This window comes from Thalassophryne amazonica, chromosome 1 (assembly GCF_902500255.1).
Source record: "Thalassophryne amazonica chromosome 1, fThaAma1.1, whole genome shotgun sequence".
NCBI classification, from domain to species: Eukaryota; Metazoa; Chordata; class Actinopteri; order Batrachoidiformes; family Batrachoididae; genus Thalassophryne; species Thalassophryne amazonica.
This window is the reverse complement of record NC_047103.1, coordinates 112,962,360-113,034,448: the sequence shown is the minus strand read 5'-3', so window position 1 is coordinate 113,034,448 and position 72,089 is coordinate 112,962,360. Positions and strand designations below refer to the sequence as shown.

At 42.4% G+C, this 72,089-nt stretch overlaps 1 long non-coding RNA gene across 4 annotated transcripts; it reads right to left on the bottom strand.

Moving 5' to 3' along the window:
- Nucleotides 1-32,528: 32,528 nt before the first annotated feature.
- On the bottom strand, nt 32,529-45,214 carry LOC117513300. Of its 4 annotated transcripts, none has more exons than XR_004561555.1 (8): nt 45,047-45,214; nt 44,314-44,849; nt 43,905-44,251; nt 43,675-43,828; nt 43,346-43,564; nt 35,626-35,783; nt 33,427-33,642; nt 32,529-33,104 (listed from the first exon to the last, which is right to left on the bottom strand). It is a non-coding gene; the product is annotated as an uncharacterized LOC117513300 (long non-coding RNA). The 4 variants fall into 4 exon arrangements; XR_004561553.1 differs by having other exon boundaries at nt 43,905-44,435; nt 44,717-44,849; XR_004561560.1 differs by having other exon boundaries at nt 43,346-43,569; nt 43,905-44,849.
- Nucleotides 45,215-72,089: the final 26,875 nt, after the last annotated feature.

Sequence of the window (72,089 nt, the reverse complement as noted above, 5' to 3'; positions counted from 1 at the left end):
TCACAGATAACCGAAAAATTCCAGTATTGTCTCTGGTACACTTGCAACTACTAACAAGCTGATTTTGAGTTTTAACACCACGATCACTTTTGGAAGCATTAAAAGGGACAACAGACCCAAACAATGAGTCAGCACTTCTGTTACAGTTTTGTTCTAATAACAAACCCAGACTTGCAGACAGAAACCACGAGAAGCGTGTGCGATCAAAACCCAGAGTGATTTATTGGCAGAGCAAACAATTCATAACATCCAAAAAAAAAAAAAAATACAAATACAAATGTTGCAACAAATAAGGAAAAAACAGCGGAGCATGCAACTACAAAGCAATAAAAGAGCAGGAGACAGAGGATGAAGCACGGAGGAAAAACATGTACTCACGGACTTCGTGGAAAGCCAACAACAAAGAATGAACCCGCAACCAAAAACTGACAGGTGACAACTTTAATACCAAATGACCTAAATGATTACAGGTGAGGAGAATCAGCAAGAACACATGGAAATGAACAAACATGAGGTGACTGAATCTAACAGACTAGACGGTGCCAACTGATGAAGGAAAATGAAGGATGAAGGAAAACTCATAAACACAACATAGAACTCAGGTGTTAATAAAGTGCAAAAATGGAGAAAGTGACATGATAAATAATATTAAGTGAAATCATAAACTCCCAAACAAAGAAAGAACTCAGGAGCAAATAAAGTGTGAGGGTAAAGGACTAAACATAAATAATGTGAAAAGAACAAAAACTTTAAGAACTAAAAATGACCAATACGCAGAGTTAAAGCAAAGTGGAACCAGACTAACAGGTGAGGATCAAGGGGTGGGACAAGGGGGCCCAGACCACCCACAAGAAACAACATGAACAGGAAACTTATACAGAAAAACACCACTACATAAACTCCAAAATAAACTTAAATGTGCACAAATGGGGAGCAAATCCCAACAGCCCAGGGTACGGCTCTGACGGCCCACAAAGACCCCCCCCCCCCCCCCACAACAAAAACCGGGACCAAAAAAAACGTGGAATAAAAAACAGACACCAAAAGCAAAACTGGAAACAAACAAAACCCCAAGACCCCCAAAACGACACAAACCATGGAGGGAGGAGGGGGCAGGAAGGTAGGGACAACCACCAAACAAACCAGCAGGACATGCAAAGGATGGTACAGAACTCAAAAAATGGCACAAGGGCCTGCAGTTCCCTGACCAACCGGAGACGAAGGCAGGACCTGGAGCCAGACTGTGCAGATGGGCAAGAGACAGAGCAAGAAGTGAAGAGTGACCATAGGACTGGCAAGTATCACAAGCAGGGTCAGGTGGGCGGTCACACGGTTGGCAGGAGTCCACTGCCACATCAGGAGGGCGACCAGGCTGGAGTTCATCAGGACAACCGGAGCGTTGCAGGCAGGCGCCCCGAAGTCTGCCCCCACCTCGGCCGGCTTCTCAAACGACACTCTGGGCACCGCCGCGGGCGGACTGCCGGACGGTGCACTGGGAACCACCTCGGCTGCGGGCAGACTGCCGGATGGCGCGCTCGGAACCACCTCTGCCGTGGATGGACTGCCGGGCGGCGTGCTCGGAAACACCTCAGCCGCGGGCGGACTGCTGGACAGCATGCTGGGAACCACCTCAGCCGCGGGTGGACTGCCGGACGGCGCGCTCGGAACAACCTCGGCTGCAGGCGGACTCCCGGATGGCGCGCTCGGAACCACCTTGGCCACGGGTGGACTGCCGGATGGCGTACTCAGAACCACCTCGGCCGCGGGTGGGCTGCCAGATGGCACACCGGGAATCACCTCAGCCGCGGGCGGACTGCCAGATGGCGCAATGAGGGCCAAAGTTGACCCAGGCGAGAGACCAGCCGGACAACAGAGGCCCAAAACAACAACAGGAGTGTTGTCACCAGGCCCACAGGTGCACCCACAACCAACTGCGTTAACCCAAATGGCTCCTCAGAGACATCCATGTCATCTGGACCAGGGGCGGATGGCTCCATCGGAGCACAGACACCCCTGAGCATGAAGCTGCTTGATTCCTCGGGACTCCTGCCCCTCTCGGGTGCTGACTCCCAAGGACCACTGAAGTGGTAGGTCTGAGAGACAATCGCCCCTTCACCAACCATGCAGGGCTCCATCGTGGCAGTGGGCTGCTCCATCGGAACCTCTCTGTCAGACTGTAGAAGTCCAGAACCGTTCCCCAGGATGCAAAACACTGCAGAGGAGGTGCGTCGCCTTGCGACTACCCCCGAACTGGAACCAAAGGCAACAGGTAGCTCAGCTAACTGCTCTCAATTCAGACCAAGATGGCGATCTTGGGTCAGGAGCAGCAGCCCCGAAAGAAAATGGCTGATGGTCCTTCTTGCTGGATTTGGACTGGCATTTCTTTCTTTTCTTTGAAATGCAACCCCCACCAGATGAGACCTGAAGTGCGGGTGGCAGGGGCAGAGCAGCTGGTGACTGGGGTACCAACCTGGTTACCAACGGGGAAATGTGACTCACCGGCTGTGGCAAACAAAACACGGAGTCAAGGTGCTGTGGAGGTGAGATAACTGGGTCTGTGTCTGTGGTATGAGAGTGGCTGAGAAGTGTGGATGAGATTTCTGGTGTATGTTGTTGCATCTGTATGGGAGTTGTGTGGATCGTGTTAGTGTGTGGAGACTGATGGTGCATATGTTTGTCAAATTGAGTGTCTGTCGGTAAGGGGGGGCACTAAATAGGAAGGGAAAACAAGGGAGGACGGATTTGGGGCCAATTAGGAAGTCAGACATGGTGTGGACCTCCCAGCTACTATGGAGATGTTAACACAAAAGGCAGTGGAATCCTGTGGATCCGGTGAATACAAAAACTCCATGGGGTTGTCAATGTATGGGGGAACTCGTCTTTGTATGAAAAGAGATCTAATATGATTGAGGTCTGGATAAGCAGCCAGAAGTCCAGGTTCGGCATGCGTGAGATTATCTACTGAATCCAAGATTGAATCTTGTTCAGTCCGATCAGTGCTGTCTACATAATAGACATAGCTAGGACATCTTTCTACTCATCACTAATTGAAGAAAATAAGAACAACCCCAGGTTTCTTTTCAGCACTGTAGCCAGGCTGACAAAGAGTCAGAGCTCTATTGAGCTGAGTATTCCATTAACTTTAACTAGTAATGAGTTCATGACTTTCTTTGCTAACAAAATTTTAACTATTAGAGAAAAAATTACTCATAACCATCCCAAAGACGTATCGTTATCTTTGGCTGCTTTCAGTGATGCCGGTATTTGGTTAGACTCTTTCTCTCCGATTGTTCTGTCTGAGTTATTTTCATTAGTTACTTCATCCAAACCATCAACATGTTTATTAGACCCCATTCCTACCAGGCTGCTCAAGGAAGCCCTACCATTATTTAATGCTTCGATCTTAAATATGATCAATCTATCTTTGTTAGTTGGCTATGTACCACAGGCTTTTAAGGTGGCAGTAATTAAACCATTACTTAAAAAGCCATCACTTGACCCAGCTATCTTAGCTAATTATAGGCCAATCTCCAACCTTCCTTTTCTCTCAAAAATTCTTGAAAGGGTAGTTGTAAAACAGCTAACTGATCATCTGCAGAGGAATGGTCTATTTGAAGAGTTTCAGTCAGGTTTTAGAATTCATCATAGTACAGAAACAGCATTAGTGAAGGTTACAAATGATCTTATGGCCTCGGACAGTGGACTCATCTCTGTGCTTGTTCTGTTAGACCTCAGTGCTGCTTTTGATACTGTTGACCATAAAATTTTATTACAGAGATTAGAGCATGCCATAGGTATTAAAGGCACTGCGCTGCGGTGGTTTGAATCATATTTGTCTAATAGATTACAATTTGTTCATGTAAATGGGGAATCTTCTTCACAGACTAAAGTTAATTATGGAGTTCCACAAGGTTCTGTGCTAGGACCAATTTTATTCACTTTATATATGCTTCCCTTAGGCAGTATTATTAGACGGTATTGCTTAAATTTTCATTGTTACGCAGATGATACCCAGCTTTATCTATCCATGAAGCCAGACGACACACACCAATTAGCTAAACTGCAGGATTGTCTTACAGACATAAAGACATGGATGACCTCTAATTTCCTGCTTTTAAACTCAGATAAAACTGAAGTTATTGTACTTGGCCCCACAAATCTTAGAAACATGGTGTCTAACCAGATCCTTACTCTGGATGGCATTACCCTGACCTCTAGTAATACTGTGAGAAATCTTGGAGTCATTTTTGATCAGGATATGTCATTCAAAGCGCATATTAAACAAATATGTAGGACTGCTTTTTTGCATTTACGCAATATCTCTAAAATCAGAAAGGTCTTGTCTCAGAGTGATGCTGAAAAACTAATTCATGCATTTATTTCCTCTAGGCTGGACTATTGTAATTCATTATTATCAGGTTGTCCTAAAAGTTCCCTAAAAAGCCTTCAGTTAATTCAAAATGCTGCAGCTAGAGTGCTGACGGGGACTAGAAGGAGAGAGCATATCTCACCCATATTGGCCTCTCTTCATTGGCTTCCTGTTAATTCTAGAATAGAATTTAAAATTCTTCTTCTTACTTATAAGGTTTTGAATAATCAGGTCCCATCTTATCTTAGGGACCTCGTAGTACCATATCACCCCAATAGAGCGCTTCGCTCTCAGACTGCAGGCTTACTTGTAGTTCCTAGGGTTTGTAAGAGTAGAATGGGAGGCAGAGCCTTCAGCTTTCAGGCTCCTCTCCTGTGGAACCAGCTCCCAATTCAGATCAGGGAGACAGACACCCTCTCTACTTTTAAGATTAGGCTTAAAACTTTCCTTTTTGCTAAAGCTTATAGTTAGGGCTGGATCAGGTGACCCTGAACCATCCCTTAGTTATGCTGCTATAGACGTAGACTGCTGGGGGTTCCCCATGATGCACTGTTTCTTTCTCTTTTTGCTCTGTATGCACCACTCTGCATTTAATCATTAGTGATCGATCTCTGCTCCCCTCCACAGCATGTCTTTTTCCTGGTTCTCTCCCTCAGCCCCAACCAGTCCCAGCAGAAGACTGCCCCTCCCTGAGCCTGGTTCTGCTGGAGGTTTCTTCCTGTTAAAAGGGAGTTTTTCCTTCCCACTGTAGCCAAGTGCTTGCTCACAGGGGGTCGTTTTGACCGTTGGGGTTTTACATCATTATTGTATGGCCTTGCCTTACAATATAAAGCGCCTTGGGGCAACTGTTTGTTGTGATTTGGCGCTATATAAAAAAAAAATTGATTGATTGATTGATTGATAATCTAAATAAAGATCCCGAATCTGAAAAAAAACCTTTGCCATGTTACGGAGGTCCAGGACTTCAGAGTCCTCCTCAGACTCCAAGAAATGATCCCCTTCCTGGTCAGAAAGAAACCCATCCTCTGATTCAGAGCAGTCATAATCAATTTGAGGAGGAGCAGCTCCTACTGGCTGGTGGGATTCCAGGCTCCAGACCCAATCTGGAAGCCTATCTGCCTCAAACAAATCAGCCAACTCATATAATTCTGGAAACTGTTCAAAATCCAAAAATCCATACCGCCGACCCGGTGTATGTCAAAAACCGACCCAGAAGCTGTCAAACACCTGAATTGTTCCGGTCGAGAACCATGGCCTCGGATTTGGAGGTGCTGATTTTCATCCCGGATGCTTCACACTCAGCTGCAAACCACCCCAGTGCACGCTGAAGGTCCTGATTTGACGAAGCAAACAGAACCACATCGTCCGCAAACAGCAGAGATGAGATTCTGTGGTTCCCAAACCAGACCCCCTCTACACCCTGGCTGCACCTAGAAATTCTGTCCATAAAAATAATGAACAGAACCGGTGACAAAGGGCAGCCCTGGCGGAGGCCAATGTTCACTGGAAACAGATTTGACTCACTACTGGCAATGCAAACCAAGCTCCTGCTGCAGTCGTACAGGGACCGAATAGCCCTTAGCAAAGGAACCCGGACCCCATAGTCCCAGAGCACCCCCCCACAGGGTGCCCCGAGGGACACGGTCTAACGCCTTCTCCAGATCTACAAAACACATGTGGACTGGTTGGGCGAACTCCCATGAACCCTCGAGCACCCGATGGAGCGTGTAGAGCTGGTCCAGTGTGCTGCGACCAGGACGAAAACCACACTGCTCCTCCTGAATCCGAGGTTCGACCATCGGTCAAATTCTCCTCTCCAGTACTCTGGAATAGACCTTACTGGGGAGGCTGAGGAGTGTGATGCCCCTATAGTTGGAACACACCCTCCTGTCCCCCTTCTTAAAAAGAGGGACCACCACCCTGGTCTGCCAATCCAGAGGCACTGTCCCCAATCGCCACGTGATGTTGCAGAGGCGTGTCAGCCAAGACAGTCCCACAACATGTAGAGACTTAAGGTGCTCAGGATGGATTTCATCCACCCCAGGAGCCTTGCCACCGAGGAGCTTTCTAACCACCTTGGTGACTTCGGCTTGGGTAATGGATGAGTCCACCTCTGAGTCTCCAGTCTCTGCTTCCTCTTCGGACGACATGACGATGGGATTAAGGAGATCCTCGAAGTATTCCTTCCACCGCCCGACAACATCCCCAGTCAGGGTCAACAGCTCCCCACCCGCAACATAAACAGTGCTGGTGGAGAGCTGCTTCCGCCTCCTGAGGCATCGGACGGTTTGCCAGAATCTCTTCGAGGCCGACCGATAGTCCTCCTCCATGGGCTCCCCGAACTCCTCCCAGACCCAAGTTTTTGCCTCTGCGACCGCACGGGCTGCGGCATGCTTGGCCTGCCGGTACCTGTCAACTGCCTCCAGGGTCCCACCTACCACCAAAGATAAGTAGGACTCCTTCTTCAGCTTGACGGCATTTCTTACTTCTGGCGTCCACCACCGGGTTCGGGGATTGCCGCCGCGACAGGCACCAGAGACCTTGTGACCACAGCTACGAGCGGCCGCATCGACAATGGAGGTGGAGAACATGGTCCACTTCCATGTCTCCAACCTCCCCCGGGATCTGGGAGAAGCTCTCCCGGAGGTAGGAGTTGAAAACCTCGCTGACTTAGGCTTCTGCCAGTCGTTCCCAGCAGACCCTCACGATACGTTTGGGCCTGCCAGGTCTGACCGGCTTCCTCCCCTCCCAGCAGATCCAACTCACCACCAGGTGGTGATCGGTCGACAGCTCTGCCCCTCTCTTCACTTTGGTGTCCGAGACACGTGGCCGAAGGTCAGATGATACGACTACAAAGTCGATCATCGACCTCCGGCTCAGGGTGTCCTGGTGCCACGTGCACTTATGGACACCCTTGTGCTCAAACATGGTGTTCGTGATGGACAAACTGTGACTAGCACAGAAGTCCAACAACTGAACACTACTCGGGTTTAGATTGGGGAGGCCATGCTTCCCGATCACCCCCTTCCAGGTCTCACTGTCACCACCCACGTGGGCATTGAAATCCCCCAGGAAAACAATGGAGTCCGCAGTCGGAGCGCTATCTAGTACCCCTCCCAGGGACTCCAAGAAGGTCGGGTACTCTGCACTGCCGCTCGGCCCATAGGCCAAGACAACGGTGAGAGACCTGTCCCCGACCCTAAGGCGTTGGGACGCAACCCTCTCGTTCACTGGAGTGAACTCCAACACATGGCAACTGAGCTGGGGAGCAATAAGCAATGCGACCCCAGCTCTCCGCCTCTCCCCATGGGCAACGCCAGAAAAATGAAGCGTCCAGCCCCTCTCCAGGAGTTGGATACCAGAGCTCAAGCTGTGCGTGGAGGTGAGCCCAACTATTTCTAGTCGGTATCTCTGAACCTCCTGCACAAGCTCAGGCTCCTTCCCCCCAGTGAGGTGACATTCCACGTCCCAACAGCCAGGGACTGTGAGCATGGACCGGGCTGCCGGGCCACCCGCCCTCGACCGCCACCCAATCCTCTCTGCTCCCAACCCCCATGGCCCCTTCTGCAGGTGGTGAACCCACAGGAGGGCGGGCGCTCTTTCAGGCTGAGCCTGGCCGGGCCCCATGGGCTAAAGCCCGACCACCAGGCGCTCGTGCGCGAGTCCCAACCCCAGGCCTGGCTCCAGGGTTGGGCCCACCATACCGGGCGACATCTCGGTCCTTGAATTTTTTACTGGTCATGGAGGTTCTGAACTGCCCTTAGTCTGACCCATCACCTAGGACCTGTTTGCCTTGGGAGAACCTACAAGGGGCACAAAGCCCCCGACAACATAGCTCCTAGGATCATCTGGGTACACAAACTCCCCCACCACGATAAGGTGGCAGCTAGAGGGGGAGAGCGCATTATTTTAAGATCTTTTATTTTAAGATTTAAGATCAGATATATGTTTTAGTTTTTTTTAGTGCATTATTTTAAAACTAAAACATATATCTGATATTTTTACTTTATAAAACTTCAGATGTGACAGTAATTTTAAATAACTTGTCTGAAATTAGTTTGGTTAAAATTTGAAGCACAAGTTAAAAATGTATGGCTCTGGATGACTTGGGTGATATTGCCAACGTATCAGTATGGTGTTAAAGGAAATTTTTTTTTTTTTTTTTTTGTGGCCAGTTCTCCTTTGCCTGCAGAGGATAGATGAGTTTCTCCTAGAAGCAGCTTTGTTCTGTTTGCAGAGGATAGAACTACACATCTGCTATAAAGCTTTTAACAGGTAGATGCGCAACTGATTTAAAATTTTAAATGCTTGTAGCTGTTTACTACGTTAACGGTCTAAAAATTATCTGAAGAAAATTTATCTGAAGATAATTAGTCCGATAATGGTTTTTAAAGTTTTTAAACCTTATCTTCAATAATTATCTGTTATCGGAATATCAGAACTGTGCCGCCACTGGTTAATACTAAAACAGTAGAGTAAAAGAGAGCAGTATTTCCAATTAGAACTGAAGAAGAACATCGAAAGAGTTTAAAAAACATTATTAAGCAAGATGAAACTTGATAATAAATGTTTTGGTTATAGTAGTTATTCTCTTAAGTGGTGGAGAACAGTTCTGAATACAGACTAACTTAGAAGTCGCTGGAAATTCTTTACACGCAGTACATGCAGTAGCAGTAGCAGTCAGCAGGCTATCCAGTTACTGTAGCATGCTATTAGGTTGTTAGCAGAAGCTAGGCTAACTGGTTATGTGCTTTAGCTGCGGTGGTTAGCACCTGGGTTAATTCAATTGTCGTTGAAAGCAGCTAACGGCCTCTTAGTACGCTATTGCCTCTGGCTTTCCGATAGCTGATTAGTGTTCAATCTGGGTTACAGTCCGTTAGCACGGCTGTAGAAGCTAGTGCGTGTTAGTGCTATATTAGCAAGCTAGTACTGTCAAGCATAGCAAAGACAGCTGAGAAAGATTGAACGAAATTACATGGAATGATTAAGGTTTCGTGCAGTTAATGACTGTTAAAAGCAGCTTGGTTCACCAAGTAATGCTTAAAGTAGACCTGCATTGAAATAAATGCAGTCAGATCTTTGGACCAAAAAATGACTTATATTTACACATAAGATCCTTCTGAATGTAGTAAAGTAAATCTGCAAGCCCAGATCTGTCATTCAAAGGAGAAATCTTCATTTGAAAATGACAAATTTACAGCTAACATTTAGCCCTCCGCAGATTGTCCCTCTCATCATGGACGCTGCCGAGACGTCAGGGACAAGACCCTCTCCCAACATGCATTGCGCGTGCCAACTGTAATTTGTGGATTTACGTCAGTTTGCATCTGCACCTTTTTCTTGTCTTATACGGAAGGATCTACTTCTTAAAACTTCATATTGTCTTGCGGTATGCTTGGTGAGTACACATTTCTTTTATTTGTGCTTGAAAATTATTTTTGTGGACTTTTTCATACGCCCGTTTGATTGAGTGGTGTCGCTTTGAAAATCTACTGTCTTTCACCTCCGGTGTACCGTCACGAGCTACAGAAAAATATATAAACCTCTCTCAGCGGCCACGGAGCTCTGCAGCTCCGATTACCGAGACATGCGGCGCAGCGGACTTTGCAGCAAGAAGTCTGTCCTTGCGAGCAACAGGTGTCACTGCGCGCGCTGCATTAAAACGACGAGCGTAGTCTCTGGACTTGTGCCAAGTTGGCTGCAACTCCATTCAGTAGACAGAGAGGTGGTGCTGGCTGCACAGCAGACATGGGGGTGTGAGTGCCGCGGCAGAATTTAACGAGCGCATGCACTCGGTAAGCGTATCGGGGGCAGTGAGAGAGAGGCGTCGGGGAATAATGTCGCCCGCTGTCGATGCCGCCGCTGATCTGATCCCCGGATCTGAGCAAGCAGAGCTGTATCTCACATTCATTGCAGCTTACTTTTGGAAACCAGGATGTGTATAACAGTAACATTATTAAGAGATAAAATCAATTTCAATGCGGGATTGGACTGAAGGCGGGAACGCGTCGTCTTGTCACCGACGTCATGGAAATGATCCGGATGTACAAACTGTTTTCACAGAGGGCTAAATGTTAGCTGCAAATTTGTCATTTTTAAATGAATATTTCTCCGCTGAATTACAAATTTGGGCTTACAGATTTACTTTACTGCATTCACAAGGGTCTTATAAATACATATCAGCTATTTCTTTTCTGAAATCTGACCACATTTATTTTAATGCAGGACTCCTTTAAGGAGACAAATCCTGAACTATTTTCAAACCAGCTTGTGAATTGCTAAACAGCTCTGAGCGGGCGCACCAAGATGGCAGCTGTTTACGTCGAGTGTATGACGTAGCGTATGTTGAAGTCAGCGCATCAAGCTGCTGATAGCGTCGTGATGTCAGCGTGTCATGACGTAAATTGCACACAGAGGGGTTTCAAAGCAGGCAACGCCTCTGCTCCAAACTTTCACTCCAACAACAATAAATTCTTAAACCTGGTTGCTTCTCAAAATGGAAGACACGACGGTCCTTTTGAACAATGCAGCACCTTAAAACAGAAGATGGGGGTCCCCCCTCCCTTTTCTCTCAAACAAGCTTTGATCAGGGTGTTTCCTGATCACAAAGTTCACTGGCAATCCTGTTTTTGGAATACAGGCTCAGTGTAACATCAACCTCAGCTCATGCAAATCGTGGCTGGAAAATCAAAGCACAGCATGATGACTGACTCACAAGGTTTGTGACTGGTCAGTTAACAACTTTGAACTAATCCTTTGGAGACACGAATACAGTGATTACACAATTCTGAATCTTGCAAATTCAGTAATATGTATTCTGGTGAACAGTTTTTAAACCTGGAAACTCGCACAATTTAACCGTCACCGAGGCCTCACATTAAACATGAATTTCTCATGTGTTAGGAATACAGCGCTTTCTTTTTTTCTCTCTTACACACACACAGAGTTCAGAAGAAGGGAAAGAATAAGTTGCTCTTATACTGTACACTTCCAACTTAACTGTTTATGTGACCACACAGAGGTTCAGACCTGATAAATGTGCCTCACACGAGCTGCACCAATAAAACTGTAGCGGGAAGATGTGTTTTAGGATACTTTGAAATTATCACTTGTGGATAATTTTACATTGAATAATGGGGGCACCACCTATGACTGAATGATATTATAACAAGGTTATAATATCAGTGATTTTAGGGTCAGTCACTAGGAAATATTAATTCAGTCTCTAATTTTACATTCGTAAGTTCTACAGGTTGGGCCTGATTCCTCTGTAAAACCATATAAACCACAGACAACGTCATACGTTTAAAACATTTATTTTATTTAACTCAGTCAGGAGTTAAATAACAGGACATATCACAGTAAGCACTTTGATGATGACGGAGTTCAATGAACAATTATTATATGACGTTTATGTAATTTGGTTTAGTTGCAGGGGTTTAAAAATGAATACCATCCTAATCAGCAGGGGATTTACTTTGGTATTTATTAATGTGAGATATGGTTAGTGACAGGGAATAGAATTAAATAAAGCCACTCTGCTTATCTCTGATACACCAAACCCCAGTCTTACTTGGATGTGCAGTGCAGATGGTCTCTATGAGGTCAGATGCTCGGAGCCTTCTCGTTTCCAGTCGATGAACCGTCTGTCTGTCACCGCTGCTTCAGGGACCTTAGCAAAGAGAGTCTGCCAGTCACTGCGCCCGGTTTTGTTGGTTACCAGGGGCAATTTCAGTTGTGAGCGCTGTGACTTGTGACAGCGCTTCGATCGCTTCGCAGCTCAAGCTGACCTGGATGTATATATCTCTGGAGCACTTGCTGTCTGGGATCATCAGAATAAAGGCTTGAGTGTCTTTATTTTCTATTCGCCAAAAGAAAAATTCTTCTTTCGTCGTCATCTTTGAAAGTCAGGTCAAATCAAAAATTAGATACAAAAATAGCTGACTTTTCCTCTGATTTCACAATTTTCATTTCACAGCCCTGAAGAAGAAAAAGGTTTTAATTTGAAAAATCATCAAAGGAAGTCAACTGCGTCTGCGCATTTAACTTTGCAAAAGTTTGGGTAAAAGTTATCTGTAGAAAAAGTGAAACAGTAATATCTTGTTGCGCGCATAAACAAGAAATTGGTTTATACAATACGTGGTTGCAGGAACAAAGGGTCATAAAATTTTGGATGGCTAAGGCAGCGTCTTGAGACCCAAGGGAAAGAGGAAGAGTCGGCGCGTAACAGAAGAGAAGATCACAAGAGAGCGTTCTCCGAGGGCGCATGCTTTTAAAGGGTTAAAAGCTTCACCCCCAAGAATTCTGGGTACTGTAGATTTTCTCTGGATTTCTTTGTCTAGTTTTATAATGAAGCAGTGCCTGCTTTCTTAAATTCCCACTTAAAACCAAGCAAGCCCTGTCCCACCTGGAAGCGAACATTTGCGAACGTCAAACAAATGTTCATAGAATGTTTGTTTACTGCTCAGCAAGTCTGCGATCGTTCATGTAATGTTCGTGATGTTTGTCTAATGTTTGCATGGAAGTGAAAATTTGCAAACATCAACTGAACATTCATAGAATGTTCATTTACTGTTTAGCAAGTTTGCAAACATTCATATAATGTTTGTCTAATGTTTGCATGGAAGCAAACAGACAAACATGTAAGCAAACATTTGCAAAAATCAATCAAATGTTTATAGAATGTATGCTTAACGTTCAGTGTGTTTGCGAACATTCACATAATGTTCATGTTGTATGTGTAAAGCTTGCCTCTAAATAAAAGTATATATACTCAACAAAAATATAAACGCAACACTTTTGGTTTTGCTCCCATTTTGTATGAGATGAACTCAAAGATCTAAAACATTTTCCACATACACAATATCACCATTTCCCTCAAATATTGTTCACAAACCAGTCTAAATCTGTGATAGTGAGCACTTCTCCTTTGCTGAGATAATCCATCCCACCTCACAGGTGTGCCATGTCAAGATGCTGATTAGACACCATGATTAGTGCACAGGTGTGCCTTAGACTGCTCACAATAAAAGGCCACTCTGAAAGGTGCAGTTTTGTTTTATTGGGGGGGATACCAGTCAGTATCTGGTGTGACCACCATTTGCCTCATGCAGTGCAACACATCTCCGTCGCATCATGCGTGAAGAGAACACCTCTCCAACGTGCCAAACGGCAGCGAATGTGAGCATTTGCCCACTCAAGTCGGTTACGACGACGAACTGGAGTCAGGTCGAGACCCCGATGAGGACGACGAGCATGCAGATGAGCTTCCCTGAGACGGTTTCTGACAGTTTGTGCAGAAATTCTTTGGTTATGCAAACCGATTGTTTCAGCATGCTGGATGTGGAGGTCCTGGGCTGGTGTGGTTACACGTGGTCTGCGGTTGTGAGGCTGGTTGGATGTACTGCCAAATTCTCTGAAATGCCTTTGGAGACGGCTTATGGTAGAGAAATGAACATTCAGTACACGAGCAACAGCTCTGGTTGACGTTCCTGCTGTCAGCATGCCAATTGCACGCTCCCTCAAATCTTGCGACATCTGTGGCATTGTGCTGTGTGATAAAACTGCACCTTTCAGAGTGGCCTTTTATTGTGGGCAGTCTAAGGCACACCTGTGCACTAATCATGGTGTCTAATCAGCATCTTGATATGGCACACCTGTGAGGTGGGATGGATTATCTCAGCAAAGGAGAAGTGCTCATTATCACATATTTAGACTGGTTTCTGAACAATATTTGAGGGAAAAGGTGATATTGCGTATGTGGAAAAAGTTTTAGATCTTTGAGTTCATCTCATACAAAATGGGAGCAAAACCAAAAGTGTTGCGTTTATATTTTTGTTGAGTAAAATTTTGTAAAATTTCATATTACAGGAAAACATTAAATATCATTTACTGCCTACAGAAAGTTAATGTTGAACTCCATTTAAATTATGTGTGCAATCATAGGTAGAATGAACAATAGGAAATGATTTAAACACTGGTTACCATGGTAACCAATTTGTCATTACTGTGATAAACTGACAGAGCTAACTCAGAAACATGTCTTGGGGCAACATGCATAAACATGCACTCTGTTAATTGGAATATAAATTTTTGCAAAATAATTTACATCACTACAGACTGTGATTGTCAGCTACCAAAAATATGTTTTTATGGAAACAAATTGCAATATCAGCTTATTATCCAGATGTCCCACAGACCTGAGTTAGATACATTTTGCCAAATTTTATAAAAGCATAATATCTTTAGCATTTTTGGAAATAAGGATAAATACATTAAAGGTATTAAAAATTGATTTACAAAATAATGTTTTCAACAAGCATGAGCAGGAAACATTGACATTTAAATAAAACAGCTCATTGACAAATAATATTTTTTACTGGTCACTTCACAACTTGCAGTTCAAACATGATCAGACACGTTTTTAAACAAAGATGCTGAACATGAGATGAATAGTCACGTTACAGTAGAACATCAACTAGATTTCACATTTCCAGAATGAACATTTGTCCAGGGTTTATTGTTTCGCTCAGACCTCATTTGAGGATGACTTCATGTCACAGTCCAACAGTGTTTGGTGGGAATTGTTACCATAACAACATATTTCTTGCTTTCTGATTCCTTTAATTTCAGGTCCTCAATTCATGTTTGCAGTGAGGCATGATATTGTAATTATCCACTGTCATGCATGTACATTGTACACAATATATTTGTAACACCTGGATACAGTCATTTCTGTATGTAAAATGCAACATTCTCATTCTGGTAAAAAAAAAAAAGTTTGCATTGCTCTCCACCAAACAGTTGGTGGCAGTAGTGCACCAAGTTGGGTTAAAACCCGCTGTTTAACAGAGAAGAGAGGAAGAAGACTTAGCTAACTAACAGCACCACATGCTTTCCATTCTCTTTTGGCAAATAAAAGTTTATGTTCAAGACGTTAATTTGCCTGTTCAGTCTCTATTCTACGATTAAGAGACCACTGAGAGCAGAAGAGGACACTAATGCGAGAGGATCATCGGCTGGAATTCATCACAGAAAACCAACACAAAGCTACCACGAGTTAGCAGCTAGCTTCAAATGGCGGGGCCATCACGATGCTGTGACTATCAAAAGACACTTTAAGGTAACGGAACCTGATGTGAGCACAAACCCATTTTAGCCAGAAAAGACAGAACTTGCTTGAAGCTTGAACCAATTGAAGCAGTGGTTCGCAGATTAAAGCAATGCTTCGATCTATTGCTTTGTTTATTCTTTCTTTCGCTTAATTTTCCCCTGCTAGAACCCTAAAGAGCATACATCTGTGAGTATTGCATACAGCACATTTCATAATATACTGTGTAAAAATTAAAATGGCAAAACTTTATTAAAGTGATGAGGATCTAACAAACAGAAAATACATTTCCTCACTTCTTCAAGTGACTGTACTGGAAGGCCCATTACTTCTAGGCACTGCTTGTAATTGGTTCTAGCCTACACTTCTGGTTTAGAGCTGGCCATTCTTCGGATGATCATCTCAGCAGCATCCACATTCTTCTCCCCCCTGGTATGCCTGGGAACCGACACTTTCAGGGACGGTCCAAGGATGCAGTGCATCAACTTTGTCATTCAGCTGTTTGATCAATCAATCAATCAATCAGTTTTTTTTATATAGCGCCAAATCACAACAAACAGTTGCCCCAAGGCGCTTTATATTGTAAGGCAAGGCCATACAATATAATACAATATAAATGTTTGATGCTGTGAATGATGTCATTCTGCTTCTCCTGGAACACAAAATGTATATATCCATATGTTACAACTTTAATCCAGAAGTTCCCACTTTACATTAAATCCTATGCTTCACAAAAAAGATTAAACCAATGCTGTTGACCTTTCATCATGATCATGGACAAATCTGTGAATGAACTGAGTGATGAAAGTGAGCCATGGAAAACAAAACTTGAAAGATCTGGGCAAGGCCCTGGCAGGGTCTGGTAGTTGTCCCCCAGAAAAAAAATGTGAAATCTCAAATGCATTCTGGTACTTTCTCAGGTCTATTTACCCACCAAAAGAATCTCCAAAAATTCATTTTTTGTTGGGACAGATCACTTTTTACACCCCAAATAAGGTGGTAAACCTCAGTAGTATAGCATAGAAGTCCTTATGTTTCAAGTGTATGGTACCATAGACAGTACACAGACACTATGCAAATGAAACATTATGCAAGGGACATAGAAATTGAGTTTTTATAAAAGGAATTCTGAAACTTTATATCAGCAATAAATAAACATGTTTATTAAGTAACAGGGCCTGTAAATTATTTCTTTAAGGAAGGAAAGTTAGTATATACAACTTCATTACTGACAGATTTTACTGTATTTTCAAAATATATCCCAAATAGAACAGAATATTTCTTGCCAGAAATGTTTGAATATTTTGCTTGCTGAATGTGAATTTTAGAATCCACTGGCACAAAACACTGTACAATCTTATTGTACAGTGGATACGGATCAGGCTGATGTGAATCAACTGCAGGCACGCACTCATCGACTGGTCGGATGGAGGATTCACTGATGCCATAACAACTCTTATGGCAGCAGGCATGGTTGCTGTTTGAGGGGGCAAGCAATAATCCAATAAGCCTTTATTTAACCAAGTCAGTCCCATTGAGATAGAGGCCTCTTTTATAAGTGAGACCTGGACAATTATAAAGCTTCCAATTCACCCAACCTGCATGTTCTTGGATGTGGGATGCCCACACACCTTACTGACACCATTAGGCCCCTGGCTTAATAACAGAATAGATAAAACATGGACAAAATATTAATTAGGCCTGTGGCTAATGTTAGCTCCGTGCTAGTAAAAAATGTGTTGGTTTCAAGCAAGTTCTGTCATTTCTCGCTAAAATGGGTTTGTGCTCACATTAGGTTCCGTTACCTTAAAGTGTCTTTTAATATTCACAGCATCATGATCACGGTAGAAAGGCCCCGCCATTTGAAGCTAGCTGGTCCCTCGTGGTAGCGGCGGCCTTCTCTGTGAGGAATTCCAGTTGACGAGCCCCCAGCGTTAGTCTCCTTTTCTGCTTAGTGGTCTCTTAATCGTAATATAGAGACTGAACAGGCAAATTAACTTGTTGAACACAACTTTTTATTTGCCAAAACAGAATGGAGAGCATGCAGCGCTTAGTCTTCTTCTTCTCTTTTGTTAAACAGTGGGTTTTAACCCAACTTGGTGCACCACTGCCACCAATTGTTTGGTGGGGAGCACGACAAGCAAATGTGAAGCAGCTGAAGCACATTGATAACAAATTTACCTTTAACCATGAAGGAACCATACACTTATGCTAGAAATTTAACTTAATTGGCAATAATTGAATGTATAATGTGATTACAGGAAATAATACACAATGATCACTGATGCTTTTTTTTTTTTTAACAGAATGAGAATGTTGCATTTTACATACAGAAATGATTGGGACTGGTTGAGTTCGCCCAACCAGTCCACATGTGTTTTGTGGATATGGAGATCAGAGCGAGCGAGTGAGTGAGTGAGATGCACGTCTCTCGAGGTGCCCTGTGGGGGGGGTGCTCCGGGAGTATGAGATGAGGTCCGGGGTCCTTTGTTAAGGGCTATCCAGTCCCTGTACGACTGCAGCAGGAGCTTGGTTCGCATTGCCTGTAGTAAGTCAAGCCTGTTTCCAGTGCACTTCGGCCTCTGCCAGGGCTGCCCTTTGTCACCGGTTCTGTTCTTTAGTTTTATGGACAGAATTTCTAGGTGCAGCCAGGGTGTAGAGGGGGTCCGGTTTGGGAACCACAGAATCTCGTCTCTGCTGTTTGCGGACAATGTGGTTCCATTGGCTTCATCAAATCAGGACCTTCAGCGTGCACTGGAGCGGTTTGCAGCCAAGTGTGAAGCGTCAAGTGGAGGAGTTTATCTCGGGGTCTTGTTCACAAGAGAGGGATGGATGGAGCATGAGATTGACAGATGGATCGGTGCAGCATCTGCAGTGATGCGGTTGCTGTATTGGACCATCGTGGTGAAGAGAGAGCTGAGCAGGGGGGGCAAAGCTCTCGATTTACCGATCGATCTACGTTCTGACCCTCACCTATGGTCATGAGATTTGGCTCATGACCGAAAGAACAAGATCTGAGTATAAGCGGCAGAGATGAGTTTCCTCCACAGGGTGGCTGGGCCCTCTCTTAGAGATAGGGTGAGGAGCTCGGTCACTCAGGAGGAGCTCAGAGTCGAGCTGCTGCTCCTCCACCTCGAAAGGAGCGAGCTGAGGTGGCTCGGGCATCTTTTTTGGATGCCCCCTGGACGCCTCGCTGGAGAGGTGTTCTGGGCATGTTCCATCGGGAGGAGGCCCCGCGGAAGACCCAGGACAAGCTGGAGTGACTATGTCTTGCAGCTGGCTTGGGAGCGCCTCGGGGTTCCCCCGGAGGAGCTGGGGGAGGTGTGTGTGGATTTGGAGGTCTGGGTGGCTTTGCTTGAGCTGCTGCCCCCACGACCCGACCTCGGATGAAGCGGAATAAAATGGATGGATGGATGGATGGACGGATGGAAGATGCCACCCTTGCATACCCCCTTCACATTTATATTACATAAAGTGTCTTCAGGTCCAATGGACCCGAGGCTAATGAAAGTGTGGAAATCATAGGTCTTGTCCACCCTCATTTTCCCTTTCTTCTCTCTGGACCTGTGTGTGAGTGAGGGAGTGAGTGAGTGAGAGTAAGGACCTGGTCAAATGGCGATAGCTGGATGAAGCATAAAAAGTCAAAAAGTCACAAACCGTGAAGAAAAGGCAGAAAAAAGATCCTACACCTTTCCCATCACTGAAAAGATTGTGAATCAAGAGTGAAAAAAGGAATGAAACAAAACCAAAATTAACGAAACAAAAAGGAAGCAAACATCCACCTCGATACTTTGAAACAACCTCAAAACAAAACATTCATGATGATGTGAACAACAGTGGGTATAAAACCGAGCGCAGCCAGCTTTGTCCTCATTCATGCAGTACCTGCAAGTGTGGGATTTTGTTTGTCTTGACAACAACAAGTTTTGTTTGTCTATGGTGTCAGCCATGCACAACTGTCCATGTCAGACGAAGGCTACTCCCAAAGACATGCACACGGAGGCATAAGCAGGCCAGCCACAAACGGTTGAAATGTGAGTAAATAGTTAAAATAGTTGAAACATTCTTAATGCTATTGTTTCTATAGTAATCTATGCAAACAATAATCAATAATGAAAGCAAAATGAAAAACAGACAAATTGAGGTTGCCAACAGTGTTCGTTCAGATTTTTCAGCAGTTTAAAAATTCTGACGAAGCACCAACGGCAGGAGCGAACCTGAATGAAGGTTAAATGATGCCTCTGTTATGGTTAGGGGTTCAGGTGGAACTGAACCGTTTCAGATTATGGACCCACACGCAGGGAGCTGGACACGGAGATGAGTTCAAAGGAAAAATATATTTATTTACAATAAATAAATGAAATGGTGTGGTGGTATGCCTGCAGTATAGAGAGTGGCCTATCTCCTGGCGGTGATATAAGGGAGCTGCAGTTTCCTGGGCCAGTCTTGAAGGAATAATTTCAACTAAGGATTCTATGAGCAGGGCCAGGTGGAATGCTCGCCTCAGCAACCAGGAACTAAGGAAGAAGATACACTCTTCTCAAGAAATAAAGTTCACTGTTCAGTTCATAGTTTATTAGTTGTACCCAAAGGTCAGAGGTCAAGTGATGCCTGTTGTAACGCAATTTCAATTAAGCATGACTTGATACAGTGGGTTATCAGGATGTGGCACAAACCGGGTGGACACAAATGTAAACTCACAGCAGGTGCAGTTAGAATTACAGTAGTGTTCAGAATAATAGTAGTGCTATGTGACTAAAAAGATTAACCCAGGTTTTGAGTATATTTTCTATTGTTACATGGGAAAAAAGGTACCAGTAGATTCAGTAGATTCTCACAAATCCAACAAGACCAAGCATTCATGATATGCACTCTCTTAAGGCTATGAAATTGGGATATTAGTAAAAAAAAAAGTAGAAAAGGGAGTGTTCACAATAATAGTGTGGCATTCAGTCAGAGTTTGTCAATGTTGTGAAACAAACAGGTGTGAATCAGGTGTCCTCTATTTATTTAAGGATGAAGCCAGCACCTGTTGAACATGCTTTTCTCTTTGAAAGCTTGAGGAAAATGGGACGTTCAAAACATTGTTCAGAAGAACAGCGTAGTTTGATTAAAAAGTTGATTGGAGAGGGGAAAACTTATACGCAGGTGCAAAAAATTATAGGCTGTTCATCTACAATGATCTCCAGTGCTTTAAAATGGACAAAAAAAACAGAGACGCGTGGAAGAAAATGAAAAACAACCATCAAAATGGATAGAAGAATAACCAGAATGGCAAAGGCTCACCCACTGATCAGCTCCAGGATGATCAAAGACAGTCTGGAGTTACTTGTAAGTGCTGTGGCAGTTAAAAGACACCTGTGTGAAGCTAATTTATTTGCAAGAATCCCCCACAAAGTCCCTCTGTTAAATAAAAGACGTGCAGAAGAGGTTCCAGTTTGCCAAAGAACACATCAACTGGCCTAAAGAGAAATGGAGGAATATTTTGTGGACTGATGAGAGTAAAATTGTTCTTTTTGGGTCCAAGGGCCGCAGACAGTTTGTGAGATGACCCCCAAACTCTGAATTCAAGCCACACTTCACAGTGAAGACAGTGAAGCATGGTGGTGCAAGCATCATGATATGGGCATGTTTCTCCTACCCACCCGGAAACCAAACGTTTTTTGAATGTTCATATAACGTTTGCATGCAAACGTTTGCAAACAAGCCATGAACACTGCATGAACGTCAGATGAACAAAGAATGAGGACAGGTAATGTTTGCACATGAACATTATACAAATGTTCACAAACATTGTATGAACAGCTGAAGCAGAACATTCAGTGAACATCTGTATAATGTTCATGTAACATTTTGTATGCAAACATTATATGAACATTATACAAATGTTCACTGAATGTCCTGCTTCAACTGTTCATATAATGTTTGTGGACATTTGTATAATGTTCATATAACGTTCATATATGAACGTTATATGAACATTCCAGAAATTTTCATTGATTGCAAGCGGGACATTGTCCCGCTTCAGCTGAACATTACAATTAATGAAAATTTCTGTAATGTTCAGCTGAAGCGGGACAATGTCCCGCTTGCAATCAATCAAGCAATCAATCAATGTCCCGCTTCAGCTGTTCATGTTTGTATGTTATATATGCCAACATTATACATTTACATGCAGGCATTGGCCTACAATTTGATTGTATGAAAGGTTTACTCTCCATATTGAAAACCAAAAAGTGAAGTAAAACAAACTATGAATGTTTCAAAATTCAGTGTTTTATTCCGATGACTTGGAAATCAAATGAAACAAACCACCCCAAATGTTTTCATGCAGACAAGAAACTTAAGTTATAACACACTGCAAGCAATATTTCCAGAGCGGGGAAAAAAAAAAAAGTACAAAAAGTGAAAAAAAAAAATAAATACTGCAAGTTTTATTACATACAGACGTTGAAAATAGTATGGCAGTCAGATACAACACAATGGAAATGAGCATTATGCTTTATTATATTATCTGTGACATTGAGACATTCACCACATTTTAACGGAGTCTGAAAGAAAAAAAAAAACGTATCTCCATGTGAGGAAACTGCTCCTCGACCGAGGGAAATGGTAACGTATGGCACTATGGTGTTTTTTTTTTATGTGGTTTTGGCACTGATCTGACACCCTGCAATTTGGAAGTGGATTCTGCCATGACCTGATGTCATGGTGCATCTCTACTCTGATTGGCTGTCATCACAGTCATCTAAATAATCCACCTCCAGTACCTCTTCAGATTCAGAAGACGACACCCCGGGTGCAGACAGAACTCCACGTGTCTTCTGAAGATTCATTAATGGAAAAAGAGGCTGTTGTCTGGTAGAGCACTCTGGAGATGAGGCCAGAATGTCCTCCTCGGAGTACTCATCAGAGGAGAGAGGCCTTGTTGGGTATTTTCTCCTCCAAACATTCTTAAAACCTTTGATAAGACAAACAGAGTCAAGAAACACCAGTGAGACAGAAAGTCAAATGAATCACGCGCGGAGTGCGGCCAGGCTGTACACCAAGGCTACACTAAAGTCTGGCCTGTTCTCCCGCTCTTTTTATTAGAGAAGCCCTCATTACATCATGAAACTTGTCCTAAGGGGGGGGGGGGGGGGACAACGCGAGACAAGTTTCTTCCCGTAACATAAACACATACGTCAATAAGCGCAGCTGTAAGGACAAACAGTTTCTTTCTTTTACTCTTATCGTCGGAGGTCAGCACATCTCGTTCGTCTGTTGCAGTTATCAGCTGTTGTGCATCTGCCTGGAGTGTCCTGGTCTTCACACTAAGCATCACATCACAACAGTCAAAAACAACCTTCAGGTCTATTACTCCCAGTTCATGACTGACCCCGTCATGCTTCACTCCCAGTCGTCAGCGGCTACAAAAACAAGTTGTATAATAATAATAAGTACATCCAGCTCTTCATTCCCAGTTCAGATTGACCCCAGCATGCTAAAACAAGGTTGACTAACATGTACATTCTCAGGGTTAGTGCAAACAGCACAACACCGTTCTCATGAGGAAGAAGACAAAAGGTACAAATGTTTAACAGTGATAACATATATATAAAATCTTTAACATTCCCCTCCTGTTTATCACCTGTTAAACATACAGTAGTAGTTATCACCTAGCTTAGCACTTCTTTTTGAGATTTTCACTAAGAGGTTCATCATGGTATGTTCTATAGGCTTACACCCCAGAGGTGATGTCATCATTGTCACCATCATCGGTGTCTGGGTCATCATACTTCCATTGGTCTGGGTACAGGTCATGGGAGTCATCGTCCTCCTCGGTGTCGTCTTGCCCCAGGAGTGGATATGATGCTGGTCCCCCTCCTGGTCCTGGACTTATTGCTGTGGTTATCATTCTATTTACAAGGCCTCGGAGACATGGAATACAACAACATCCACACAATGTTAGAATTGCAGCAAATACTGCTATAGACACTAATAGTGAAGAAATCAAAGACCTCCATCTTCCCATCCCTTCTAGCCACCAATCCCAGCCTTCGGTGTTTACTCCACTGTGCTCTTTCATCTTCCTGTTCAACGTCCTCAGCCCGTCAATGGCTTGAGTGAGACTGCCGTCTGCAGCCGTGTTGTTGGGAATGAATGTGCAACATTGTTCTCCGAACATGGCACAAACACCTCCTTTCTCCGCCAACAACATATCCAGAGCAATACGATTCTGGAAGGCCATAAGGGATGTGGCTTCTAACTGTGAATGGACAGCCTTAAATCCTTCCTCAGTCCAATTTCCTAATTTCTGTACATTGTAGTGGATGTAGTTTATTCTGTCCACGTTTTTATTAATTGAACACCACCAACAGATGGAGGATTCGAATCCAGCTGCTATTTGATCAACCAGTTTATACTCGTCAGGCACTCCTCTGGGGACTCCTATTGCGTCAATATATGTTGGATTTCCTACTCCTTTCCACTCTCTTTTTACTCTATGTCTGGCTATGCCTTTCTGCCAATCTTCAGGAATAAGAGAGGCTGCATATGTCGTAACGTCTTCAGGGGTCATGGGTATGGCTTTAACTGGTAACAATAATGATATTAATGCACAATAACCTGACACATTTCGTGGCAGTCTGTCAAAGATTCTGTTATCACCACACCACCACCATACATCACTCCTACCGACAGGTTTGAATGTGGGAGTACTATGGACCACATTCTTACACCAGGCAGTGTGGCTTAAGCTACCCAAAGTCTTACTTGTCCCTGTCAAGTGTACACATGTATGGTTAGCATGCCCAACTTTGCTTGAAAATAAAGGTTTGATCTTAGTCAATTTGGTCAGTGGATAGATCTTGTCCCACTTAGAACAATAGTTGTTTGCTGCAATGTATGTCTGTGTCATAACAGTCAGCAGACAGTCTTTGGGTAATGCTGCCGGTATCACCTGTAATATAGGTCTGGGTCCCATACATACAACACAGTCCTTCTTTGCTGCTAGTCCTGCTTGTTCTGCCATTAAAAGCCAATTGTTATTTTGTCCACTAATTCCTGTAGTTATTAGGAACCAGTCATCTGCCTTCATGTCTTTTGTGCCTTGTACGGACATCCCCTTTGCTTGTATGGGCACCCCCTTTGCTTGTATGGACACCCCCTTTGACGTACTTAATTCGGTCAATATTGGTTGCTGTACTCTATCTGTTTCACAGAGGAAAAAATGGAAATACGGATCTTTTCCTTGTTTGTATACCCAAAGGAGGAACAACCAACAGTCTCCCTCTATATCAGGTGGAAATATGGTTCCTTTTTCTGTGGTATTCACCACTATAGACAGCTTATCATCTGTTTGATACATTTTGAGAATTTGACTCTGGTACTTAGCCCACTCGGTTTGTGCCCATCTTGGTGTCCATCTACTCCATTCATCGGCTACCAACGTTTCCCATCTCTTATCTTGTTGATCATTGGTCATATACCATGAGAAACTATTTCCGTAATTAGTCCCTCTGTCACCATCCCCACCATCCCATATTCCATGGGTAAGAGCACTATATGGTACAGAGATGACCACAGAAGCTTTTCTAGGAATGCAGGCTTGTATACCAAATCTGTACGCATTGTTCCTATCACAGCTATGTACTGTGGCATTTATTTTCGGACTGGGGTCTTTGTTACTTCTTTTTGGTCTCTGCAATCTGCGGAGGTGATCCTTATCATCATGTCCCGTGCTTATGGCTTTTAATAATAAGCCCAATCCAAAAAAGAAAAGCAGCATAACAAGGACTGTCCATGGGGTCCAGAAACCCTCGTTCTTTTGTTTTTTTTCTTTCGCCATTTCTGCACACTACAGCACACCTATGTTCAGAACAGTGGCTTCTTAATGTCTTCTGCTAGCTTTCGTGTCTAACCTGGATCTTAACACCAAGCTCACACACTATTACTAGTCTTGTCCTACTGTTCTTACTGTTTGTCTGTGTCTGCAGAAATGACTTTCTTACAGTGAGTCAAATGAATCCATGTACTTCTTTCCCCAATTTTCAAGGCTGTGGGTGTTGTGAGTAGTACTTGATGGGGCCCTTCCCATTTAGGTGAATGCCAGTGTTTTCTCTTGATGCTTCTTATCAACACCCAGTCTCCAGGTACCACTTTAGGGTCCTCCTGTGGAGAAATGGGATCATCAGTGTTTGGAACTCTCCCTCGTTGTCCTTCTAACATTTTTCTCATGTAATCCGCCAAATTGGCTTCCTCAGGTACATCCCAAATTTGCCCATAATATGGCAATCGATATTTTCTGCCAAACAATGTTTCATACGGTGTCAACCCCATGGTACTAGTTATGTTTATATACATTTTTACCAAATCTACACAATGTGTCCATGGTCTGCCTGTTTCCTCCATTGTCTTTCTAAGTCTGTTTTTTACTGTTCCATTCATCCTTTCCACTAATCCGGCGCTTTGTGGATGATAAGCACAATGATTTTTGAGATTGACCTGTAGCGCTTCTCCTACGTATTGCACTATTGTATTAACAAAATGCGCTCCATTATCTGAATAGACTGTTTCTGGTATTCCAAATCGTGGAATGATGTCTTTGCATAATGCCTTAGCCACTGTAAGTGCATCTGCATGTTTTGTAGGGAACAATTCTACCCATTTTGAGAAGGCATCAATTATGACTAAACAAAATTCCTTCCCTTCATGTTTACTCAGCTGTATATAATCCATATGGATCACTTGAAAGGGATATTGTGGTGTTGGAAATTTGCCTCTTTGGGGTCTCAAATTGCCTTGTGAGTTGTGTTTTGCACATATCATGCATGCTCTACAATGCTGTTTTGCATATGCATCGAACCCATAAAGACAAAAAATAGATTGCAATTGCGATATCATACCCCCTGATGAGACATGCGTCACGCCATGGCTCATAATAGCTGCCCATTTAAACATATTTTTTGGCAATATGGGTTTCTTTTGTGGTCATACGTACAAATCATTTGCATACGTAGCCCCTTTAGTTATCCACATTTGTTTTTCTCTGTCAGTTGCCTGCTGTTGCATGTCAGCAAGCAGTGTATGACCTAAATGCAAATCTGGAGTGGTTTCCTGTACAACAAAAATAGAAGAAGCTGCTGCTGCCTCTTTTGCTGCTCTGTCAGCAAAATCATTTCCTTTTGAAATACTGTCAGAGCCCTTGGTGTGAGCCGCACATTTGCATATAGCAATTTGTTTAGGCAATTTCACAGCCTTCAGTAGTGCAGTTAGGAGTGTGGCATGAGTCACTGGCTTTCCAGATGATGTCACCATTCCACGCTCTTCCCACAGTTTTGCAAACACATGCACTGTGCTAAAAGCGTACTGGCTGTCTGTATAAATTGTTACAGCCGTACCTTTAAACAGATAGCAAGCTGCAGTTAAAGCAACTAATTCAGCTGCTTGTGCTGAAAATGAGGATGGCAATGAAGCAGAATCCAATACTTCTGAATTTGTGACAACAGCATATCCAGATTGTGTTTGTCCATAAGCGTTTTTAGTGGAAGAACCATCCACATACACAATTGTACTGTTTGGGATGGGTGTGTCCTGGAGGTCTGGGCGTGCTTTCGTACAGACTGTAGCTACATCAAGACAATTGTGCGGCTCACCATCCTCAGGTAAAGGTATCAATGTGGATGGATTCAATGTTGTACAGCGCTCTACCGTAAGGTGTGGTTGTGATAATAGCAAGGACATGCACGAAAGATGTCTTGCTGGGGACAAAAGGCTCATGTTTGTCTGCAACAGAAGTGCAGAGACTGCATGTGGAACCTTCAATGTCAGCTGATGGAATAGAACAACATTACTGCTACTTTGAACAGCCATAGAGGCTGCAACAACAGCCTGTACACATGGTGGTAGAGCACTTGCTACTGCATCCAATTTAGATGAGTAGTAGGCAACTGGCCTCAATTTTGAGCCATACACTTGAACCAAAACACTAGTCATGAACTTATTCTTAAAATCAACTGTTTGAATGAATGGTTTACTATAATCTGGTAGTGCCAAAACTGTGGATGACACTAATGTTTGTTTGACTTTTACAAAGGCTTCCTCAGCGTCTTTGTTCCATTCCAACACAGTTGACATTGAAATATCATCCTTGTACATCAAATCAGAAAGTGGACTAGTCAATTCTGCATAGCAGGGAATCCATGCCCTGCAGTAATTAGTCAGTCCAAGAAATGACATCATCTGCTTTTTGGTTTGTGGTTTTGGAGCGTGTAAAATTGCTTCCTTCCTGTCAGACAGGATCGTGCGCCCTGTGGCTGATAATTCATGTCCTAAATATTTTACTTTATCCCTACACAACTGAACTTTGTTTTTACTCACTTTGTGGCCATTATCAAATAAGAAACATAATAATGCTACTGTGTCAGTTATGCAGTTTTCTCGTGTGTCAGAGGCAATCAAGATGTCATCAACATACACTAATAGTTGGCTATCTGCCGGTGGAACGAAATTGGCTAAACATGCTGACATGACTTGAGAATAAATAGTTGGACTTTCTGCGTAACCCTGCGGTAATCTGGTGAATGTATATCGTTGTCCTTTAAAGGTAAAAGCAAACCAGAATTGACTATCTGGGTGTACTGGCACAGAGAAAAATGCATTACTTATGTCAATTACTGAGAAACTATTAGAATTTGGTCTCAGCGAATTTAACAAGGTGTGTGGATCTGGGACACATGGTGCTCTTTTAATCACAGCAGCATTTACTGCCTCCAGATCTTGAATCATTCTCCACCCCACTGAGGGCGGAGCCTTTTTCACAGGAAATATGGGTGTGTTACATGGTGAATCTGGACATGGCACTATTACTCCTGCTGTTAATAAATTCTCTATTACTGGCCTGATTCCTTCAATTGCATCAGGTTTCAATGGATACTGTCTTACACATGGTCTGTATTCTGTTTTTGGTCTTATAACTACAGGTTGTGTATTTTTTATCAGTGCTACGTCTGAAGGACCTGTTGTCCACAATCCTGATGGTACCGAAGAGAGAAGATCATCTTCTTCAGGACTCAACTGAAACACTCAGGATTGTGAAGTGGACACATCAATGTGTGTTCCAGCTGTCAGCACCAATGAGACATTAACTGGCACTTTATACAATTTAGTTGATGGACTGAACTCCGTTCGTGGTCCAACTTTGCTCCAATCAGTGGCTGACAAAGCTGTTATAACTGTCAGTCCCAATTCTTGCCATTCCGTCAAATATGGCTTACAAAGTGACACATGTAATGGCATACCTGTGAATCTCAATTTTGAAACATCTTCAGTGGCACCTGTTACTGTTATGACAGCTGTTGAGTTGCCATCATGAATCAAATCGGTCATTGTCAGCTTCACAGGTGAAACGTTTTTCAATTTGTTTTCATAGTCACCATCCGGACCTGGAGGATCTTTATGCCACATTGTGACATGCAGGTCAGGTGGTGACATCTTTTGTTCAGGATTTTTTAGTAGGGCTGTCGCTTGCAAGACGACATCTTTACCCCATCCTGCAGCATCTTCTTCTGAAATGTCAAATGTATAGTAATAGTGGAATGTGGGGTCATCGCTTTCTTCTCTTACCATGTTAACGCCTCCTGTGCATTCAACAACTAATTTCCCTTGTTCCACAATTATGGACAAGCCCAATGCAGTCAATCCATCTCGTCCTAAAAGGTTAACTGGACATTGTGGCATGTTCAACACTGACATAGTACATGTCAGGCCAAATGGATCTGCCAACGTTATGGGTTTAGTGATAGGGACGTCTGATGTTTGCCCATTTGCAGAGCGAACCCTAAAGATTTCGTTGCTTAATTGATGGACAGGTATGTTGTCATTACATGTGGTTCTACATGCTCCTGTATCACAAAGGAATGTCACTGGTCGTCCATTTACCAACAAAGTCACTTCTGGTTTTGGTACTGGATTTCCCAGTAAGGCACACAGATCCATATCACAATCAGACTGCCTATCTGATGTGGAATCATGGATTATGGATTCTAGTCATTGTGGATACTGTGGCTGCAGAGGATTATTCCGTTGTGGAATTCCTCCTGCTGCTCCATCAGTAGGTGGATTCGGACAATTTCTATACATATGTCCCTCTCTCCCACAGTTCCAACAAATCAGGGGACCACGTGGTGGCCCTCCCTGTCTGTGCTGCTGTTGTGGTTGCCATGGTCCTTGACGTTGTGGCTGTCCACCTTGTCTGTTTTGCCATGGCTTTTGGGGGCGTTTGCACTGCTTCTGCTGTCTTAAGTTACCCTGTTGGTAATATATTTCATCATCTCCGTGTGCTACATACACTCCTTTGTTGCTGTTTCCTGTCTTTTTCTGCTTTAAGACTCCTTCTGCATGACAGCAGTGTGTATGTGTTTCTTCCAATGTGCCTGTAGGCAATCCAATCCAATGTTTCTGTATCCAAGCTTTTATATCCTTATTGGAATGTTGGATCAGAGCGTTTTTCAATTGTTGTTCATACACTGGTGTTCCTGGCAATATGCCACTATGGACTCTAAATACACTCTCAAATCTGCATCTAAACTCTGTCCATGGTTCTCCTTCTTTCTGTGTTGTCCTGGTAATTTCAGTATAATTTATCTTTGGTCCTAACACACCTTTTGCTCGTGTAATCATAGCTTCCACTCTTGTTTTCAAGACTGGATCATCATGTGGCAGCGGTACGCCATCCTGGTCTGCAGGATTCCAGTCTCCGCGTATCTGACTCCATTTAGGGCCACATGCTTTCATCCACACCTGTTGGACTTCAGGTCCACTAAGGTGGTAAGAACTTCTAATGTTTTCTATATCCTGCATAAATCCCTCAATATCGACATGTGGCGATGGTATCATGTCGACTGCTGCTTTGATATCATCAGCATTCCATGTTCGATATACGAGCATGGTTGATCGATGTCCTGCTGTTCCTGCACGAGGATTTGGTACTTCTATCATAGGATAGGCACCTCCCTGGTCACTGTGTTCCACCATGGGAGGGGCTGTGGGCACTTTCGCTTGACTGCGTGTTTGTGGTTTTTCTGGTTTTTCTGGTTTTTCACTTTTTACCTTAGGTTTTACTGCCAAATCATACTGTGGTGGCGGTACATCGTCATCCTCTGGTAGAGGAGATAAGGGTGTTGTTGTCACCGACGATCCAGCCGGCGGTGGTTGCTGAGGCTGTTCTGGTTCTCTGTGCTGAATTATCACATCTTCTTCTGCCTTACCTACAGCTTTCTTTTTCCTTGCTTTCTCTAATCGTCGCTTCTCTGCTCCCTTCTGTCTGTTCTCTGCTTCCTCCTCCCAAAATGCCACTAAATCTGCCCCTACTTTCTGCATCTTTTTCTCATCACCTTTATGTTTCTGTTCTAACTCCTTCTTTAGCTTCTGTATGCTGGTCAGGTTCAGTCGTCCGTCAAAGTCATGTTTATTTATCCAGGTCTCCAATTTCTTTGTTGCTTTTGGATTTTTTGCTTCCATAAATTTCCAGTCGTCAGTTGATAAATTTTCCTTATTTTTAGACGTCTTACCCCCCATTTTTATTATCCCTTGTTATAATTTGGACTTCAGACGGGGGCACACCTAGGGTGTTCTAAATCTGAAGTTTTCACACTTTCTTTGGACGTGACAATTAATTTGCCGTCGTGTGGTTGATTCCTTTCACCTCCCCGTAGGAAGCGGAATCACTTGCCTCTGCTTCCACACGCACTGTTGTCACTAACGTTGTCCAAAGTATTACACTTTCACACAGTTATTTACACTTACACAAAACACTATTTACACATAGAAACACTTTTAATAATCGTACGCGTATTCTTATGCCAGGGGAGCTCGCCCTCCCGTGAAATTTAACTAATGTCCTGCATTAGGGGACTCCGCCGTCCCTGCCAAATTTAACTGCTTTTTACAGTGTACGTATTTCTACCCGGGATTTCCTTTACGTATTAAAACAGAGGAGTCCGTATCCTCCTTCCGGAATTTAACTACGTGCGTCCCTCGCAACCGTAGAGGAGTCCGCCCTCCTTACAGAGTTTAACTGTGTTTCATTAACAGACGATTCTGTATCATCGCTTACGGAGTTTAACTGTTTTATGTGATCACTTTTATCCCCTACCGGTACGCGTATATAAACAGAGGAGTCCGCACCCTCCTTACAGAGTTTAACTGTTTTGCATTAACAGACGATTCTGTATCATCGCTTGCGGAATTTAACTGTTTTATGTGATCTGATCACCACTCACTCAGTACTGTTTACAAAGAAATTTTACTCACTGACTCGACTTCCTGTCTGTCTTCTTCGGGAAAATCTCGTCAACTAGACGATGCCAACGGTGGTCGACAATTGCAGACACGATCAATCGATCGGACCTTGGCCAAGGATTTACGTCTGGACTTGACGACCTCCGCTGGACACCTCCGGTATTGTTGAGATCCCGGACGTAGCCCCCAGTCAATGTTGGGTATTTTCTCCTCCAAACATTCTTAAAACCTTTGATAAGACAAACAGAGTCAAGAAACACCAGTGAGACAGAAAGTCAAATGAATCACGCGCGGAGTGCGGCCAGGCTGTACACCAAGGCTACACTAAAGTCTGGCCTGTTCTCCCGCTCTTTTTATTAGAGAAGCCCTCATTACATCATGAAACTTGTCCTAAGGGGGGGGGGGGGGGGACAACGCGAGACAAGTTTCTTCCCGTAACATAAACACATACGTCAATAAGCGCAGCTGTAAGGACAAACAGTTTCTTTCTTTTACTCTTATCGTCGGAGGTCAGCACATCTCGTTCGTCTGTTGCAGTTATCAGCTGTTGTGCATCTGCCTGGAGTGTCCTGGTCTTCACACTAAGCATCACATCACAACAGTCAAAAACAACCTTCAGGTCTATTACTCCCAGTTCATGACTGACCCCGTCATGCTTCACTCCCAGTCGTCAGCGGCTACAAAAAGAAGTTGTATAATAATAATAAGTACATCCAGCTCTTCATTCCCAGTTCAGATTGACCCCAGCATGCTAAAACAAGGTTGACTAACACGTACATTCTCAGGGTTAGTGCAAACAGCACAACACCGTTCTCATGAGGAAGAAGACAAAAGGTACAAATGTTTAACAGTGATAACATATATATAAAATCTTTAACAGGCCTACCATTGACAGAGCTGATGGCAATGGCTGGGTGGATTATGGTGTCCTCAGTTGTTTTATTCTCCTTTTTTCTGGTCAGGAAAAAGTTCAGGATGGTCCTGTCTATACTTCCTTGATTCTGCTCTGTTGGGACAGCTTCGTATTACGGTACTAATCGTAGAAATTATAGTGTTGCTGTCCATTGATGTAATAGCTATTACAGCTGCCATGACAACCCTATAAATTTGTGGAAGATCCCTGGCAAGGCTGCCTTTGGCAGTTCCCGACTTTCCCTGACTGCTGAAGCACTGCCAGAGATAAACTGGGGCTATAGCATACAAGCAGTCCCTGACAATGCTGGTTATAGTATTCTTTCCATGTCCAATTCCAGGGGCATATGCAGTCAAAGCGTTGATGAGGGCATTCCTTCGGCGCCTGGCTCCCTTGTCCTCACCATCAAGTTTCTCATTGGCACTCTTCAGCTGCAAGTTGAAAATTGCCATTGTTATTCATAAGAAATGAGACACATTTTACTATTAAGATACTATACATTTTCAGCAGCATAGTCAGAATTGGTATTCTCAACCCAACAACCTATTGTACAGGCCCTATATTTTTATCAAGCTGTTTATACTGGTTGCAGAATTTTCTCAAGTTATGTAGTTATCAGCTACCACAATGGAGAAAACTCAGAAGTGGTATATGCCATAAATACAGCATGTTGTTTCATAATATACTCTAAAAAAATAAAACAAAATTTTGTTAAGTGAAGAGGATAGACAAATGTAAAATGTATTAACTCACTTCTTCAAGTGACTTTACAGGAAGGCCCAAGACTTCCAGGCACTGCTTGTAATTTGTTGTAGCTCACATTTCCGGATTAGAGCTGGACATTCTTCTAACAATCATCTCAGTAGCATCCTCATCATCAAGTTCAAGTTCCCTCTCCTGGTATGTTCGGGAACGGACACTTTGTGTGAGCAATGCATCAACTTTGCAGATGAGGTCATTCTGCTTCTCCTGGAACATAAAATGTGCACACAAATATTACTACCTTAATACAGAAGTTCCCATTGACCCCCCCCCCCCCCCCCCAATCTACAACAAAATCAGTTTTTAGTTGGGACAGGTCACTTTTTTTTTGCCCTAGAGAGAGTATACAGTTTTGTGTGTGTGTGTGTGTGTGTGTGTGTATATATATATATATATATATATATACACACACACACACACACACACCATGGTCAGTGAGAATTACATGTCTAACTGGCGTGCATTATTTTTGTGAATACGCACACGTAGTTCAGCAAGTTAAGTCAGTGTAATATCACTCCGTTGTGGTCGACACCACAGCAACGCACAAATCATTTGGCACAGATCAGCTGTGTTTTGACAGGTGAATAACAGAAACGTGATAAAACATGGATTTCCAAGTGAATTTTAATATTTTTGGCCTAAATTAAATGTTTGAGGAATGGGAAGAGGAGGAGAGCAAATAGTGCAGCAGATTTGAGAATATTTACAGGGGAATCTTTCAAATGGTGATACAAGCACCAAATTCAACACAAATAGTCCTTAGACATTACTCTTTTGAAAAAGCAGAGTATCCACTCGATTTTTCAATAGGCAGTCAGGTAGGGGTCAATGAGAATTACACAGGGATCAAAATTAAAAGATGCTGCAATCATATTGAAAACTATACCACATTATTCGTCCAACCATAAAGATTCCAAAAGATATAGTTTGGACTATCTTTGACTGAATGTTCCGAAGTTATGGGTCAAAAATAGCAAAAACGGTGACAAAGCTTAATTTCAGTTTGTACGGGAGGCAAAAGTTCCAAGCTCCAATTTTGGTAAATAGTGATAAACAATAAATAGTGGTAAACGTGAATAGTGATGGAGCAACTTTAATTTTGGCCCCCTGTACAAACTGAGGTTGACCTTTGTTACCATTTATGCTGTTTTCACACCATAACGTCAAGACATTTAATCAAAGATAGACTAAGTGATACCTTTTTGGTATCTGTATGATCAGATGAATATGGTATACTTTTCAATATGATTGGAGCATTTGTAAATCTTGACCTCTGTAATTCTTCATTGACCCCTACTTGGCCGCCTACTGAACAATCAAGTGGATAGTCTGGTTTCTCAAAAGAATAATGTCTAAAGAATACATGTCCCAAATTTGGTGCTTGTATCACCATTTGAAAGATTGTTTCAGTTATCTACTGCACTAAAACAAGAAGAACAGCAAAAGCAACGGCATAAAGATTTAACATACGATGACCTGGACAAGATTGAAGACGGGAAAGAAGATGATAACAGTTGGCAAGGATGAAAATATCTTGAGACTGGCATAAACTAGTCCCAAATACTTACGCATTTTTAATGAAGTTCTGTTAACTTAAATAAGTATTTGTGTGTTAGTTCACTGTGTGGGACCATGGTATAAGGATTAAACAACTTGAAGCCATGCATTAAACGGTTTGAACGCACGAGGCGGAGTCTGAAACACCACAATGTGAAGCAGAGCGGTGTTACTCCACGAAGTGCTCACACACACACACACACACACACACACACACACACACACACACACACACACACACACACACACACACACACACAGTCAAGCTGGAAAAGGGTTAGGGTGTGCCGAGTGCACAGTGTTTCATAGTCTCCTAGTTCGCATACAGCACAACATGAGCTTTGAACTCAGTGTTGTTAAAAAGCGGTCTCCTTTTGCATACGTCATTTCAGACCGCCAGCAGTGATTCACAGATTTTCACCTTGTTCTTATTCTAAAGTCAGTTTAAAGCAGAAACAAGGCAATGTTCTGTTAATTTGCTGCTGACTGTCCGAAATGACACATGCGCAGTACACAAAAGGGGACAGTTCAAACTGTGACACAGGGACCAGTGCATTAGTGCTAGGCCACCACAGCTCCCTTTATAATTGTATAATATAAAAAGGTAAAACTTGAGTAAATTAAACATACCATCAATATGCCCAGCATCTGCATGATGCTGCCAAGTCCTTCTGTTGGTGTCAACTCAACACGAGGAATCTCAGACAGCTGTGCATCTGCAGCAGAAACACTTGCCAAATGATGACGTGCCGTAAGCTCAGCCGCAGGTCTTCTTGCAGATGACAAAGCTTCAAAAAAACAAAAGCGGTGACATATATATAATCACCATTTCCAAGAAAATTACAAACATATGGAAACACAACCACTAACTGGCTAGACAAGAGAATGTGCAAGATGCATAATCACTAAACCTCTGTATTATCACCCCAGACTTATTACACCTATACAAATTTTTTCAATGTACATTATATGAAAACTTGTAGACTGTAGAGCAGGGGTAGGCAACTTGTTGACCAGAATGGGCCATTAGGGTGCAGGTTTTCTTTGCAGCCACTGACTCCACCAGGTGATTTCACTGATTAAATCTGCTCAAAGTGATATTAATCAATGTCCATCCAAATTGGAAGTCCCAAAAACCAGTTTTATTGTTATTATCTATCGTCCACCTGGTCGTTACTGTGAGTTTCTCTGTGAATTTTCAGACCTTTTGTCTGACTTAGTGCTTAGCTCAGATAAGATAATTATAGTGGGCGATTTTAACATCCACACAGATGCTGAGAATGACAGCCTCAACACTGCATTTAATCTATTATTAGACTCTATTGGCTTTGCTCAAAAAGTAAATGAGTCCACCCACCACTTTAATCATATCTTAGATCTTGTTCTGACTTATGGTATGGAAATAGAAGACTTAACAGTATTCCCTGAAAACTCCCTTCTGTCTGATCATTTCTTAATAACATTTACATTTACTCTGATGGACTACCCAACAGTGGGGAATAAGTTTCATTACACTAGAAGTCTTTCAGAAAGCGCTGTAACTAGGTTTAAGGATATGATTCCTTCTTTATGTTCTCTAATGCCATATACCAACACAGTGCAGAGTAGCTACCTAAACTCTGTAAGTGAGATAGAGTATCTCGTCAATAGCTTTGGATGCTGTAGCTCCTCTAAAAAAGAGAGCTTTAAATCAGAAGTGCCTGACTCCGTGGTATAACTCACAAACTCGTAGCTTAAAGCAGATAACCTGTAAGTTGGAGAGGAAATGGCGTCTCACTAATTTAGAAGATCTTCACTTAGCCTGGAAAAAGAGTCTGTTGCTCTATAAAAAAGCCCTCCGTAAAGCTAGGACATCTTTCTACTCATCACTAATTGAAGAAAATAAGAACAACCCCAGGTTTCTTTTCAGCACTGTAGCCAGGCTGACAAAGAGTCAGAGCTCTATTGAGCTGAGTATTCCATTAACTTTAACTAGTAATGACTTCATGACTTTCTTTGCTAACAAAATTTTAACTATTAGAGAAAAAATTACTCATAACCATCCCAAAGACGTATCGTTATCTTTGGCTGCTTTCAGTGATGCCGGTATTTGGTTAGACTCTTTCTCTCCGATTGTTCTGTCTGAGTTATTTTCATTAGTTACTTCATCCAAACCATCAACATGTTTATTAGACCCCATTCCTACCAGGCTGCTCAAGGAAGCCCTACCATTATTTAATGCTTTGATCTTAAATATGATCAATCTATCTTTGTTAGTTGGCTATGTACCACAGGCTTTTAAGGTGGCAGTAATTAAACCATTACTTAAAAAGCCATCACTTGACCCAGCTATCTTAGCTAATTATAGGCCAATCTCCAACCTTCCTTTTCTCTCAAAAATTCTTGAAAGGGTAGTTGTAAAACAGCTAACTGATCATCTGCAGAGGAATGGTCTATTTGAAGAGTTTCAGTCAGGTTTTAGAATTCATCATAGTACAGAAACAGCATTAGTGAAGGTTACAAATGATCTTCTTATGGCCTCGGACAGTGGACTCATCTCTGTGCTTGTTCTGTTAGACCTCAGTGCTGCTTTTGATACTGTTGACCATAAAATTTTATTAAAGAGATTAGAGCATGCCATAGGTATTAAAGGCACTGCGCTGCAGTGGTTTGAATCATATTTGTCTAATAGATTACAATTTGTTCATGTAAATGGGGAATCTTCTTCACAGACTAAAGTTAATTATGGAGTTCCTCAAGGTTCTGTGCTAGGACCAATTTTATTCACTTTATACATGCTTCCCTTAGGCAGTATTATTAGACGGTATTGCTTAAATTTTCATTGTTACGCAGATGATACCCAGCTTTATCTATCCATGAAGCCAGAGGACACACACCAATTAGCTAAACTGCAGGATTGTCTTACAGACATAAAGACATGGATGACCTCTAATTTCCTGCTTTTAAACTCAGATAAAACTGAAGTTATTGTACTTGGCCCCACAAATCTTAGAAACATGGTGTCTAACCAGATCCTTACTCTGGATGGCATTACCCTGACCTCTAGTAATACTGTGAGAAATCTTGGAGTCATTTTTGATCAGGATATGTCATTCAAAGCGCATATTAAACAAATATGTAGGACTGCTTTTTTGCATTTACGCAATATCTCTAAAATCAGAAAGGTCTTGTCTCAGAGTGATGCTGAAAAACTAATTCATGCATTTATTTCCTCTAGGCTGGACTATTGTAATTCATTATTCTCAGGTTGTCCTAAAAGTTCCCTAAAAAGCCTTCAGTTAATTCAAAATGCTGCAGCTAGAGTACTGACGGGGACTAGAAAGAGAGAGCATATCTCACCCATATTGGCCTCTCTTCATTGGCTTCCTGTTAATTCTAGAATAGAATTTAAAATTCTTCTTCTTACTTATAAGGTTTTGAATAATCAGGTCCCATCTTATCTTAGGGACCTCGTAGTACCATATCACCCCAATAGAGCGCTTCCCTCTCAGACTGCAGGCTTACTTGTAGTTCCTAGGGTTTGTAAGAGTAGAATGGGAGGCAGAGCCTTCAGCTTTCAGGCTCCTCTCCTGTGGAACCAGCTCCCAATTCAGATCAGGGAGACAGACACCCTCTCTACTTTTAAGATTAGGCTTAAAACTTTCCTTTTTGCTAAAGCTTATAGTTAGGGCTGGATCAGGTGACCCTGAACCATCCCTTAGTTATGCTGCTATAGACGTAGACTGCTGGCAGGTTCCCATGATGCACTGAGTGTTTCTTTCTCTTTTTGCTCTGTATGCACCACTCTGCATTTAATCATTAGTGATTGATCTCTGCTCCCCTCCACAGCATGTCTTTTTCCTGGTTATCTCCCTCATCCCCAACCAGTCCCAGCAGAAGACTACCCCTCCCTGAGCCTGGTTCTGCTGGAGGTTTCTTCCTGTTAAAAGGGAGTTTTTCCTTCCCACTGTCACCAAGTGCTTGCTCACAGGGGGCCGTTTTGACCGTTGGGGTTTTTCCGTAATTATTGTATGGCCTTGCCTTACAATATAAAGCGCCTTGGGGCAACTGTTTGTTGTGATTTGGCGCTATATTAAAAAATTGATTGATTGATTGATACTTTAGGAAACATAGACCACAAGTTTAGGTCAAAGCTTGGTGCAATCAGACTCCTTGCTATAGCAAAATCTGAGGATATTGATAAGTGCGGGATTGATTGTGTTTTACAAAGAATGGATGAAGACTTACAGTTACTGTTTAATGGTGTCAGAATCCAAACACAGAGTGGTGCAATAGATTTATTTGGTGCTGTAGTTTCAGTTTGTGGTGACACACTTGCACAACATGAGATTGCTGGTTTTAAGGAAGGAGTTGGCTTTGCATATAGTAAGTGTAGACATTGTGAGTGTATATTTGAAGAAATGCAGATGAATTTTAATGAACAAATTTTACTAAAAGAACAATCGAAAAACATTCAACAGTGTAATGAAATAGAAAAGGCTAAAACAGACTTTCTGAAATCAGCCCTTAAAACCACCTATGGTATAAACAGAAGAAATAAGTTGGTTGATTTCCCAGCCTTTGACCTCATTCGGCAAACACCACAGGATATCATGCATATCATGCTTGAGGGTGTTGCACCCATGGAAATCAAGTGCGTGTTGAAATATCTTGTTCTCTCTGGACATATGGACTTGGACATGTTCAACTCAGCCATGCAGAATTTTCCTTTGTCACCAGTAGATGTACGTGATAAACCCTGTCCTATCAGTTTCAGTACCTTGGCATCTAATGATAATAAACTTAAACAGTCCTCAGGGCAAATGCTGATAATGTTGAAGATCATGCCCTTTCTGCTTAACACTATAGAGAGAAATGAATATGTTCAATTGGTTTTAGACTTAATTGAGATACACTCAACAAAAATATAAACGCAACACTTTTGGTTTTGCTCCCATTTTCTATGAGATGAACTCAAAGATGTAAAACTTTTTCCACATACACAATATCACCATTTCCCTCAAATATTGTTCACAAACCAGTCTAAATCTGTGATAGTGAGCACTTCTCCTTTGCTGAGATAATCCATCCCACCTCACAGGTGTGCCATATCAAGATGCTGATTAGACACCATGATTAGTGCACAGGTGTGCCTTAGACTGTCCACAATAAAAGGCCACTCTGAAAGGTGCAGTTTTATCACACAGCACAATGCCACAGATGTCGCAAGATTTGAGGGAGCGTGCAATTGGCATACTGACAGCAGGAATGTCAACCAGAGCTGTTACTCGTGTATTGAATGTTCATTTCTCTACCATAAGCCATCTCCAAAGGCGTTTCAGAGAATTTGGCAGTACATCCAACCAGCCTCACAACCGCAGACCACGTGTAACCACACCAGCCCATGACCTCCACATCCAGCATGTTCACCTCCAAGATCGTCTGAGACCAGCCACTCGGACAGCTGCTGAAACAATCGGTTTGCATAACCAAAGAATTTCTGCACAAACTGTCAGAAACCGTCTCAGGGAAGCTCATCTGCATGCTCGTCGTCCTTACAGGGGTCTCGACCTGACTCCAGTTCGTCGTCGTAACCGACTTGAGTGGGCAAATGCTCACATTCGCTGGCGTTTGGCACATTGGAGAGGTGTTCTCTTCACAGATGAATCCCGGTTCACACTGTCCAGGGCAGATGGCAGACAGCGTGTGTGGCGTCATGTGGGTGAGTGGTTTTCTGATGTCAATGTTGTGGATCGAGTGGCCCATGGTGGCGGTGGGGTTATGGTATGGGCAGGCATCTGTTATGGACGAAAAACACAGGTGCATTTTATTGATGGCATTTTGAATGCACAGAGATACTGTGACAAGATCCTGAGGCCCATTGTTGTGCCATACATCCAAGAACATCCTGAGGCCCATTGTTGTGCCATACATCCAAGAACATCACCTCATGTTGCAGCAGGATAATGCACGGCCCCATGTTGCAAGGATCTGTACACAATTCTTGGAAGCTGTAAATGTCCCAGTTCTTGCATGGCCGGCATACTCACCGGACATGTCACCCATTGAGCATGTTTGGGATGCTCTGGACCGGCGTATACGACAGCGTGTACCAGTTCCTGCCAATATCCAGCAACTTCGCACAGCCATTGAAGAGGAGTGGACCAACATTCCACAGACCACAATTGACAACCTGATCAACTCTATGCGAAGGAGATGTGTTGCACTGCATGAGGCAAATGGTGGTCACACCAGATACTGACTGGTATCCCCCCCTAATAAAACAAAACTGCACCTTTCAGAGGGGCCTTTTATTGTGGGCAGTCTAAGGCACACCTGTGCACTAATCATGGTGTCTAATCAGCATCTTGATATGGCACACCTGTGAGGTGTGATGGATTATCTCAGCAAAGGAGAAGTGCTCACTATCACAGATTTAGACTGGTTTGTGAACAATATTTGAGGGAAATGGTGATATTGTGTATGTGGAAAAAGTTTTAGATCTTTGAGTTCATCTCATACAAAATGGGAGTAAAACCAAAAGTGTTGTGTTTATATTTTTGTTGAGTGTAGTAAAGATAATTTTTGCCCCTGTTTTATCTGTACAGACTGTGTTGAGACTGAAAAATATGATTGAAGAGCATCTAAAACAGTTTAAGCAACTTTTTCCTGAGAATAATATAATTCCTAAACAGCATTACTTGCTGCATCTTCCTTCTCAAATTCTTTATCTGGGTCCATTAATAAGGCATATGTGCATGAGATTTGAATCAAAGCACTGTTTTTTCAAACAGTGGTCATCTAAATTGAATTTCAGAAATGTCTGTAAGTCACTTGTGAATCATAATCAGCTTTCTGAATGCTGTCAAAATGAAATGGGCACAGACCATCCGATTTTTGCTCATGAGGAGTTGGGTCCTGTCTCAGAAGTGATGAATTTGGAGTACATTACAACAAAGGTGAATGATTTTGTGGGAGTGTATGGCATACAACATGCAATCAAAGTAAAGTGGCTTATTCTTAATGGGAACAAGTATGTTTGTGACAGGTCTCTAATAATCACCAGTGCAAATGAGAAAGTTCCTGTATTTGGACTTATAAAACACATTTATTTGGTTGACAGTTCATTGTATTGTTTTGAATACCAGCTTTATGAGACAGTGGGCTGCGAAAGAGATTTTTTAGCATATGAAGTTGCAGTTCCTAATCTTGCACAGGCAACTGAGTTCATTGATGCTGAGAAGCTAGTTGATCACACATCATATTACCCAGTCCATTTCAAAAACAGTGTGTATGTGATGACAAAATATAATCTTGATGATGTACTTGCTATCAAAGGTTGAAATGAAAAAACATTTAACAAAGGAAGAGGAGTCCACATGATACATTATGTCATCGTCGCTGTAGTATAGTGAATTAATACTTATGATGTCACAGTAAAGAGCACTGCTTTCCAGTGATCTGAACAAAAAAAAAAACAAAGAACCTTAATGAAATTTGTTCTTCAAAAAGTATCAAAACCTGTTTGTTGACTAAATACAGGAAAATGCTTTAATCTAAGTCTTGGTATGTTTGTCTTGTGGAAAAAAGTGAATTACCATGTTTTTTTTTAAACTTGTGTGTGTTTTTGAAAAGTAATAAATGATGAAATGTAAAAAGGCATGTTGGTCTGGAACTCTTGTTCATTTGTATTATGTGTTTTGTTAATATCTTCTGAGAGAGGAACAGGCTCTGTAATATTTTTCTTCTTTCACATGTCAAAGATTTTTCTTTGTATTGAATGTTTTATATACTTACAGAATGAAATAACGCCCCAAACTAAACTAAAAAGTGCTGGTGGTGATGTTTGCTGGTACAATTATATCTGTATGAACTGGAAAATTGGGAGGTCTCGAAACAAGTCTTCACAGCTAAAAATAGCGGGGAAAGACACAGCCTTACTTCAAATAGAGTCTCAGTGACACTATTTAGCTTAATATGCTAGTAAAATAACTAATTTTAGGACGTGGTAACTAAGAAAAAATAGACATATATTCTTAAAACAATCCTTATAGTCTTACACATTCTGTTCTTACAAAGAATTTTATGCTCAAAATAAGAACAAAAATTTTTGTCTAATTATAACATTTTAAAACTTGGTTAGATAGCCCATTTTTGCAGTGTACCCATGCAAACAGAGTGTGCATCCAGATTCACTACGTCTGGAAGGATTTGAAGCCCTCCGCCTACTCCTCTGCCTCACTCCTATAAGAGAATTGAGACACCCCCCTGTCTCTCGTGCCCATGCAAAATGGAGGGTAAGGGGAAGGGCTAAGGGGTAGAATGGCAGCAGCAGTGATTAGTTATGAGTGTTCAAATGTAGAAGACCAACCGGATAGAGCATTAAAGAGGCACTTAGCTGAGAGGAGGGGGATTGGCAAACGCTCCCCTTCCACCGTTCCCACAAGTGTCCTGTCGCTCGTTCCAGCGCTGTCCTTCTGTGCACGCTCGATCCGGTCCACTGTCCTTCTGCCCTTGTGCCCGCTCACTACTCAGCGCCTGGAGACTGGCAGGATCGCAGTCATGCACACGCTCCCACATCAGCCCCTCCCTGCTCTCACCAACACATACACAGGTAAAGTTTTATCACCCTGTGACATCCCCCCTGACCAATATGTTCTAGTCCCTGGAACATCTTACACAGTGTCTTAGTACATATACCTTTGGGGTGGGACCCCCAGGTTAGTCCTTTGGGACCGCCTCGGCTCAGGTGGAGGTGCAGGCCTTCCTCGGTCGCCCCCTCCCACAGGGAGCAAAAGTCCCCACATTGGCACGGGTAGCCCACTTGTGTGCCCAGTTATATCAGACAGAGAAGCTGCATAGTGAAGACATGGCCACAGGTTATTATGATGGCTAACTCGCTCAGGATGATCTTTGCCTTCAGGACGTACCTTGTAGACGGGACGTTCTGGGTGAAGTCTGCCAACAATAACATAGGGTCTCTTTTCCCAACGATCACTCAGTTTACCCATCTGCCATCTTCTGTGGTCTCGCAACAGGACCCTCTCTCCAGGTAGCAGTGCAGTCTCCCTAGCAGTGCGATCATAAAGTATTTTATTCTTCTGACCTGCTTTCTGGAGAGTGTCAGCTGCTCTCTTATAACCATAAGCCAGCTGCTCCTGATGCTTGGCCACCCAAACTGTAATGTCCATAGGGGCCTCCACTCCCAAGCCTCCTGTCAACAAATCCACTGGTGTCCTCATGTAGCGACCAAACATCAGGAAAGCAGGTGCATATCCTGTAGATGCATGAACAGTATTATTATAGGCTTGAATGAGTCCAAGTAAATACTCCACCCACCTCTGATGTTTTTCTACTTCCAGTGACCCGAGGAGGTTCAACACAGTCTGGTTTAACCATTCACAGGCTCCATTCCCCATTGGATGATATGGGGTTGTTCGACTTTTCCGACACCCATATACCTGACAAAGTTCTTGTATTAATCAACACTCAAAATTGGGGCCTTGATCAGAATGCAGTACTTCCGGGCAACCAAATGGCTGAATGACATAAGTCCATAGGGCGCATGCTGTCGTAAGGGCAGTCTGATCAAATGTGGGTACTGCCCATGCAAATTTTGTGAACAAATCGGCCATAACCAGTATGTTCTGGTATCAGTCAGTAGGGCAACTCAAAGTCAAAAAATCTATAGCTATGATATGCATTGGTGCTTTACCAACAAGTGGTACCAAAGGGGCTTTACCTTGGGGTCCGGGCTTATGCAGTACACAGCACGGGCAAGCTTGAAGCCAAGCGGCAATCATGTCCTCCATCTGGGGCCAATAGAAATTCCTCCGCAGGAGAGCCAATGATTTCTCCAGCCCTGGGTGTCCCATCTGCTCATGGTACATAGTCCACAATGATTGCACTTGTGACACAGGGACAACAATCTGATGGAGGGTTTCTAGTATTTGTGGGTCTAAGACAGTTCTGCACTCAACCCCATTTCTCAACTCTAGCTTATTCCAGTGTCGTAACAAAGTTTTAGCTGTGTGACTCAATAATTGTCTTTGTGTAGCATCCGATAACATACCTCTTTCAATATATCCCCTGATCTTACACAGATCCAAGTCCTCCCCCTGCAAACTACTCCATCGCTCTATATCCCATTCCCAGTCGCTCACCAGGGCTTGTGGAGAAATGGCAGTCTCCACTGTGCCAACCAGATGCTCCCGTTCTTCTAAATCTTGAGCCAGAATGGCTACAGGAAATATAGAGAGGACATCAGCATTAGTATTCTCTCTCCCAGGATGGTATCTGATGTGGTAATCAAACATGGCCAAATGTGCGACCCACCTTTGTTCAACAGCCCCTAACTTAGCAGTCTGCAGATGTACAAGTGGGTTATTGTCTGTTACAACCACAAATTTAGCTCCCCAAAGATAGTCTTTAAATTTCTCTACAACTGCCCATTTCATGGCGAGGAGGTCCAGTTTGAAGGAGCTGTAATTTGCATCATTACACTCAGCTGTATGCAGACTTCTAGCATAAGCTATTATGCGCTCGACACCTCCCTGTTCTTGGGCCAGCAGAGCCCCAAGTCTGGTGTTACTGGCATTGGTATAAAGGACAAATGGTAGAGTGTAATCTGCATAGGCTAAGATGAGGGCGTGCAATAATTCTGCCTTCAACTGCTGAAAGGCTGCTTCACACTGCTCAGTCCATTCAACAGAAGGGGAGTGATGACCCCTATTGTGACTGGTGCCTTTTAGGAGTACATTTATAGGTTTAGCAATCTTCGCAAAATCTTTTATAAATCGCCTATAGTATCCTACAAACCCCAGAAATGAACAGACTTGCCTGACAGTAGTAGGGGGTTGCCAATCTGCCACAGCTGCCACCTTTTCTGGGTCCAGTGAAACTCCCTGACCGCTGACCACCTGTCCCAGAAACTTCACCTGTCCCTGGAACAACTGGCACTTCTCAGGACGGCGCTTAAGACCATACTGACCCAGTGCCCGAAAGACTGACTCCAAGTGCTGGATATGTTCTGAAAAACTTTTAGAAAAAACAATCACATCATCGAGGTAAACCATTACAGACTCTGCTATCTGGTCTTCCAGACATCTCTGCATTAACCTTTGAAAGGTTATAGGTGCATTACACAACCCAAACGCCATTCTTTCAAACTCAAATAACCCGAATGGAGTTGTAAATGCTGTTTTCTCATCCTTTTCTCGTCTTGTTGCCATTTTTGCAGGTTTTTTCTGGATTGTGGGGATCATAATTCAGTAGAAAGTTATTCTGTGTAATAGGGGTCTTAGCGTTTTACTGTATGTTCATAGATCAGTGTTGTGCGCTAACCTCTGTGGAGAAATAAGAGAGGTTATGGGTACTGTGACGAGAGGAATAAATTATATTCAAGAGAGTTTCAGTTTGCAGCATCACCTTTTCAAACCATTGTTGGAGGAAATGTCAGTGGAACACAAGGATCTTTTGCTGCATTGTGATATGTGCTGTCTGAGCAAAGGTCACATGTTGGAGAGGGTGTGTGACCTGCGCAAGGAGCCTGTGTCCATGCAGAACCAGAGGCCAAGAATTTTAGAAGTTTTTAGGTGACAACAAGGTGATGGCATATGTTCTTTTTGTGTGACATCATGTTTCTTCGAAATCACATTAATCTACAATTACAAGGCAAGAACCATACTGTTGCAGACATGAATGAGGCAGCTGAAGCTCTCCTATCCAAATGAAACATTTAAAGAGAACCATCGAACTCGGGAGACAGAGAGGAGCAGCGTAGAGTCCAACAGGAGCTCCAGTGGAAGATCCGTGCAGCCAAGAAGGTGTATGGAAGGAAGATGGAGGAGCAGCTGGCCAGGAACAATGTCAGAGACGTGTGGAGATGCCTCAAGACCACCTCCGGATTTGGGCAGAGTGCCAGCAGGACTGCAGATGGAGATTCTCGGTTCGCAGAGGAGCTAAACAGCTACTTTAACCATTTTGGCTCCTCCACACCTGCCCCCCTGCCTGCTCCCGGCTCTCCACACATCTCCAGCAGCCAGCCCTCCTGTCCCTCCTGTCCTGGTTCCCAAAACACCGTACGCCAAGGAACCAGCCCACTACAGACCAGTTGCCCTGACCTCCCACCAACAGCTCGTCCTGTCTCACCTCGGCACCGTGGTGAGTGACATCCTGGACCCACTGCTGCTCGCCTACAGACCCAACATCGGGGTAGATGACGCTGTCATCTACCTACTGTAGCAAGTGCTCACCCACCTGGAGACAGACTGAGTGCTGCTCAGACTCACAGAAACAAGAGGCTTTAGTGAAGGGCAGTGTGTCGCCAAGAGCCTGCAGAATGCAGGAAGGAAAGTGGGCTGATACTAGCGCCAAATGTGGGAAGTAGTCAATCAGCCCCATATCAGCTCATTTATAGCGCTTGATGAGCGAACGAACAGTATACAGTATTAACAATGACCTATACGGTGACTTCCTCACACCAGAAATCTAGCATGGTGCCCATGCATTAAAATTGCATTTACTGAAAATGCTTTAGCGAAGTCGTGACTAATTTCTCTGCAATTAATCAGAAAATCAATGCTGTGAACCAACATGTCAAATTATGTGCTTGATCTAAGACATTAGTCTATAGTGTTTTCACTGAAGGGCTAGCCGCTAGCATGTAGTATTCAAGCGGTTAATCAACTAGCATTGGCCAATTCAGACAATTTGCAGTTTTTTTTTCCAAAAACGGTGACCACATAGACCAGCGTGAAAATACTACAACATATAGACTGACCATTCAAAGTTGTGTCCAAGACTAGCGATGTCATTCTGAGCCGCTAACGCGCTTCTAAGATTGACCGCCCGTACCTTCTTCCTGTTCCCACCTTCCGCTTCTTGTCTCTTTCCTTTACTTTTCTGACAACAGCACTCAACGGCGCCAAATTCTGGTGGTGGCCAAACCCAGTACTTACCCTTGAACATTTCCACGTAGTTCTCGAAACCCCACTCTGTAAGCTTGTTGGTGACATAATCATCCATGGTGGTTGCTGAAAAAACACCACCTTAGCAGAAAGATGGTGTTGGAAATTTGAGCGGGAGACGACTTCTGAGCAAGGCCATGGGAAGCGAGGTCCTGAGGGAGCAGCACTGCCTACTGGTGGATTGTTTGTGTATTGCATTCATTAAGACAATCCATGCAAACGGGTCAGCTTTCAGTCTTAGTTTTAATGAATGAAAACACAATATACCAATTATCATTCACAACATGACAACATAGAATAAAATACATTTATTTCTAAAATATCTATGCACATCTAGACTAATTTATTTATTTATATTGTATTTTCCATTTTGACTTATACCAAATTTTAAGTACTACTTAATACTAGTATATCATTAATTCATTAATATATCTATTTATGTATTTGTTGTCTGTAGGCTTGACAAATCAGCATGTGCATGCACACCAAAGTTACTTAAGGCTAACCTGGGTTTATATCTTGGTCCAGTGTTCTTGCTGATCCATAGGCAAAAAAAAAAAAAAAGATTTACATGTTGTAGTATACATATTACTGTTCTTTTACTTGTCCTGCACAGCCAAACAGTCTGGCAATTGAAGTGTATTCTACCATTTTTATTGGTTGTTTGGCTAACCAATAAAATTGGTAGCCCCAAAAGCAAGTGATTGGTCAGTTTCTGACCAATATATTGGTCAATCTAGCCAAAATTGGCTCAACCAACTAGATTGGTTGTTTTTTAACCAATCCATTTTTAGAGTGTATGGTCTTACATAAAAGGCTATTTCTTACATAAAAGGCTATTTTGGGGGTAATTTTCAGTTCAACTTTTAAAACAAATGGTACCAGTTTGTTCCCCATGTCATGAGGATTCAGAATATATATAGTTTTAGGGCTACATATTATAGTTTGGGAGTTTATCCCAGACAGACCGATTCGCTTTGGAAGGGAGACAAAGGAACACCTCCATTTCGGCGTGTCAGAGGACAAGTTTGGACATGTCCAGCTCTCCACAATTTCTCTGATACTTACTGGACTGGTAAGCATTGAAAGCCGAGATAGGCATGTCCAAACTTGTCCTCTGACATGCCGAAACGGAGGTGTTCCTTTGTCTCGCTTCCAAAGCGAATCGGTATTTACGAGCGAAGCCTCCGCGCAGCTTTCCATGACAAAATCTCTTGTTAAAAGTGAAATCTGCCGGAAAATGGCTGATGTCCAGCTCTTGTGATAACCAGAGAAAGAGCACACGACGGTCTCGTATCCACAGAGCCATCCGTTTAGAAATGGTCCGGTGGCTTGTGCCGCGTCATCGCAGCTCGGAGCGCGGCGCGCCGAGCGTCCTTAAAGCGGTCCTTAAAGCTGTATTAACAGTCCTTATTCTCTGTGAAGCCCGTAAAATTTTCACTGAAAGCAAGATAAATTTTTCGAATGGTTTCCAGGTGCCAGTCTCTAACAGCTTCTGAAAAAATTCTGATGGAAAAAAAGTCCTTTTCATTCCGCCATTTCCAGACAATGAAAATCCGACGAGGGGGCGGGACCACTCCTTCCCAAGGCGTGCTCACAGGCGAATGACGTAACTGGCAGGCGTGGAAAAACTCACACATGCGCACGAGGGTTCAAGCATGTCTGACGTAAAAACATATGAATGAAACCCATATAGTTTTTGAAAAAAATAAAAAGGGCCGTTACTTTATGGACAGACCTCGTATATAGATGGCTGCATGCAGTATCTGACACTTTCTCACTGCAGTTCATAAAAATAAACCGGTCAGTCAAACAACATCTCTCTCTCACTCTCACACAGTCAGTCACACACACATGCACACACAGACAGACAGTCATGCACACACAGATACACACACACACTTTAATCGGTATTGTTTAACTTTGTGCAGGAAAAAATGCCAAGAATGTTATAGGTAGTAAAAATAAATAAATACTTGAAAAAAATCACAGTTTGATTGTACAATTAAAAAAGAAAGTTGTGTTGCGTATGATAACTCTTGTTCATGCATACTTAGTAGTTCATAATTTCCTACTACACTGAATGTCAATTCTGAGGCTGTTCTGTTGTTCATTAATACTTAAGAATATTCATGTTCTGAGTTTATAAAAAAAACTTGTTCTGTAAAATAGTTCCTTTACTATTGTGATCAAAAACATTGAATCTCAATTCTGAGGCTGTTCTGTAACTATTCATTCATACACTTAAGAATATTCATGTTCTGAGTTCATAAAAAAATTGTTCTGTAAATAGTTCTCTTACTTTTGTGATCAAAATCATTGATTTGAATCTCAATTTTGAGGCTATTCTGTAAATAGTTTTCAAATACACAATAAATATAGTAACTTCTGATCAATTCATATCAATTTCAAACTTAAAATAATGTACTGATTTAAGCCACAGCCATTTGGGGTTAAACCACGCCCACTTCCAGTTTAGGCCCCGCCCACTACAAGTACAGATAAGGATACAGATAATTTAGATGGTTGAACAGATACAGATAGTGGTGTACTTGCTCATCCCTGCAATTTATGATTCTTGCTGTGTTCCATTGTTCCCAAAGTATTGTTCCCAAATCACACAGGATTGTTTACAGTGATGCCGGTTACTCTAATCTGACCACTTTTTTTAGTAACGAGTAATCTAACGTGTTAATCTTTCCAAATCAGTAATTAGATTAAAGTTACTTCTCCAAGTCACTGTGCGTTACTTTTATTTTTGTTGTGTGTTGGGGGGTTTGGCTGGACATTTTGGTGTTGTTTTCTTTTCTTTGCTCTCCAGGTGGTATGCAAACTGGTTTTTGTCTGTGGAGAAGGTGCTGGCAGAAGAATCCTTCACCCTCATCAACATTATTGGCTGCACTTGTGGAGGATGTTCATGTGCAGGCCTAATGACTCGCAGCACCTGTGGATGATGCTCACGTGCAGACTTAAAGACTTTCAGCTGAAGCAGATAATGAGATGGTGTTCTGCATTTAAGCCATGAGTGGTTCAAGCAGAATTGCCGGGAACTCGACCTTGTGATGTTCGTTTGTGAGACGCTGAGGACCGTGCCTGGGTTTGACACATCGTGCCTGTGAAGGAGGACGGGTGAGGGACACATGCTGTCAGCACACATCAGAGGTGATTGATTGTCTGAATAAGTGTTAATAGTAATTTGGTATTTTGTTACGCAGTATATTTGAACATTGATGAGAATTGTGCAGCTCGCTTCTCACGACTGTGGCGTGCGGACTGATGATCCTCCACCTGTTGTGAGAAGCTGCTCATTTACATAAAGCTTAAATTCAGACCTGAATGTGTTGCTGATAGTGTGTGCCTTTGAAGGATATTAGTTGTAGCTGTTGACTTACCTCACCTCTTCTATCCTTCACAGAGTCAGTTTGTCGTGTCCACCTGGGGGGTGTTTGGCGGTGAACTTGAGTCCAGAAGCGCTGGGCTTCAATCCCTTTGGGCGCTGGAGAGCGCGGCGTCCTTCACTCCGCCAGACAAACGCACTTTTATGTTGTACACAATTATTGCACGAAAGGGAAATAAATGTTTTGTTTTTGGAACCGCTTTCTGGTTATTTAGCGCTGGGTTCAGTCAGACGCAGGTCCGCTCCTCAACCCGTGTCGGCACATAACAGTAGTTCCCGGCCATTCTAAAATGGACCCAGCGGCAGAAGCGGTTCCATTTGCCGAAAGAGTTCAAGAATACTTGGAGAAAATATGGGAGCAATTACAGTATCTCGCAAACCTAATTAAACAAATAGATGCCTGCATTACGGAGCTTGCAGCGCACGCCGTTCTGCTTTCTGCTCCTCCGGCTGCGGCACTATCGATACCGGTGTAGATAACTCCATCACCCAGAGATTTGGCTTCCTTCTCTTCTGATGGTAGCCGTGTCTCATATGTGACAAATTTGCTCCGAGGTGACGCCTTAGCTTGGGTCACTGCATTGTGGAGTAATGACTCTCCATTGTTAGGATCCTTAAGGATATCTCCAGGTGTTCTTGGACAGGCACAATACTGGACACACACAAAAAAAAAACATAATTAGTTATTTGGGCTGTTTTTGTTTTTTTTGTAAGGGGTTATAAATTGTTTGGGTGTTTAGAGGCGGTTCTGGTGGAGTGAACGACTGGCGGTTCGGAGCTCGGCTGGACTCAGCCAATCGTTGGTTTTTATTATTTGAACTTAGGTATTTTCTGTTCGGGATTGGGTCGTTTTGTTTTGTTGTTTTTTATTTCCCTGCTTCCCTAACCCCAACCTCACTTGCCCTAAGACCGTTCGTCTTGTGGGTTGTGGGGTGGTGCAGGTTGGTCACACTGAGTGTTTCTCAGAAGACCTCTGCACCTGGGGGGGGGTTGTCAGGGGCATTTCTTTGGGTTTGGTTAGGGCCCGGTTCCACTCCAGCCTCCGTGGGCCTTTGACCGTTCGTCATTGGTGTTACCGGGGTGTGGTGCAGTGGGAACATACCTCAGTCAGAGGGGTGGGCCGATCTGTTGCCGTTCGCCATTTCGGTAGTTCCGCCCCTCCCGATAGGCTGGTGGTATGGTCGGGTAGGGGCACCGGATGTATTTCCGGTTTTCCGCTGCGCTTCAGGGTTGGGACTGGGTTAGTTTTTCCTGTTTCCTTCCCCGGCTTAGTAATTTTGTGCCGTTCACCAAAATGGAGCTAACGACTGGCTCTGGGAGTGATCTGGGGTCTTTCGGGGTGCTGGGGGAGGTAACAGGGTTTTCCAGTTGTTTTATTTGCCCCCGGGGTGTTTTAATGAAGTCCGCCGGGGGTTGGATTTTTGTGTTTTTATGCTTCCTTCCAGGTTCCACCTCCAGGGTTGATGGGACGGTCCTCTGGGGGGGGGAATTGATTGTGGGGCTGACTCACCAAGTGTGGCCGGGTCTGGGGTTCCTGGGTTGTAGGGAGGGGTCCTCGTAGGGTTGATGGTACGGTCCTCTGGGGGGCGCTGCTCCTCCATGTAAACCTGGGGACCTCTGTGGGATTCCGGTTTTGGTTGTCTCTCCTAGAACTGGCGGTAAAGGTCTTCTGGGGGTGGGCTGCATATCGTTCTGGGGGGGTTGGTTGTTATTTTTCTTTGTGACTTTGTGTTTGTATTGTGTTGTTGGGGCTGTGTTGGGTTTTTGCATTTGGGAGTTTTTCTTTTCTTCCCGGGGTTGGATGAGACGGTCCCCTGGGGAGGTTTTGGGTGGGTTTTGTGTTTTTTTTTGTATGTTGGGTTGTATGTGGGACTTTTTTGGGGTTTTTTGTTGATGCCAGCTGGCCTTTCAGCCGCGGTGCCCTGTCCTGCTGTCTGCGGTGGACCTTGGGAGCGTTACGCCGTCTGCTTCCTGACGAGGACCCCGGAGGGAGGTGCTGTTCTCGGGCCTGGTCTGTTCGGTCGCCGGGAGGCTTCCCGTTGATGGGGGGGTACTGTTGTGTGTTGGGGGGTTTGGCTGGACATTTTGGTGTTGTTTTCTTTTCTTTGCTCTCCAGGTGGTATGCAAACTGGTTTTTGTCTGTGGAGAAGGTGCTGGCAGAAGAATCCTTCACCCTCATCAACATTATTGGCTGCACTTGTGGAGGATGTTCATGTGCAGGCCTAATGACTCGCAGCACCTGTGGATGATGCTCACTTGCAGACTTAAAGACTTTCAGCTGAAGCAGATAATTAGATGGCGTTCTGCATTTAAGCCATGAGTGGTTCAAGCAGAATTGCCGGGAACTCGACCTTGTGACGTTCGTTTGTGAGACGCTGAGGACCGCGCCTGGGTTTGACACATCGTGCCTGTGAAGGAGGACGGGTGAGGGACACATGCTGTCAGCACACATCAGAGGTGATTGATTGTCTGAATAAGTGTTAATAGTAATTTGGTATTTTGTTACGCAGTATATTTGAACATTGATGAGAATTGTGCAGCTCGCTTCTCACGGCTGTGGCGTGCGGACTGATGATCCTCCACCTGTTGTGAGAAGCTGCTCATTTACATAAAGCTTAAATTCAGACCTGAATGTGTTGCTGATAGTGTGTGCCTTTGAAGGGTATTAGTTGTAGCTGTTGACTTACCTCACCTCTTCTATCCTTCACAGAGTCAGTTTGTCGTGTCCACCTGGGGGGTGTTTGGCGGTGAACTTGAGTCCAGAAGCGCCGGGCTTCAATCCCTTTGGGTGCTGGAGAGCGCGCTGTCCTTCACTCCGCCAGACAAACGCACTTTTATGTTGTACACAATTATTGCACGAAAGGGAAATAAATGTTTTGTTTTTGGAACCGCTTTCTGGTTATTTAGCGCTGGGTTCAGTCAGACGCAGGTCCGCTCCTCAACCCGCGTCGGCACATAACAATTTTTGCATTGTGGGTCGAACTGCCCACTTTAAGCGGGCTGCGAGCTTTTCATCCGTGGTTTTTTGCAGCAGCTACGACCTCACCTCTTAAAGCGCGGTGACAACACCACACCTGCACTGAGCTTTACAAAGACATTTTTATGCTTTTTTTTCTCCGAGCCGCTCCGTATCTGCTGCTAAAAACAGCTGATCCTCTGCGACGCGTCAACAACTAACACTATTTTCCACTCAAATGCACCTAAACTCTCTTTCTGAGGACTACATGATGTGAAAACGCAATAAAACTTTCTTACCTGTAAATCTGGTCATGTTTCCTGCATAAATAAATGTTATCCATTCTTTGTGCCCAAACGCCAAAGTAGGGGCGAATCCAGATGGAACGGCGGCGTGGGGCAGGGATGTCCACAACACCCCTAGATTAAAGGTCCAGTTTTGAAGCCTTTTTTTTTTACTACAACTACTAATACTACTTAAAATAATAATTTCGACAAGTAAAATGTTTAGAGAGAATTTAAATGTTAGAAAAATGTTAGAAAGAATTTAATAGTTACATTTATAAACAATGTAGGTTAGAAATTGCAAGTTTTACTATTACAGTGCTGTTAACAGTTAAATATGAGGTCAAGAAAGAGGTCTTTATTTTACCTTTTATAAAACAAGTATTTATTTTCATTGAAGTCAAGAAAGGGTGACTATAAAGTGAGTTTTGGCAAAACAAGTATCACTGTCATGTTGAGATGGCAGGGGGTTGTTGTCGGCAGCTGGGGAAAGTAACTAAAAAAATAACTAGTAGTCTAACTTAGTTACTTTTCCAATTGAGTAATCAGTAAAATAACTAAGTTGCTTTTTCAAGGAGTAATCAGTAATTGGATTACTTTTTCAAAGTAACTGTGGCAACCCTGATTGTTTATATACCGTGTACACAATGCAGTAAAACTAGACGCTCAAAAAGAGCAGGGAAAAAAACTGCTCAGCCTGGCTGCTACTGCAGCTCCTTGCTCTTCTCCCACAACAGTGTTTAAATAAAGTCCATAAAAGTCCTGTTCACAGACTGATTGCCAGAGATAGGACATGTCCACATCCAGTAAAAAGCTGTCTCCAGTCCACTCATGGACTATTCATTTGCGCACGCACATGTGAACAATTAAAAGAAAGAAAGAAAAAACTGTCTGGCTGCTGCAGTTCCTCGCTCTCCACTCAAACTCTCTCATCATTGTGTTAAATAAAAGACAAAAAAGGACATAAGCCCTGCTCACAGCCTATTTACCAGAGACAGGACGTGTAGATGAACTTGAACAATTCACTGGAAAAGATGATGTTATAATATCTGGACTAGAAACAAGGCATCGGACATATGCAAGGGTGGTGGATTCTGGTGGAACCAGTGGGGAGAATGCACCACCTGAAGAACGACAATCATTGGAACAGCAAGTTACAAACTTTTTATATCAAAAAGGTGTTGACATCCATCAAGACACGATATCAGACTGCTATACTGTTCCAACTAAAGATAGAAAAAATAAACTGTCTAACATTGTTATACGATTTACAAGCAGAAAATATAAAAATGAAGTATTAAGACAGGCAAAGAATTTGAAAGGAACGAGTGTCTACATAAATGAGCATCTAACAAAAAAAAAAAATGCAGATATTGCTAGGGAAGCAAGACTATTAAAAAAACAGAAGCACATTGTTGCTACATGGGTCTGGAATTGTAGGGTGTGGATTAGAGTAAAAGAAGGAACAAACGGTATACAAATCAAAAACATGGAGGACCTTACAAAATACAGACCTGAATAGACAATCAAATATGATGTCTGTTGGTAATTGGACCAACAAAAAAAATCTGATCAAACATGGAAACAGATGATAAAATATATGACATAGACACTAATACTGATGAAAGTATATTTGACTTAAAAACGATTGGTTGTGAGTATTATACGGTAGAACAGCTAAATAGTGAAAAAATTGCAGAAGATAACTTGTCACTCACACATATAAACAGTCGAAGCTTGTATTATAAAATGTCATAAATAAAAGATTATTTAAATCAGTTTAAAAATAGATTTAGTATTGTTGCAATCACTGAATCGTGGCTTAATGATGAGCTCATGGCTGATGTTCAAATGGAGGGATATGAGCTGTATTTTGTGAACAGAAGAGATAAAAGGGGCGGTGGTGTTGCTCTGTACATAAAGGCAGATCTGATATGTACAATTGTAGAAGAAATGACAACTGTGGATGATGTCATAGAAATTGTAACAGTGGAACGTGTACATGAAACATCTAAGAATATTCTAAATTCAGTTGTGTATACAGAGCACCAGACACTTGTGTTGTGAAATTTACAGATAGAACAATAGAGTTATTCCATCAAATAAAAAACAAAACGCTTTTTATATGTGGAGACTTTAACATTAACATAGAAAGCTCCAGTTGGCAAAGAATAAGTGATTTTGTGAATTCAATGTATAGTTTGGGGTTATTCCACTTGATAACAAAACCAACCAGAATCACATCGCAAAGTGCAACGGTAATCGACAATATATTTACAAATAGAACAGATTAAATTATCAGGAATGGGATCTTGATGACAGATGTTAGCGATCATTTACCAGTTTTTTCAATATTTAAATATAAAAATAGATACAAGAAAAAAACTGTTATAAACTTTAAAAGAGATAAGTCAGTAAAAGCCTTAGAGGCATTAAAATATGATCTTACAAATCAAAATTGGGAAGAGGTTTATGTCAGTGATGTTAATGTAGCATATAACTCATTTATGAAAATATTGATGAAATCATATAATAAAAACTAAATTAAAAATTAATAGAAATTATTAAGAAAAGAGTAAATAAACCATGGCTGACAAAGGGAATAAAAAATGCTTGTGCAAAGAAAAACTATTTATACAGGTGCTTTTTAAAAATGCAAACAAAGGAAACAGAACACAGATACAAAAAATATATAAAAAATAAACTATTGACAATAATTAGGAAACAAAAAAAGATTATTATAGTAAACAATTAAATAAGAGTAAAGATAACATGAGGGCAACATGGGGAATTATAAAAAGTGTGATTGAAAGTGATGGAGCGAAAGCAACTTTTCCAAATGACTTTGTCAAAGAAAATAAAGAGATATATGACATAAAAGAAGTGGCAAATGGGTTTAATGATTATTTTTCAAATGTAGGATCAGGTCTGGTGGGAAATAAACCAATAGTAGAAGATACATTACATACACTTGTAAATACGGTCAATAGTACACTCAACAAAAATATAAACACAACACTTTTGGTTTTGCTCCCATTTTGTATGAGATGAACTCAAAGATCTAAAACTTTTTCCACATACACAATATCACCATTTCCCTCAAATATTGTTCACAAACCAGTCTAAATCTGTGATAGTGAACACTTCTCCTTTGCTGAGATAATCCATCCCACCTCACAGGTGTGCCATACCAAGATGCTGATTAGACACCATGATTAGTGCACAGATGTGCCTTAGACTGTCCACAATAAAAGGCCACTCTGAAAGGTGCAGTTTTGTTTTATTGGGGGGAATACCAGTCAGTATCTGGTGTGACCACCATCTGCCTCATGCAGTGCAACACATCTCCTTCATATAGAGTTGATCAGGTTGTCAATTGTGGCCTGTGGAATGTTGGTCCACTCCTCTTCAATGGCTGTGCGAAGTTGCTGGATATTGGCAGGAACTGGTACATGCTGTCATATACGGCGGTCCAGAGCATCCCATACATGCTCAATGGGTGACATGTCCGGTGAGTATGCCGGCCATGCAAGAAGTGGGACATTTTCAGCTTCCAAGAATTGTGTACAGATCCTTGCAACATGGGGCCGTGCATTATCCTGCTGCAACATGAGGTGATGTTCTTGGATGTATGGCACAACAATGGGCCTCAGGATCTCGTCACGGTATCTCTGTGCATTCAAAATGCCATCAATAAAATGCACCTGTGTTCTTCGTCCATAACAGACGCCTGCCCATACCATAACCCCACCACCACCATGGGCCACTCGATCCACAACATTGACATCAGAAAACCGCTCACCCACACGACGCCACACACGCTGTCTGCCATCTGCCCTGGACAGTGTGAACCGGGATTCATCCGTGAAGAGAACACCTCTCCAACGTGCCAAACGCCAGCGAATGTGAGCATTTGCCCACTCAAGTCAGTTACGACGACGAACTGGAGTCAGGTCGAGACCCCTATAAGGACGACGAGCATGCAGATGAGCTTCCCTGAGACGGTTTCTGACAGTTTGTGCAGAAATTCTTTGGTTATGCAAACCGATTGTTTCAGCAGCTGTCCGAGTGGCTGGTCTCAGACGATCTTGGAGGTGAACATGCTGGATGTGGAGGTCCTGGGCTGGTGTGGTTACACGTGGTCTGCGGTTGTGAGGCTGGTTGGATGTACTGCCAAATTCTCTGAAATGCCTTTGGAGACGACTTATGGTAGAGAAATGAACATTCAGTACACGAGCAACAGCTCTGGTTGACATTCCTGCTGTCAGCATGCCAATTGCACGCTCCCTCAAATCTTGCGACTTGGCATTGTGCTGTGTGATAAAACTGCACCTTTCAGAGTGGCCTTTTATTGTGGACAGTCTAAGGCACACCTGTGCACTAATCATGGTGTCTAATCAGCATCTTGATATGGCACACCTGTGAGGTGGGATGGATTATCTCAGCAAAGGAGAAGTGCTCACTATCACAGATTTAGACTGGTTTGTGAACAATATTTGAGGGAAATGGTGATATTGTGTATGTGGAAAAAGTTTTAGATCTTTGAGTTCATCTCATACAAAATGGGAGCAAAACAAAAGTGTTGCATTTATATTTTTGTTGAGTATATTTTCCTGGACAATGTGGAAAAAGATGAAATAAGAAATATTGTAAAAAACTGTAAGCAAAAGATCAACTGAACATGAAGATTTAGACATGATGACTGTAAAAAGTTTTATAGAAACTGTTATTGAACCATTCACTTATATTTGCAATCTTTCTCTGTCAACAGGGATTTTTCCAGATGAAATGAAAATTGCCAAGGTAGTCCCATTATATAAAAATGGAGACAAACATAATTTCTCTCATTACAGGCCAGTATCATTGCTTCCACAGTTTTCTAAAATTATGGAAAAAGTTTTTGTGACAAGGTTGGATAAATTCATTGAGAAACATCATATTTTAAATAATGCTCAGTATGGATTCAGAACAAAACATTCGACAGCTATGGCAATTATGGAATTAATAGAGAAAATATCAACAACTATAGAAAATAAGGATTATTTTGTAAGTATTTTTATTGACTTGAAAAAGGCTTTTGATGTTATTGACCCCTCAAGATTGCTTCACAAGTTACAACAATATGGAATAAGAGGTATTGCACATCAGTGGGTAAAAAGCTACTTAGAAAACAGAAAACAGTTTGTTCAGATAAATAATACCAAATCAGAATTGTGTAATATTACTTATGGAGTACCACAAGGATCGGTACTTGGACCCAAACTGTTTATTTTGTATAGCAATGATTTTGTGAATGTATCTAATGTGCTTGGTCGCATTTTATTTGCTGATGATACAACGCTGTTTTACTCTGGATCAGATATACAGGAAGTAGCACAAGTGATAAATACAGAATTGGAAAAGGTTAAACATTGGTTTGATATAAACAGACTGTCACTAAACATTAATAAGACAAATTTCATATTGTTTAATGACAGAGCAAAAAAAAAAAATAATGTGTCATTACAAATAGATGGAATGGATATACAAAGGGTAAAAGAAACAAAATTTTTAGGAGTCATGATTGATGAAGATCTTACATGGAAGTCACAAATAAATTACATAAAAGGAAAAATTGCGAAAGCCATTGCTGTTTTGCATGAAGTAAAATATTCAATAAATAGACTTCCTGTTCCGGAGCACAGCGGTGTTCTGCTGTATCTGTTAGCTGTTTGAACTGAGCTGTTTGAGTTCTTTGAATTAACAGTCTTTTTCAAGACTTTTTTTTACTTTTTTTTACTTTTTCACCGTGCTCCAACGCCTAAGGAAGACCTCTAACGGTCGAAGCATCGCGACGGAGCTCTTTTATCAGCTGGCCTTCATCAGCGTTGGCAGGCTAACTAGCTTGCTAACGCTTTCGTTTTTATTTTTGTTTTATTTTTTAGCACTGTTGTCGTGCTGCTCCACAGCTTGCCTAGTGGATTTTTATTTTATTTTAGCACTGTTGTTGTGTGTTACCTGTGCTGCTCCACAGCCTGTTCAGTGGATTTTTATTTTATTTTTTAGCACTGTTGTCGTGTGTTACCTGTGCTGCTCCACAGCCTGTTCAGTGGATTTTTATTTTATTTTTTAGCACTGTTGTCGTGTGTTACCTGTGCTGCTCCACAGCCTGTTCAGTGGATTTTTATTTTATTTTTTAGCACTGTTGTCGTGTGTTACCTGTGCTGCTCCACAGCCTGTTCAGTGGATTTTTATTTTATTTTAGCGCTGTTGTCGTGCATTGCCTGTGCTGCTCCACAGCCTGTCCAGTGGATTTTTATTTTATTTTTAGCACTGTTGTCGTGCGTTACCTGTGCTGTTCCACAGCCTGTCCAGTGGATTTTTATTTTATTTTTTAGCACTGTTGTCGTGCGTTACCTGTGCTGTTCCACAGCCTGTCCAGTGGATTTTTATTTTATTTTTTACCACTGTTGTCGTGTGTTACCTGTGCTGCTCCACAGCCTGTTCAGTGGATTTTTGTTTTGTTTTTTGGCACTGTTGTCGTGCGTTACCTGTGCTGCTCCACAGCCTGTTCAGTGGATTTTTATTTTATTTTTTAGCACTGTTGTCGTGTGTTACCTGTGCTGCTCCACAGCCTGTTCAGTGGATTTTTATTTTATTTTTTAGCACTGTTGTCGTGTGTTACCTGTGCTGCTCCACAGCCTGTTCAGTGGATTTTTATTTTATTTTAGCGCTGTTGTCGTGCGTTGCCTGTGCTGCTCCACAGCCTGTCCAGTGGATTTTTATTTTATTTTTAGCACTGTTGTCGTGCGTTACCTGTGCTGCTCCACAGCCTGTTCAGTGGATTTTTATTTTATTTTTTAGCACTGTTGTCGTGCGTTACCTGTGCTGTTCCACAGCCTGTCCAGTGGATTTTTATTTTATTTTTTACCACTGTTGTCGTGTGTTACCTGCGCTGCTCCACAGCCTGTTCAGTGGATTTTTGTTTTGTTTTTTGGCACTGTTGTCGTGCGTTACCTGTGCTGCTCCACAGCCTGTCCAGTGGATTTTTATTTTATTTTTTGGCACTGTTGTCGTGCGTTACCTGTGCTGCTCCACAGCCTGTCCAGTGGATTTTGATTTTTTTTTTTTTTTTTTAGCACTGTTGTCGTGTGTTACCTGTGCTGCTCCACAGCCTGTCCAGTGGATTTTTATTTTATTTTTTGGCACTGTTGTCGTGTGTTACCTGCGCTGCTCCACAGCCTGTTCAGTGGATTTTTGTTTTGTTTTTTGGCACTGTTGTCGTGCGTTACCTGTGCTGCTCCACAGCCTGTCCAGTGGATTTTTATTTTATTTTTTGGCACTGTTGTCGTGCATTACCTGTGCTGCTCCACAGCCTGTCCAGTGGATTTTGATTTTTTTTTTTTTTTTTAGCACTGTTGTCGTGTGTTACCTGTGCTGCTCCACAGCCTGTCCAGTGGATTTTTATTTTATTTTTTACCACTGTTGTCGTGTGTTACCTGTGCTGCTCCACAGCCTGTCCAGTGGATTTTTATTTAGCGCTGTTGTCGTGCGTTACCTGTGCTGCTCCACAGCCTGTCCAGTGGATTTTTATTTTTATTTTATTTTATTTTTTAGCACTGTTGTTGTGCGTTACCTGTGCTGCTCCACAGCCTGTCTAGTGGATTTTTATTTTGTTTTAGCACTGTTGTCGTGCGTTACCTGTGCTGCTCCACAGCCTGTCCAGTGGATTTTGATTTAGCACTGTTGTCGTGCTTTACCTGTGCTGCTCCACAGCCTGTCTAGTGGATTTTTATTTTGTTTTAGCACTGTTGTCGTGCGTTACCTGTGCTGCTCCACAGCCTGTCCAGTGGATTTTGATTTAGCACTGTTGTCGTGCTTTACCTGTGCTGCTCCACAGCCTGTCCAGTGGATTTTTATTTTGTTTTAGCACTGTTGTCGTGCGTTGCCTGTGCTGCTCCACAGCCTGTCCAGTGGATTTTTATTTTTATTTTATTTTTTAGCACTGTTGTCGTGCGTTACCTGTGCTGCTCCACAGCCTGTCTAGTGGATTTTTATTTTGTTTTAGCACTGTTGTCGTGCGTTGCCTGTGCTGCTCCACAGCCTGTCCTGTGGATTTTTATTTTTATTTTATTTTATTTTTTAGCACTGTTGTTGTGCATTACCTGTGCTGCTCCACAGCCTGTCTAGTGGATTTTTATTTTATTTTAGCACTGTTGTCGTGCGTTACCTGTGCTGCTCCACAGCCTGTCTAGTGTCGGATTCCCTGTTTGGGAATCCGCTAGCTTAGCGTAGCTACTAGCTCTTAGCCGTTTTAGCATGGAGGCTTCTCCTGTCTCTCCCGTACTTTTCTGCTCTGGGTGTGAAATGTTTAGTTATTCCTCGGCCTCTTTTAGCAGTAACGGTACTTGTAATAAGTGCAGCTTATTCGTAGCTTTGGAGGCCAGGCTGGGCGAATTGGAGGCTTGGCTCCGCACCGTGGAAAATTCTACAGCTAGCCAGGCCCCTGTAGTCGGTGCGGACCAAGGTAGCTTAGCCGCCGTTAGTTCCCCCCTGGCAGACCCCGTGCAGTCGGGAAGGCAGGCTGACTGGGTGACTGTGAGGAGGAAGCGTAGCCCTAAACAGAAGCCCCGTGTACACCGTCAACCCGTTCACATCTCTAACCGTTTTTCCCCACTCGACGATACACTCGCCGAGGATCAAACTCTGGTTATTGGCGACTCTGTTTTGAGAAATGTGAAGTTAGCGACACCAGCAACCATTGTCAATTGTCTTCCGGGGGCCAGAGCAGGCGACATCGAAGGACATTTGAAATTGCTGGCTAAGGCTAAGCGTAAATTTGGTAAGATTGTAATTCACGTCGGCAGTAATGACACTCGGTTACGCCAATCGGAGGTCACTAAAATTAACATTGAATCGGTGTGTAACTTTGCAAAAACAATGTCGGACTCTGTTGTTTTCTCTGGGCCCCTCCCCAATCAGACCGGGAGTGACATGTTTAGCCGCATGTTCTCCTTGAATTGCTGGCTGTCTGAGTGGTGTCCAAAAAATGAGGTGGGCTTCATTGATAATTGGCAAAGCTTCTGGGGAAAACCTGGTCTTGTTAGGAGAGACGGCATCCATCCCACTTTAGAGGGAGCAGCTCTCATTTCTAGAAATCTGGCCAATTTTTTGGGATCCTCCAAACTGTGACTGTCTAGCGTTGGGACCAAGAGGCAGAGCTGTGGTCTTATACACCTCTCTGCAGCTTCTCTCCCCCTGCCATCCCCCTATTACCCCATCCCCGTAGAGACGGTGCCTGCTCCCAGACCACCAATAACTAGCAAAAATCTATTTAAGCATAAAAATTCAAAAAGAAAAAATAATATAGCACCTTCAATTGCACCACAGACTAAAACAGTTAAATGTGGTCTATTAAACATTAGGTCTCTTTCTTCTAAGTCCCTGTTGGTAAATGATATAATAATTGATCAACGTATTGATTTATTCTGCCTAACAGAAACTTGGTTACAGCAGGATGAATATGTTAGTTTAAATGAGTCAACACCCCCGAGTCACACTAACTGTCAGAATGCTCGTAGCACGGGCCGGGGCGGAGGATTAGCAGCAATCTTCCATTCCAGCTTATTAATTAATCAAAAACCTGGACAGAGCTTTAATTCATTTGAAAGCTTGTCTCTTAGTCTTGTCCATCCAAATTGGAAGTCCCAAAAACCAGTTTTATTTGTTATTATCTATCGTCCACCTGGTCGTTACTGTGAGTTTCTCTGTGAATTTTCAGACCTTTTGTCTGACTTAGTGCTTAGCTCAGATAAGATAATTATAGTGGGCGATTTTAACATCCACACAGATGCTGAGAATGACAGCCTCAACACTGCATTTAATCTATTATTAGACTCTATCGGCTTTGCTCAAAAAGTAAATGAGTCCACCCACCACTTTAATCATATTTTAGATCTTGTTCTGACTTATGGTATGGAAATAGAAGACTTAACAGTATTCCCTGAAAACTCCCTTTTGTCTGATCATTTTTTAATAACATTTACATTTACCCTGATGGACTACCCTGCAGTGGGGAATAAGTTTCATTACACTAGAAGTCTTTCAGAAAGCGCTGTAACTAGGTTTAAGGATATGATTCCTTCTTTATGTTCTCTAATGTCATATACCAACACAGAGCAGAGTAGCTACCTAAACTCTGTAAGGGAGTTAGAGTATCTTGTCAATAGTTTTACATCCTCATTGAAGACAACTTTGGATGCTGTAGCTCCTCTGAAAAAGAGAGCTTTAAATCAGAAGTGTCTGACTCCGTGGTATAACTCACAAACTCGTAGCTTAAAGCTGATAACCCGTAAGTTGGAGAGGAAATGGCGTCTCACTAATTTAGAAGATCTTCACTTAGCCTGGAAAAAGAGTTTGTTGCTCTATAAGAAAGCCCTTCGTAAAGCTAGGACATCTTTCTACTCATCACTAATTGAAGAAAATAAGAACAACCCCAGGTTTCTTTTCAGCACTGTAGCCAGGCTGACAAAGAGTCAGAGCTCTATTGAGCTGAGTATTCCATTAACTTTAACTAGTAATGACTTCATGACTTTCTTTGCTAACAAAATTTTGACTATTAGAGAAAAAATTACTCATAACCATCCCAAAGACGTATCGTTATCTTTGGCTGCTTTCAGTGATGCCGGTATTTGGTTAGACTCTTTCTCTCCGATTGTTCTGTCTGAGTTATTTTCATTAGTTACTTCATCCAAACCATCAACATGCTTATTAGACCCCATTCCTGCCAGGCTGCTCAAGGAAGTCCTACCATTATTTAATGCTTCAATCTTAAATATGATCAATCTATCTTTGTTAGTTGGTTATGTACCACAGGCCTTTAAGGTGGCAGTAATTAAACCATTACTTAAAAAGCCATCACTTGACCCAGCTATCTTAGCTAATTATAGGCCAATCTCCAACCTTCCTTTTCTCTCAAAGATTCTTGAGAGGGTAGTTGTAAAACAGCTAACTGATCACCTGCAGAGGAATGGTCTATTTGAAGAGTTTCAGTCAGGTTTTAGAATTCATCATAGTACAGAAACAGCATTAGTGAAGGTTACAAATGATCTTCTTATGGCTTCGGACAGTGGACTTATCTCTGTGCTTGTTCTGTTGGACCTCAGTGCTGCTTTTGATACTGTTGACCATAAAATTTTATTACAGAGATTAGAGCATGTCATAGGTATTAAAGGCATTGCGCTGCGGTGGTTTGAATCATATTTGTCTAATAGATTACAGTTTGTTCATGTAAATGGGGAATCTTCTTCACAGACTAAAGTTAATTATGGAGTTCCACAAGGTTCTGTGCTAGGACCAATTTTATTCACTTTATACATGCTTCCCTTGGGCAGTATTATTAGACGGTATTGCTTAAATTTTCATTGTTACGCAGATGATACCCAGCTTTATCTATCCATGAAGCCAGAGGATACGCACCAATTAGCTAAACTGCAGGATTGTCTTACAGACATAAAGACATGGATGACCTCTAATTTCCTGCTTTTAAACTCAGATAAAACTGAAGTTATTGTACTTGGCCCCACAAATCTTAGAAGCATGGTGTCTAACCAGATCGTTACTCTGGATGGCATTTCCCTGATCTCTAGTAATACTGTGAGAAATCTTGGAGTTATTTTTGATCAGGATATGTCATTCAAAGCGCATATTAAACAAATATGTAAGACTGCCTTTTTGCATTTACGCAATATCTCTAAAATCAGAAAGGTCTTGTCTCAGAGTGATGCTGAAAAACTAATTCATGCATTTATTTCCTCTAGGCTGGACTATTGTAATTCATTATTATCAGGTTGTCCTAAAAGTTCCCTAAAAAGCCTTCAGTTGGTTCAGAATGCTGCAGCTAGAGTACTGACGGGGACTAGCAGGAGAGAGCATATCTCACCCGTGTTGGCCTCCCTTCATTGGCTTCCTGTTAATGCTAGAATAGAATTTAAAATTCTTCTTCTTACTTATAAGGTTTTGAATAATCAGGTCCCATCTTATCTTAGGGACCTCGTAGTACCATATTACCCCATTAGAGCGCTTCGCTCTCAGACTGCAGGCTTACTTGTAGTTCCTAGGGTTTGTAAGAGTAGAATGGTAGGCAGAGCCTTCAGCTTTCAGGCTCCTCTCCTGTGGAACCAGCTCCCAATTCAGATCAGGGAGACAGATACCCTCTCTACTTTTAAGATTAGGCTTAAAACTTTCCTTTTCGCTAAGGCTTATAGTTAGGGCTGGATCGGGTGACCCTGGACCATCCCTTGGTTATGTTGCTTTAGACGTAGACTGTGTTTCATAATTATTGTATGGCCTTGCCTTGCAATGTGGAGCGCCTTGGGGCAACTGTTTGTTGTGATTTGGCGCTATACAAGAAAAAAGTTGATTGATTGATTGATTAACATTGTACAATTCATTGATTTTCCCATATTTAACTTATTGTGTAGAAATCTGGGGATCAACATATACAACTTATATACAACCTTTGTTTATTCTGCAGAAAAGGGCTTTAAGGGTGATTAGCAACAGTGGTTTTAGATATCCATCTAATCCATTGTTCATTAAGTATAGGGTACTTAAATATCGTGATTTAGTCGATTTGAAAATACAAACAAACAATGTACCAAGCTAATAAAAATGCTTTACCAACAAACATTCAAAATATGTTTGAGAAAACAGTAAGTAGTTATAAATTGAAAGGAATAGAAGTCTTTAGAAAACCAAGATTTAGAACCAAAGCAAAGGAACGGAGTATTGCAGTAAATGGTGTAAAATTATGGAACAATCTCAACAAAGAAATTAAAGAATTAAGGTCGCTTAAATTATTTAAAAAAAAAAACATATTAAACTAGATGTATTAAGTAAGTATGAAACTATGAAATAAGTCAGTGGGCTGTAAGGAAGTCAAAAAGGTAATTTGTTAATAATGTTTAAAATGTTTTAAGTTTAAAAATGTAACCTGTCAGAGATGTAACCTATTAAAGAATGGTCATAATTATGAAATAAGTCAGTGGTATGTGACAAGTTAAAGAAATACAATCTGTTAAATAATGTCAAATATTGACACTGGATATTGAAAGATTGTATTGTAAAAAGGGGCAGAAAATATAAGACTTGTTCTTCTCTCTGCTCCTTTTCATTCTGGTAATTGAGACGCTTTATTTCTGCTTTTCTGTTTTTTTTTTTGTTTTTTGTTTTTTTTTTCTTTTAAAGGAATGAAATAAATATTGAAGAAAGAAAGAAAGGACATGTCCACATCAAGTATAACCAGTGCTTAATTTGTAAAAGTGGGAGGTCCCGGAGTGCAGAGGATGGGTGGCTCCGGTGCAGAAAAAAAAAGGGCGGGGGGGGCTTGCGAACAACGCTGTGCGCCACACCGAAAATAAACTGGGTATGTATTGTAGGCCTAACACTAGTCACACCAAATCCGGATAGAGTACAAATTGATGATGTACAGTGGTCCCTTGTTTATCGCGGGAGTTAAGTTCTCCGCGTTCACACCGGGCGCGACGCGAGCGACTACAGCCACAGGTTGCCATGTAATCCCTATGTAAGGACGCGTTTTGGTGCCAAACCGCGCAGCGCAACGTGAGTGAAGTGACGCGAGTGAAGCGATTTTGAGCATTTTGCGCGTTTGTGGCGTGATATTGCGTCGCGTCATGTCACGTTGCCCTCCTCCCCAAGTTGAAAAATCTGAACTTTTTCGTCTCGTCGCACCGCGATGACCAATCAGGGACTGAATATGTAGTGATGTGGAGATGTCTGGAGTTTGACTGAGGATGTGAACATGTCCTGTATCTGGTAGCAGCCTGTGAGCAGGACCTATGTCTCTTTTGTCCTTTATTTCACAATCATGACAGAGTTTTTGGAGCGAGCAGCAGCACCACAGCAGCAGGAGAGGAGTTTATTTTTCTTTTTACATGCGTGCGCGAGGGAATCATCCATGGAGATTATTTTACTTATTAACTACACAGATGTATAATAAAGCAAATGCTGACTGGTTTGTAAAGACAATTATGACAGAGTTTTTTTGGGAAAGAGTGAGGAGCAGCCTCACAGCAAGCAGCGGAGTTTCGTTCTTTCTTTCTTTTTTTTTTTTTTACGTGCGCACGCAATTGAATCATCTGTGCGGAGAATATTTTATTAATTAACTACCCGCGATAAACGAAATTCGTGAAGTAGCGCTATTTGTTACACTTATTATAGATGTTTTAAGGCTGTAAAACCCCTCACTACACACTTTTCTCAAACAGGCATTAACATTTTCTCACTTTTCTCTCTTGTGTAAACACTCTCTTTTTTCTTCTGTGCGAGAAGATTATAAACAGACACACGCAGAACACAATGCGTGGCTCTCCCTTCACTCACTGCCTCCGGGGGTACGGATGCGGGACCCGCAAAGAATCCAAGTCCTCTCTCGGTGGCCATGGAGCTCTGCAGCTGCGGTCAACATCCGAATCAAAACAGCGAGCATAGCCTCTGGACCTGTTGCCAGATTTGGCGCAATTCCGCACAGCAGACAGGAGGAGGTGTGAGTGGCAGTGAGAGCAATTGCGGTGATTTTTTTTAATATATTTTGTTAGTCAAGAGAGGTGGCGGATCACGGATTCAGTATAAATAGCTGGTGGAGCCAATGTCAGAGGTTCCGGAGCGTGCGTCCAAGGTTCCGGAGTGCTCTCCGGCTTGCTCACCCTCAAATTAAACCCTGAGTATAACTCCAGACATCTCCACATTTACACACGGATGGTTCCTTTGTGCACATCTCGCGGTCAAAGGAGGAAAGATAAGCTATAACAGAACTCAGAGTGCAGACCTGCAGCTCAGCACAAGAACAAATATAAAGTAGAAGAGAAATCAGAGTGCACAGTCTGGCTGCAGCCAAACTGTGCACTCTGATTCCTCTGTGCACAGAACCTGCAGGCTGCGTCCTCACCTCCTCTCTGCACGCACCTGACGTAGACATTCCTGCGTTGTCATCATGCCACAGGAAGCAACTCGAGGTGGGCCCAGTGTGAAAGGGGCTTGAGTGCCGCAATCATTGTATCCACGGGTTCTACTAATGCTGCACTGACACGAGCATGCCTGAGACTCACGCAATAGCATGAATGTTGTTGTGACGATCAATCAATCAATTTCAATCAATTTTTTTATATAGCGCCAAATCACAACAAACAGTTGCCCCAAGGCGCTTTATATTGTAAGGCAAGGCCATACAATAATTATGTAAAACCCCAACGGTCAAAATGACCCCCTGTGAGCAAGCACTTGGCTATAGTGGGAAGGAAAAACTCCCTTTTAACAGGAAGAAACCTCCAGCAGAACCAGGCTCAGGGAGGGGCAGTCTTCTGCTGGGACTGGTTGGGGCTGAGGGAGAGAACCAGGAAAAAGACATGCTGTGGAGGGGAGCAGAGATCGATCACTAATGATTAAATGCAGAGTGGTGCATACAGAGCAAAAAGAGAAAGAAACAGTGCATCATGGGAACCCCCCAGCAGTCTACGTCTATAGCAGCATAACTAAGGGATGGTTCAGGGTCACCCTAACTATAAGCTTTAGCAAAAAGGAAAGTTTTAAGGAAAGTTTTAAGCCTAATCTTAATAGTTACTTAGTTACTTAGTAACGCGTTACTCTAATCTGACCACTTTTTTTAGTAACGAGTAATCTAACGCATTGTGGGTCACATTCATTGTGGGTCGATAGCAGCATTAAACTTGATCCATGGGCAGGAGGTCGGGGTTCGACTGAACTGCCCACTTTCAGCGAGCTGTGAGCTTTTCATCCGTGGTTTTTTGCAGCTGCTCGACTCGTCCTCAACTCTTAAAGCGTGGTGATCAGCACACCTGCACTGAGCTTTACAAAGACATTTTTATACCTTTTTTCCCTCCTTTATTTAGAATTCTGAACTGAGCCGTTCCGTATCTGCCGCTAAAAATAGCTGATCCTCCGCGACGCGTCAACAACTAACACTATTTTCCACTCAAATGCACCTAAACTCTCTTTCTGAGGACTACATGATGTGAAAATGCAATAAAACTTTACCTGTAAATCTGGTCCTGTTTTCTGCATAAATAAATGTTATCCATTCTTTGTGCTCAAATGCCAAAGCAGGGGCGAATCCAGATGGAATGGGGGCGTGGGGCAGGGATGTGCCCCCCCTCCCCACAACACCCCTGGATTAAAGGTCCAGTTTTGAAGCCGTTTTTTACTACAATTACTAATATTGCTTAAAATAATAATAATTTTAACAAGTAAAATGTTTAGAGAGAATTTAAATGTTAGAAAAATGTTAGAATTTAATAGTTACATTTATAAACAATGTAGGTTTGAAATTGCAAGTTTTACTGTTACAGTGCTGTCAACAGTTAAATATGAGGTCAAGAAAGAGGTCTTTATTTTACTTTTTATAAAACAAGTATTTATTTTCATTGAAGGCAAGAATGGGTGACTATAAAGTGAGTTTTGGCAAAACAGGTATCATTGTTGGCGTCTCACTAACTTAGAAGATCTTCACTTAGCCTGGAAAAAGAGTCTGTTGCTCTATAAAAAAAAGCCCTCCGTAAAGCTAGGACATCTTTCTACTCATCACTAATTGAAGAAAATAAGAACAACCCCAGGTTTCTTTTCAGCACTGTAGCCAGGCTGACAAAGAGTCAGAGCTCTATTGAGCTGAGTATTCCATTAACTTTAACTAGTAATGACTTCATGACTTTCTTTGCTAACAAAATTTTAACTATTAGAGAAAAAATTACTCATAACCATCCCAAAGACGTATCGTTATCTTTGGCTGCTTTCAGTGATGCCGGTATTTGGTTAGACTCTTTCTCTCCGATTGTTCTGTCTGAGTTATTTTCATTAGTTACTTCATCCAAACCATCAACATGTTTATTAGACCCCATTCCTACCAGGCTGCTCAAGGAAGCCCTACCATTATTTAATGCTTCGATCTTAAATATGATCAATCTATCTTTGTTAGTTGGCTATGTACCACAGGCTTTTAAGGTGGCAGTAATTAAACCATTACTTAAAAAGCCATCACTTGACCCAGCTATCTTAGCTAATTATAGGCCAATCTCCAACCTTCCTTTTCTCTCAAAAATTCTTGAAAGGGTAGTTGTAAAACAGCTAACTGATCATCTGCAGAGGAATGGTCTATTTGAAGAGTTTCAGTCAGGTTTTAGAATTCATCATAGTACAGAAACAGCATTAGTGAAGGTTACAAATGATCTTCTTATGGCCTCGGACAGTGGACTCATCTCTGTGCTTGTTCTGTTAGACCTCAGTGCTGCTTTTGATACTGTTGACCATAAAATTTTATTACAGAGATTAGAGCATGCCATAGGTATTAAAGGCACTGCGCTGCGGTGGTTTGAATCATATTTGTCTAATAGATTACAATTTGTTCATGTAAATGGGGAATCTTCTTCACAGACTAAAGTTAATTATGGAGTTCCACAAGGTTCTGTGCTAGGACCAATTTTATTCACTTTATACATGCT